Raw genomic sequence first — 72089 nt, forward strand, 5'->3', positions numbered from 1 at the left:
GCCTTTAGAGGCATTCCGTTATTCATTCCGTCATAATAGAAGTCTATGGGCTGCAAAATGGATCTGTCCCGTTTCTGTTATGCAGCGGAGTCCTCTCCTGCATAATGGAAACGGGACGGATCCGTTATGCAGGCCATAGACTTCTATTATGACGGAATGAATAACGGAATGCCTCTAAAGGCATTCCGTTATGCATACCGTCATAGAATTGCGTTATGGTCCGTGGTAACGGAATCCATAACGCAATCCTGCTTTTACCACCAAAAGAAGCGTGAACGAATTTGATAACATTCGCTCATCTCTAATGTTAACATCACAGAAGTGTAGGGTATGATAGTAATGATATCTTATACGGCTCCCCACGTCAGTAGAAATGAATAAGATAGTGTATACACTGCGCCATCTAGTGTTCTCATCACCCACTGGTTTGGGAAATTTTTACTATGGCTTGGAAAAAATTCTTAATAATTAAATCAAATGCTGAAATTTCTCACGGAAAAAACTTTAAACATGTCATACAAAATACATTAAAGGGAGTCTTTCACCGAATATGACCATTACAGACCACTCAGATCAGGTTCTCCATTACTTTCCCCAGATTACTATGGTACCTTTATTGCAGTCCATCGCCGATTTGCTCCAAAAAACACTTTTATACCATATGGTAATTAGGTTCTGAAGGTGCCCAGGGGCGGCGTTCTTGCGGCCGGTGCCCAGGCTCCTCGGCGCTTTGCTTATCAAACCCCTCCTCTTTCACCCCTCTGGCCCGCCCTTGTTTAATCTGAATACCTCCTCCTCTCCGTCTGAAATCCCGTACCTCCGCCGGCTGGATCGGGTTGCGCATTGAAAGTCCCTGTTCCTCTACCCATAATGGGCAATGCAGTGTGCACGCGCCAGGAATGTGTGGAGCAGCGAGGACGTGGGATTTTACACAGAGAGGAGGAGGTAATCAGATTAAACAAGGGCGGGCCAGAGGGGTGAAAGAGGAGGGGTTTGGTAAGCAAAGCGCCCAGTGGCCTGGGCACTAGCCGCATGAACACCGCCCCTGGGCACCTTCAGAACCTAATTACCATATGGTATAAAAGTGTTTTATGGAGCAAATCGGCGATGGACTGCAATATGAAAGGTACCATAGTAATCTGGGGAAAGTAATGGAGAACCTGATCTGAGTGGTCTGTAATGGTCATATTCGGTGAAAGACTCCCTTTAAGTAGCGTGTTAGTATAAAGTGTAGAGTTAGTTTGTGACCCCATTTATACATAAATGTATTTCTGTAAAGGAGTTATATGTAAAATAAACTGAAAAATTGGGGCACATTTATTAGGACTTGTGTTTTACACACTGGTATTAAGCTATCCCATGCTGGCATCAGATGCATTACAATTATTAAAAGGCACATCTGCAGGGTCAGTGTTGGACTGGAGTTCCTTTGGCCCACCACAAGAAATATTCTCCAGTCCCAACCCCTATATCATCAATAAAGTCTAATAGGGTTTGAATTAACGAAATAGAGCCTATTGGCAAGTTATTATCTAAATTTCTTCTGAACCTTTGGTGCCCACTATTGCATCAGAGCCTGGGCCCACTGGAGGTACTCTGGTGGCCCAGTCCGACCTCCTGCAGTATAACTGCATGATTGAGCATTGCAGGAAGGTACATAATATCTGCAACGGCCATCTAAAATATTCTATATAATGGGCAAAATAAAAAAGGGTATTGCTTTTGATGTCAGCTAAGCTCCAAACCATTTCCAGTGTCAGCTTCAGGGGAAATTGTGTAATGTGTGCCATCATCTGTGTAGTGGAAATCCTCAGGAGTGATGAAAGTATGTCATTATCTGGCAGTCTGATGGATGATCTGGGGCTAGTAGATGACAGATGCACAGAGCCAACTGTAAAGTTTGGTGGAAGGGTAATAATGGTCCAGCACTGTTTCTTATGGCTGGGACTGAGTCCCTTATCACCACTAAAGTTAAATGTAAATGCTGCACCAGATGTCCTCAGCCTTTTCTTGCTCTGCAGCCATGTCAAATATGATATGGGTTGAGCCACACTGGATAAAGATATGACCTAGAGTGGTGATGTAGCTCTTGACCAAGTGCTAAATGCCAGTCACAGAAACTTGATCTCAACCCCATTAAAGACCTAGGGAATCATCACCAAACATTATTGACCAATTTCACTAATGCCCTTGTGGTTAAATGAGCTGAATTGACCACCATCATATTCCAAAATCCTTCCTTTCCAAAAGAGTAGACCCTGATATAGTGGCAAAGGGAGAAGAGCTTCATATTGTTGGAGTTTTCTAAGATTTTGATATTGATGGCCTATTTGTGGATAGGTTATCAATATCAGATTGGCGTGGGTCTGACTCACCCCCGCTGATCATATGTTTAAAGAGGCTGCAGCGCTCCAGGGAATGCTGTGGTCTCTTTCTAGGCCAGTGATGACATATTTATCCATTATATGGCCTAGACGCAGCTCAATCCCATTCAAATAAATGGAACTGAGCTGCAATACCAAGCACAGCCACTATTCAATGGACAATGTATCCACAGGCTTTGTTTCTGCTGTTTAAACAGATAGGCGCACCATAGGGTAATACCGTATGAGACAATGTATTTAATAATTCCAAGTAAAGGCTCCCCTTGGAAGGTTGTGCTAACTGTAGGCACAACTCTAGAGAGGGCTTGTCGGAATATATGCTGGAGAGCACCGTTGGGCTGCAGCCACACACGAGGGTCTTCCTATCGGAAATGCCTGGAGTCTCCAGGGAGATACAAAATTTCTTGAACATTAGATTTCCCATGGCGCAATATACCAACCACGATCCAGAGAGTTGAAGTTTTGAGATCTTTATTGCAAGTAGACAACGTGTTTCGGGGGAATCACTCCCCTTCATCAGGTAAACACACTGCAGATACACTTTAAAATACACAACACACACACATATATACACTCACCTAAAGAATTATTAGGAACACCATACTAATACGGTGTTGGACCCCCTTTTGCCTTCAGAACTGCCTTAATTCTACGTGGCATTGATTCAACAAGGTGCTGATAGCATTCTTTAGAAATGTTGGCCCATATTGATAGGATAGCATCTTGCAGTTGATGGAGATTTGAGGGATGCACATCCAGGGCACAAAGCTCCCGTTCCACCACATTCCAAAGATGCTCTATTGGGTTGAGATCTGGTGACTGTGGGGGCCATTTTAGTACAGTGAACTCATTGTCATGTTCAAGAAACCAATTTGAAATGATTCAAGCTTTGTGACATGGTGCATTATCCTGCTGGAAGTAGCCATCAGAGGATGGGTACATGGTGGTCATGAAGGGATGGACATGGTCAGAAACAATGCTCAGGTAGCCCGTGGCATTTAAACGATGCCCAATTGGCACTAAGGGGCCTAAAGTGTGCCCAGAAAACATCCCCCACACCATTACACCACCACCACCAGCCTGCACAGTGGTAACAAGGCATGATGGATACATGTTCTCATTCTGTTTACGCCAAATTCGGACTCTACCATTTGAATGTCTCAACAGAAATCGAGACTCATCAGACCAGGCAACATTTTTCCAGTCTTCAACAGTCCAATTTTGGTGAGCTCGTGCAAATTGTAGCCTCTTTTTCCTATTTGTAGTGGAGATGAGTGGTACCCGGTGGGGTCTTCTGCTGTTGTAGCCCATCCGCCTCAAGGTTGTGCGTATTGTGGCTTCACAAATGCTTTGCTGCATACCTCGGTTGTAAGGAGTGGTTATTTCAGTCAACGTTGCTCTTCTATCAGCTTGAATCAGTCGGCCCATTCTCCTCTGACCTCTAGCATCCACAAGGCATTTTTGCCCACAGGACTGCCGCATACTGAATGTTTTTCACTTTTCACACCATTCTTTGTAAACCCTAGAAATGGTTGTGCGTGAAAATCCCAGTAACTGAGCAGATTGTGAAATACTCAGACCGGCCCGTCTGGCACCAACAACCATGCCACGCTCAAAATTGCTTAAATCACCTTTCTTTCCCATTCTGACATTCAGTTTGGAGTTCAGGAGATTGTCTTGACCAGGACCACACCCCTAAATGCATTGAAGCAACTGCCATGTGATTGGTTGACTAGATAATTGCATTAATGAGAAATAGAACAGGTGTTCCTAATAATTCTTTAGGTGAGTGTATATATATATATATGTAGACACAGAAAAACTGCCAAAACAAGGGGTCAGAGTGCAGGAGAGGCGGTGTCTGGGGTGATTGATGTGTCCTCATGCATAGATTATTCAGGCATAGTTTAGAATATAATTACTTTCTTTTTTTTCTAAAATGACTTTATTCTCAAATTACATTGGTGGTTCAAATGGTGAGGGGAAAGCTGCAATTAAATAGATTTTTGAATTATAACTTCATGAGAACGATGTCCCGAGACTCAGGGGCACTCGTTCTGGAGATTCCGATCACGTGATCGCGAGCCGTACCACGTGGCTTCCTGTAACCAAGTAACAGGAAGTTTGACTGTCACTAGCCCAATCTGGGGTACTGGATGAGGTGAAGCAGAGGAGAGCGGAGGGAATCCCTCAGGGGTCACGTGAGCGCTCTCAGAGTTATGTGATCCCTGTTGTCAAGGGGACTTAACGCTAAAGTGTAGAATTATGTTAGTTGGCTGGGCGAAATGCCGGGCGAACGGTGTTGTTGGGGGACTAATATTTTAGATAGAGTGTGCATGATTTAGGACTATATACAGATATAAATAATCTGATTGATGAATAAAAAGACATGATAGGTATTTATAGGTATTGGTATCTGTAGAATTATCTGAAAGTGGCAGATATCAAAACAGAATAAAATGATGTAGGGGGAGGGGGGGAGGGGATATCGTAATAACCCATGGATAAAACATATATACACATGGATATACACATATACTGGTAATAAATGAGTTATAATAAATATTATTTAAAGATTGTTATTAAAAATTATTAGTGAAACATACAATCAAATAAAGATGTGAATGGAGAGTAAACATACATATTGAAAAATATATCGTGAGTATAAATACATATAAGTACATATAAAAATGGACCAGCATATATTTGTCAGATGTTGATTTCAAAAGCCTCGTTCAAACCGTGAGGATTTAGACAATTGCGTCTATACATCCAGAACATTTCGCATCTCCTTATTGTCTGCATGATGTTACGACAATTTGCGTGGATTTGCTCAATGGGTGTAATTAAAAAACCTGAAAAAAGAGGCCCTGATGGTGGTCTGCGGCATGCCTAGACACACTATGCTGTAGAAATTCCTTTCTAACATTTGACCGATGTTTAGTTAGCCTATTCTGCAATGTTTGGATGGTCCGCCCTATGTATTGCATTCCACAATAACATTCCAGTAGATAGATTACATTGTTTGATCCGCAGTTTAAATGTTGTTTGATGAAGAAAGTTTCCCCGTTGAATCTAATGTGGAATGAAGTGCTTACACGTATAGAGGTACAGCATAAACATTTAGGCTGATTACACCTAAAGCTTCCCGGAGGTCCAGAGGGGGAGATCACATTAGGGGTGTTCTTGTTTCGTAGCTTACTTGGGGCTAATATATTTTTCAGGGTTTTGGCTCTTCTAAAAGTCAGAGGGGGGCGGGTTGGTAATGTTTTGCCTATGGAAGGGTCTTTTTTAAGAATGTACCAATATTTAAAGAGGATCTTTTTAATCTTGTGATGATCACTGTTGGTAATAAGTGGTAATAAACTTAGTACTCCATACTTTTTTCCGTCTCTGCCATATTTTTTGCTCCGTCGTGTCTTCCTTTTTTAACTGTGTTCCCTCCTAGGCAATCATCTTGTGAGAGAGTTTTAGCTCTATTAAAGGCTGCTTCCACGATTACAGGGGGATATCCTTTTTGGATAAACCTAGTACGGATAATTTAACTATGGACGATGAAGTCCCTGTCCAAAGAACAATTCCGTCTTAATCTCTTGAACTGACGGAAGGGAATATTAGTTTTCCACTTCTTGTAGTGTGAGTTAGAGAAATCCAAGTAGCTATTGCAGTCCACTTTTTTTTATAGAAAGAACAGGTCTCTATTTTGTTATTGATGATATTCAGTTCAAGGTCTAGATATTCGATTCTGGATTGGTTGTGTGTCCTAGAAAAGGTAATGCCCCAATCTGTAAAGTTGAGGTGTTTGATGAAACTCTCTAAAGTGCTAATGTCCCCATTCCATATAAATAGCAGGTCATCAATATAACATTTAACCCCTTAAGGACTTGAGACGTACCGGTACGGCATGGTTCCCGAGTCCTTAAGGACCCATGACGTACCGGTACGTCATGTGTTGTTCCGATCACCGCCACCCGGCGGTGATCGGAACCCGGTGCCTGCTCAAATCATTGAGCAGGCACCTTGGCTAAATGCGCGTGGAGGGGGGGGGGGGTCAATTCAGACCGGCGGTTTGCGGCTTTTACCTGCGGTTGCGGCGTGCCATCGAGTCCCCATGCGGCTGTAGGGGGGACCCGATGGCATGGAAGGCAGCGCGATGCCTAAGGAAGGCATCGCGTTGCCTTCCGGTGACGAGCCTGTGAGATCCAGCCCCCTGGATCTCACAGGCCGGGAGCTGTAAGAGTAATACACACCGTATTACTCATACAGCCAATACATTCCAATACAGAAGTATTGGATCGCATTCATTCCAATACAGAAGTATTGGAATGCATTGTAAAGGATTAGACCCCCAAAAGTTCAAGTCCCAAAGTGGGACAAAAAATAAAGTGGAAAAAAAAAGTTTTCCCCCCAAAAAATTTAAAGTTTCAAGTAAAAATAAACAAAAACGTCATTTTCCCCAAATAAAGTTAAAAAAAATTGGGGGAAAAAATAAAGTATACATATTAGGTATCGCCGCGTCCTTATCAACCGGTTCTATAAACATATCACATGACCTAACCCCGATGAACACCGTAAAAAAATAAAAATAAAAACTGTGCTAAATAAACAATTTTTTTGTCACCTTACATCACAAAAAGTACAACAGCAAGCGATCAAAAAGGCGTTTGCCCACCAGAATAGTACCAATCTAACCGTCACCTCATCTCGCAAAAAATTAGCCCCTACCTGAGACAATCGCCCAACAAATAAAAAAAACTATGGCTCAGAATATGGAGACACTAAAACATCCTTTTTTTTGTTTTAAAAAAGCTGTTATTGTGTAAAACTTACATAAATAAAAAAAAAGTATACATATTAGGCATCGCCGCGTCCGTATCGACCGGCTCTATATAAATATCACATGACCTAACCCCTTAGATGAACACCGTAAAAAATTTAAAATAAAAACTTTGCAAAATAAACCATTTTTTGTCACCTTACATCACAAAATCCGTCCCCCATTGACTTTCAATGTAAGTCAGGACGGATCCGTATTGGGACTTAGAAATTCAAATCTAATACAAACGAATCGGTCCTGAACGGATGCATTCGTTTGTATTATCGGTGCGGATCCGTCCTGTACAAGTACAGGACAGAGCCTCACAAACGCAAGTGTGAAAGTAGCCTTAGGGGGTGATGTTTACATAGGATTGTGCGTTGGAGGCGGTTGGGGAGGAGGTGATGTTATTTACATGGGACTGTATGGTGGAGGGAGGATTATAACTGCAGGGGGCACTGCAGATCCAGGGGACATTATAGGCGGTCTTATTACTACTGGGGGCTCTATAGGAGGGTCTTACAGATCCGCCTTATTTCTACTAAGCGCACTATGGGGGCCTTATTACTACTGAGGGGTCTGTAGGGAGCTTTTTTACCACTGGGGGAACAATAGGGGGCCTTATTTCTACTGGGGGGCTCTGTGAGGGTATTATTAATATGGGAGGGCTCTTCTAATAATGGGGGCATTGTTGAGGAGCATTATCACGGTTGGGGCAGTGTTACTAATGAGGGCATTCTAGAAGGGAATTACTATTGGTGGGACTATGAGGAGCACTATTACTATGGGGGGGGCAGTAATGTTTCTTCAGGATAGTATTTGGGGGTATGGGCATAACTAAAGGCTCATGGGCCCCGTTGCAAGAGTTCAGCTTGGGGCCCCCTTCCCTCAGTGCTTTGTGTGTCTTATGTGGCACAAGGGTCTTTGGGCCCCTTCATGCTCCTGGGCCCGGTAGCGACTGCTACCTCTGCACCCCCTATAGCTACACCCCTGGGGGGGGGGGGCACAGCAAGCAGCAGGATAACACTGTGGGGACTCCAGTTGGGGGATAATGATAGAATGTGAGGAAGCTAAGATGTCTGTGTGTCACACTCTGCAGAGACGAGGCGGCTGAGAGAAGTTGTCCAGACCGAGTGGAGAAGATGATGAGAGAGAAGATCTACAGAGAAGATGATGACAGAGAGGAGACGTCACTTGGAGGCCCTGGACGTGACAGGTAAGTGCTGCTGTATAGCAAGTACAGCAAAGTGCGGGGGGGGGGGGAGCGGGATCCAGGGGGCCCAAGTAAATTCTTGCCCAGGGTCCAATCAATATTAAAGACGGCCCTGGTGTTGTGTATTTTAAAGTGTATATGCACTGTGTTTACTATTCAATGGATGGCCCTGTTTGGTAATCTGCAAGGAGGGTGCGGTGGTCAGAGGAGCGTTAGGTCCTCCTCAAACAGCTGATTGTCAGAGTTTCTGGAAGTCGGACCCTCTGGCGATCTGATGCTGAGGATAGGTCATTAACACCAGAATCTTGGAAAACCCCTTGAGGGGTTTTAGAATGAGGTGTTGAACCAGGTCCAGGCATTATAATACACAGCTCTAGGCATGGAAGGCAGTGAGAGACTGGTACCTGTGATCTACAAGCATGCCCACATTTCTGTACCTACTGTTCAATGAATCCTCTACCATTGTATTTGTTTCCTCATAGGCTGAATAAAATGTTATCTAATTAGAAAACGGAATGGCCAATGTGAAAGTAAGATTGCGTGGATTTCTCAATTAATCTTTGCGGTTAATTGATTCTCCATGCAAACACACATAGTTAAAAGCATTTTGCTATTTCAAGTGGAAACCAAAAAAATCTTATGGGCATATGGAGCAATTAGTGGCAAAGTATCAAAGCAAGCAGAGAGGGGATATGCAAAACAGGCCAGTGTCAACTTGTATCGTCTTCGTTAGGGATCTAACGAGAATATGGAAATGAGTGTGGATGATATGAGCCAGGAAAATAATTGAGCCGCTTATCTTACTTAACCCACTCTAGACCAAGGGAGACTTTTATACACAAGTAGCAGTGGTGCAGGCAGGAGGGTGTAAAGCCCGCAGTCACACCTGGACCCCCTATTCCTGAGAAGCTCACATTTTCTCCAACCACAGTTTGGTTGCAAAATTTCCTGTTACTGTCCCATACATCTGAATGGGGTTTGCATCTCTAGAATGAATTGTGTTTGCAGGAATTTCTGCAACCAATCTGCCGTGTGTGAATTCACTTTAACTCAGTAGGAGAAGACACATTGACGTATGATGATAATACCTGAATGATGTATTCAACTATGCAAATGAATGCTAATTTTTGTAGAGTATCTTCTAGTGTGTATAGTTCCTATACATTATGATGTCACAGATACTGTATACTCCAATGGCAGTAAGAGTTTGACACACAGCAAACTGTTCAGGAATGGTTTGATGAACGAGCTGAAGACTGCAAGATGTTGACTTGGGGTTCAATTTGCCTAGATCTCAATCTGATTGAGCATCTTTAGAATGTGCTGCAAGAATAAACCCAATCCCTGGAGACGCAACCTTACAAGGATAGAGCATAAATATCTGGTGCTGGTAGTGGTGGTGGTGGTGGTGGTAGGGGTGTCCATACGTGCTGCTCCATTTCTACAGGTGAAGAGGACCCCCACCAAGTCAGATACTTATCCTATATTCTGTGAGTAGGGCGAAAGTAAAAAACTTACCACTACAATTTTAACCCCTTCCTGACCAGCACCGTACATGGTGCTGGCCAGGACTTAAAAAGGGCTGTCCGAGGTATTTTTTTGTTCTTTGTTTCCAACTAGTCAAATGAAAGTACTTTGCAATTGACTTACTTTATCTCCAGTTGCTTGTTTTTTCAGATTTCACTGAGGGTCACATGACCTTTGATGTCAGCCTCTCTCCCTGCTCTGATGATGTTTCATGCACAAAGTCTAAGAGATCAGATATGTGTCTGTACATAAGATGTCACTGGGCTGGCCACGCTTCCCCTGCTCTGCTGCCTGCTGCTGCTGCTCTCTGCCCTGTGTCTCCCTCCCACTGGATACTTTAGGAAAGATTAACCCGTTCAGCTGCACAGACTCAGGGCTGAAGGCTTTACTGAGTAGCTGCAGGCAGTGAGGAGACAAATGCTGGGCACAAGAGCTGACATAGGAGTTCTGCACAAGAACAGGTAGGGAGAAGATCCTGTGTGTATCAGCAGTGTCATTGTACATCTGGGACTTGTAGTCCTACACATACAACATGCTGATGAGTCTCCCAGCAGGCAGACATGTCACTCAGGGCAGCACTTATATTCACTCCCTTTGCAGAGCAGGGGGAGGGGCAGAGATTGTAGTCATTGCAGGCAAACAAAGGGCCAGAAGAGAACCAGGGAAATTAGAAAATATTTTTTTTTTTTACCTAAAACTTGCTTAGCCCAGTTATATATTGCTGCCCATCAGATTTACAGTGCTATATTTTTTTTTTCAGAACTCGGACAACCCCTTTAAAGATGCTCTTAAACAGCAGGTACCCAGGACTAATGTCCACGACTGACGTTAACACGGATCACAGACTTTTAACCATCCAAATGCTGTGGTGAAATGTGACCAAGGCATCTGAACAAGCAAAAACCCAGAAGTGCGCTCTTCCGGGTATGTTCTGGCTCCCCCCTGCAAGGATCAGGGGAGCTAGATGTAGTGTGTGGTAGTGCCTGTTCTCCTGAATGACAATAGGTTGAGGCACATTTGTTTCTATGGAGCCCCTGTCTGTGGCAAGGCAACATAGGAACATGGGGGGACATTTATTATGAATTATACTCCACTTTTTTGCGTATTAATTTCACTGATTTTGACGCAGTGTTTTTTTCTGGCAAAATATACGACTTTTTGCTGAGTGTCGAGAAAAGGGTCTGTGGTGAGGACGGTCCAGCAGGCCCGTCTCATTTATCATTTTCCACTCTAGATGTCGGAGTGGCAAATGATTTAAATCTATGCTAGCAAGGGAACTGACATAGATATTATTAGTATATTGCACAACCTGCTAGAGGAAGCGCCAAACTTATGTAGAGGCCTGTGCCTTTACATAACTTTAGCACATCCACCGGCAGCGCAAAGGGACTAAGACCGGCAGCGCAAAGGGACTAAGACCGTCTAAATCAATGGTCAAATGGCCATAGCAATTGGCTACACTAAAAATGAATTGGTGAAATTTGATGCAGAGAGAGAGGCTTTGGAGGCACAGTTGCAGCTGGCCTTGAGAAATGGGTTCTCAACACTGTATGGACGCTGTACAAAGTTCCAAGAGGTTGGTGGTGTGCCGGGACTATCGGGGGAAAAGCAAAGATATGCCGTTGCCAAGGGCAACCGTCGGGAAGATAAAGAGGGGGAGAGCGGTTCAGCTCTCAGGAGGTCAAATGTTCCCTACCAGTGGAGACAGAGTCCTAGAGAGGATGTGCTGAGGATCTGCGAGGCTGTTGCTAAGGGCAACAAACCACAACAGCGTGCGGCTGCCCAGCAGTTATGGAGCGGAGCAAGTGGCTCATATTCTGTGGCTAGAGATCCCAAGGATAGGTCTCCCGAGAGGGTGACTCCACATCTGGAAGGAGGATGGAGTCACGGCGTTTCTCGTAGCAACCACTGCAGTCTGGAGGCTGCAGGTGATTTTGTAATGGAGGATCCTGGAGTATCCTTGGATTCTGGGACTGCCGAACCTGTGACATCCCTGGGTAAGATCGCTCCTGTTATTAATTATGTGACAGACCCAGTAACAGTGAGCCGACGGCAGGGGATACCTGCTGGGACGGTGAGTGACAAATCACCGAGGCGAGGAACTGTCTCGGAAGTGTGTGACATTGGAGAAAACGCAGGGTCTGAACAGGCGGGTAAGCCTGTTGCGGTTGTTTCCTTGCAGGACTTTGCGGGGTAGAAGGTTGTTGTGTTGCCCAAAATGCCCGTGACCAAGACTAGGCATGGGGTGGAGAAAATTAGAGACCCTATGATGGCCCGGGTAAGAGGTAGCACAATATGGAAACCTGAGATAAATAAAGTGATAAATACAGTTGCAAGAAAAAGTATGTGAACCCTTTGGAATGATATGGATTTCTGCACAAATTGGTCATAAAATGTGATCTGATCTTCATCTAAGTCACAACAATAGACAATCACAGTCTGCTTAAACTAATAACACACAAATAATTAAATGTTACCATGTTTTTATTAAACACGCCATGTAAACATTCACAGTGCAGGTGGAAAAAGTATGTGAACCCCTAGACTAATGACATCTCCAAGAGCTAATTGGAGTGAGGTGTCAGCCAACTGGAGTCCAATCAATGAGATGAGATTGGAGGTGTTGGTTACAGCTGCCCTGCCCTATAAAAAACACACACCAGTTCTGGGTTTGCTTTTCACAAGAAGCATTGCCTGATGTGAATGATGCCTCGCACAAAAAAGCTCTCAGAAGACCTACGATTAAGAATTGTTGACTTGCATAAAGCTGGAAAGGGTTATAAAAGTATCTCCAAAAGCCTTGCTGTTCATCAGTCCACGGTAAGACAAATTGTCTATAAATGGAGAAAGTTCAGCACTGCTGCTACTCTCCCTAGGAGTGGCCGTCCTGTAAAGATGACTGCAAGAGAACAGCGCAGACTGCTCAATGAGGTGAGGAAGAATCCTAGAGTGCCAGCTAAAGACTTACAAAAGTCTCCGGCATATGCTAACATCCCTGTTAGCGAATCTACGATACGTAAAACACTAAACAAGAATGGATTTCATGGGAGGATACCACAGAGGAAGCCACTGCTGTCCAAAAAAAACATTGCTGCACATTTACAGTTTGCACAAGAGCACCTAGATGTTCCACAGCAGTACTGGCAAAATATTCTATGGACAGATGAAACCAAAGTTGAGTTGTTTGGAAGAAACACACAACACTATGTGTGGAGAAAAAGAGGCACAGCAACACCAACATCAAAACATCATCCCAACTGTGAAGTATGGTGGTGGGGGCATCATGGTTTGGGGCTGCTTTGCTGCATCAGGACCTGGATGGATTGTTATCATCGAAGGAAAAATGAATTCCCAAGTTTATCAAGACATTTTGCAGGAGAACTGAAGGCCATCTGTCCACCAGCTGAAGCTCAACAGAAGATGGGTGTTGCAACAGGACAACGACCCAAAGCATAGAAGTAAATAAACAACAGAATGGCTTAAACAGAAGAAAATACGCCTTCTGGATTGGCCCAGTCAGAGTCCTGACCTCAACCCGATTAAGATGCTGTGGCATGACCTCAAGAAAGCAATTCACACCAGACATCCCAATAATATTGCTGAACTGAAACAGTCCTGTAAAGAGGAATGAAGAATTACTCCTGACCGTTGTGCACATCTGATCTGCAAATACAGGAAACGTTTGGTTGAAGTTATTGTTGCCAAAGGAGGTTCAACCAGTTATTAAATCCAAGGGTTCACATACTTTTTCTACCTGCACTGTGAATGTTTACATGGGGTGTTCAATAAAAACATGGTAACATTTAAATATTTGTGTGTTATTAGTTTAAGCAGACTGTGATTGTCTATTGTTGTGAATTAGATGAAGATCAGATCAAATTTTATGACCAATTTGTGCAGAAATCCATATCATTCCAAAGGGTTCACATACTTTTTCTTGCAACTGTATGCTGGACAGACATGCGGTTAATGAGGACTGTCAGGTAGTTCTCATTGAGTGTGAGGTTATAATGACATCTGGGACTGATGGTACCATGTTTGCCGAAATGAATAATGAAAACAGTGATGTAGTTGAAGTACAAAAATGAAAATGTGAGGTCATGTGAAGTATATGATGATGACATGACTCGGGCAGCTCCAACCTAAACGATACTGGGTTAATCACCTCCATGATCTTATATGGTCCAATAAAACGAGGAGCAAATTTTTTAGAATCTACCTTGAGAGAGAGATTCTTGGAGGATAACCACACCTTATCCCCAAACAGAAAATTTGTGCCCCTTGAACGTTTCCTATTGTCTTTGAGAACTTTGAGCCTTTTCTAGGTTCATTTGAACCCGGGCCCAAACTGTGCACAGTTCAGAAGAGAACCTATCTGCCTCAGGGTTAGAGGAGGAGACGGATGACCCAGAATGAAAACGGGGATGAAAACCATGGTTACAAAAGAAAGGGGAGACCCCAGCAGAAGAATTAACACGGTTATTCAAAGCAAATTCAGCCAACGGAAGGTATTTAACCCATAATTGCTGGTCATCAGCAACATACGACCTCAGGAATTGTTCCACAGACTGATTAAGGCATTCAGTCTGCCCATTACTCTGAGGGTGGTAGGCGGAGGAAAAAGACAACGAAATCTGACATCTTTGACAAAAAGCCCTCCAAAATTTGGACACAAACTGCACACCCCTGTCAGATACAATATTTTCCGGGATACCATGTAACCGTACAATTTCTTTCACAAAAATAGATGCCAGGGTCTTGGCATTCGGGAGTTTAGACAGAGGAATGAAATGAACCATCTTGCTAAACCTATCGACCACTACCCAAACCACAGTCTTACCCTCCGCCAGCGGCAGGTCAGTAATAAAGTCCATTGAGATATGGGACCAGGGTCTACTGGGAATGGGTAGGGGTCGTAGGTTACCAGCAGGGCGAGTCCTAGGTGTCTTCGACCTAGCACAAACCTCACAGGCTGACACGTAGGACTTGACATCCCTAAATAGAGTGGGCCACCAATAGGATCTAGAAACCAGCTCTCTAGTGCCATCAAAACCAGGATGTCCACAAAAGGCAGAATCATGACACAGCTGGAGACGAAATAGTATGGGAACAAACAACTTATCTGTTGGGGTGGTTGCCGGTGCCAGATGTTGTTCAGCCTTAATGAGAGCCGAGATATCTTGGGTTAAAGGGATTCTGTCACAAGTTTTTTACCCCCCCATTTAAAAATATGGTTATGTTCATGGAGCACTAGCGATTCCTAATGTGGTCTTATAACCGAAATCTGTATGCTCATTTTGTCTAAAAAACGTTATAACTAACCTGTCATTCATCTCACAAAGGTGCCCAAGGGGATGCTCATGTCTTCCAGATGCCGCCCGCACCCGCCGCCGTTCGTGCCCAGCTCCTCCTTTGCTGTCATCAGCGCCGCCTCAGAATCCTTTGCTACGCCTCCGGCTCTCCCTCACTCCCCCCTCCTTCTTCTCTAACATCCCGAACGTGCGCACAGGCCTGTGCCTGATGCGCACGTGCGGACTTCTCCGTTCGGCTTCATGGAGCGAAGTGCGCATGCGCCGGCACTTCGCTCAACCTCCTGATGACCTGAACACTGGCGCCAGCCTGTCAGAGGCCTGTGCGCACGCGCGGGATGTTAGAGAAGAAGGAGGGGGGAGTGAGGGAGAGCCGGAGGCGTAGCAAAGGATTCTGAGGCGGCGCTGATGACAGCAAAGGAGGAGCTGGGCACGAACGGCGGCGGGTGCGGGCGTCAGTCTGACGGGTTGTGGCAAAACTTTGGGTCAGTATGCAATATTCTCTGCTAGATATATATACTTTATTATGGCAGTAGGTAGGTTAATGTCCCATGGATCCAGGATCGGAACTCTGATTCTGTGACCAGACCATGTGGACAGAATAACAAACCCTGTATGCACTGATTATACTTCTCCCATGTATATTACTGCACTTGCACTTTATTTGTTTCAGTAATTGCCATATACCCACAGTCTGATTGTAATTTTAAATGTTCTTAAATTTTCTGTGTGGCCAGAAATGGTTATGACTCTGTGAGTATTAATAAAATTGAGTATTATTTAAACTATAACTGACTATGGAGTTATAATTTGAAAAGCATGGAAGTCCGAGATAATGCATCAGCCTTCACGTTTTTACTTCCAGGCCTGAAAGTAATGGAGAATTCAAAACGAGTAAAAAACAGTGCCCATCTAGCCTGACGGGGATTCAACCTCTTAGCAGATTCGAGAAACATAAGGTTCTTATGGTCAGTGACAACAGTTACACAATGCCTTGCCCCCTCCAGAAAATGCCTCCACTCCTCAAATGCCCACTTAATGGCCAGCGCTCCCGATTCCCTATGTCGTAGTTTCTCTCGGTTGAAGAAAATTTTCTGGAAAAGAATGCACACGGTCTTAGGTTAGTTAGACTAGCAGGACCTTGTGAAAGGACTGCTCCTGCGCCGTCCTCAGACGCATCCACCTCCACAATAAAAGGTCTCTCCTGATCTGTCTGGATCAGAATGGTAGCGCTACTGAATGCCTTTTTTAGTGTTTCAAACAAAGTAATGGCCTCAGTAGACCAGTTCTCCAAATCCGCCCCTTTCTTAGTAAGGTCGGTCAACGGTTTAGCAATTACTAAAAAATTCTTAATAAATTAACGGTAGTAATTGGCAAAACCTAAGAACCGTTGTAAGGCCCTTAAGGATGAAGGCCTTACCCATTCCTTAATAGCTAGTACCTTACCAGGATCCATCTTGAAGGCATGAGGGGTCAGGACATGCCCTAGAAACAGTATCTCCTGTACACCAAAGACACATTTCTCTTGTTTAGCGGACAACTGATTCTCCCTCAACACCTCTAATACTTGTCTAACATGAGACACATGAGATTTGAAATCAGGAGAAAATATCAAAATGTAGTCAAGATAGACAATGACAAATTTACCTAAAAACTCTCTAAGAATATTATTCATAAAGTTTTGGAACACAGCTGGGGCATTGCTGAGTCCAAAAGGCATAACCTGATATTCAAAGTGCCCTGCCGGAGTATTGAACGCCGTCTTCCATTCGTCTCCCTCCTTGATTCGGATTAGATTATATGCCCCTTTCAGGTCAATCTTAGAAAACCAAGTTGCCCCCATAACCTGGCTAAATAAATCCGGAATCAATGGGAGAGAGTATCTATTCTGGATAGCGATCTTATTTAATTTCCGGTAATCGATACAAGGCCTAAGACCACCATCCTTCTTAACGAAGAAAAACCCTGCTCCCATAGGAGAGACAGAAGGTCTAATGTGCCCCTTACCGAGGCTTTCCTTAATATAATCCTCCATGGCCTTGCGTTCGGGCTGAGAGAGATTATAAATACGCCCCTTAGGAAACCTGGCACCTTCTACTAACTCTATGGCGCAATCATAAGGTCTATGGGGTGGTAGAACATCCGGGGTAGGTGATGAGAACACATCAGAATATTCCCTAATGACCGTGGGTAATATATCAGATTCTACTGAGACCCCAGCTTGTACCACAGACAAGCACGAGTCACACTTAGGTCCCCATTTCACCAACTCCCCCCTGGATCAATCAATAGTGGGGTTGTGTAATCGGAGCCAAGGCAACCCTAGTACCACCTCGACCGTAAAGTTCTCCAGGACTAAGAGGGAACATTTCTCAGAGTGGCACACCCCCACGGTTAAAGAAATCTCTGAGGTACATGACCTCACCATACCACCTACCAGGGGAGTGGCGTCAATAGCCATGACATGGATAGGTGTAGGAAGAGAAAAAATTGGAATACCCAGTCTAATTATTGTACTCACGGTCAATAAAGCTGGCCACTGAACCAGAGTCAATAAAGGCCTTACCCGGCCATTTATTAACCCCCAGAGATATTGTTATAGGTACCAAAAGCTGGTCTTTAGGTTGCCTTGCCTTGGGAGACTTAACGGAGAAGGCCTTCTTTGGACACTGGTTGATCCAATGGTCAGGATCTCCGCAGTAAAAACACACTCCACGTCTGCGGCGCAGATTCCCTTGAGTCATGCCGACCTGCATGGGTTCTTCGGTAGAGACCTCAGCGTTGTTTCTGGGATAGACCTCAGGCTGGACCACCATCTGAGAAGAGAACTGTCGTTCCTATCGTCTCTCTCTAACCCGTCGGTCAAGTCGGACTACAAGGGTCATCATCTCCTCTAGAGTCTCTGGAAGCTGATAACTCACTAAAAGATCCTTTAAGTTATCAGACAGACCTGACCTGAACTGACTCTTAAGTGCTGGTTCATTCCATTCTGAGGGAACACACCACCTTCTGAATTGGGTGCAATACTCCTCCGCAGGTAGATCGCCCTGAACCAGAACTTTTAGAGCAGCCTCGGCTACCAGTTTCCTGTCTGGTTCATCATACAGGGTATCCAGGGCCTGAAAAAAAAACCTCCACTGATTTTAAACAACTGGCATCAGCAGGTAAAGAAAATGCCCAGTCCTGGGGATCACCCTGTAACCGGGAAATGACAATGCCTACGCGTTGACTCTTGGGGCCAGAGGATACGGGGCGCAAACGGAAGAAAAGTTTACAATTTTCTTTAAAGGAAAGAAACTTCTTCCGATCTCCAGAAAAGGGCTCAGGAAGCTTAATCTGGGGCTCTAAATGTGGACTGGAGGCCGGAGGGATAGAAGTACCTTGTCCTAGCTCAAAAGAACAGAGTTTCTCCCCTAGCTCCTGCACCATCTGCATCAGGTTAGAGACATGGTCAGTCAGGGTCACCAGAGGATTCATGATACAGTGGTTAGATTACGGCCTGTTAATCTGTGATGGTAACGTACACTACACACAGGGGGGAGGATAGTGACCACTGCGCTCCACTCTCACCCCTGGCCCTGCCTACTTGCCTCGCAAGTCCTAATGACAGGGGACAACTAGACGGCAGTCCCTAACTTAGGATACGTGCTGGGAAGACAGACAAGACAAATAACGGAACATGAACAGACCGGGTCAATACCTAGAGAGCTACGCAGTACTAAGGAATGAGAAGAGAATAGTCAGGAAAAGCCGAGGTCAAATACCAGGAGAGAAACGAAGTACAACAGGAGTCCGCAAAGAATCGTCAGGTGGAAGCCGGGGTCAGGATACCAGGAGAGATGCGCAGTACAGGAGGAGCAGGCAGAGAATCGTCAGGGAACACAGGATCAGGTAAGTATGCAGGAACAAAACAATCACCAGATACCTAAAAGTAACAGGCAACCTGTGGCCAGCAGGCTGCCTGTATTTATAGTGGGGAGTGAGGGTCATGTGACGTGGCCAGCATCACATGACCGACAGACCGATCAGTCGAGCACCGAGTGATCAGCTCGGCGCTCAAGGCAGACCTATTTGCAGGGAGCCTCCCAGCTAGCAAAGCTGCCCTGGGAACAAGGTCAAACACAGATCCTCGCTCCCGAAGCTAAGCAGCAGGTCTGCGGCTGATGGGAGACCGAGTGCGCCTTTGGCACCCCGTTACAGATCCTCTGGAAGGTGCCAAGAAGTCAGAGCCTGTTAAGAATGGGACTGGAGATGGTGGCGCCGTGGTGTATCTGCTGAACCAGTTGATGGGGCTGATGTGGAAGAAGTAGAAGACTCTGATACTGAAGCCAAACCTGAGGTAACCCCTGTGGGGACTAAAGAAAAAAGAGAAGTGCTATCTGGTGATAGAATAAAGAAACAAAGTGAGTGGGAACACCAGGTGACATTAGAGCGGCTGAAGGGTGGTTTAAAACTGCCCAGCCGGATCTCCAACAAAAGGAGGAGGCGGGAGCTCCCTGTGGAAAACGCGGTTGTAAAGGTTGCGGAAGTTAATGGTTGTGGGCCTAAGAAGAAATCTAGAAAAGAAGCAAGCCAGAAAGCTAAGTTCTCCAGCGAAGAGGAGACAGAGGAGTCCCTTAAACACTGTAGTCTAGGTAGGAAGGCAGTGTTTATGACAAACCAAGCTCTGATGGCCTGGGTCTGGCAAAATAAAGGGAAGCATGTGACGCTGGCCATCTCTTCCAGGGGGAACGTTGAGCCGGAAGATGGCAGTATACTGCGGATGCCCTGTCATGAGCATCCAGTTGGTACATGTGTTTGCCCCCACAGGTTTGAACAGAGGGGAAGGGGGATATGTGTCAATGTGAACATTGAGGTGTTGTTTCCCCAGGTTCCAGTCCGGGACTTGAGGCATGCTCATGTCCAGGGATCCTATTTAATCCTGCTACTGGATCTTGGGTGTGTCTCACTCTGGAGTGTCTTGTGAAGCAGAGTCCTGGTGAGGCTCTGTGTGAGTGGTCTCAGCCAGGTGGGCTGAGGGACCAGGAGGCTAGGCGATAGCCTGAACTTATTGAAACTGAATTTATTAAGTGCCATCACTGTTGGTTAATAAGCAGTGTTTTAAACTTCCTCTTTTACTATTTTCACTTTTATATTTAGGATAACCGTCATCATCATTTTTATACTGAAAGCAGGACTTTCTTTAGGTACCTCATTAGAATGTTTATCATCAATTGATGCTTAACTTCATTCAATTCTTGTTTGGAAGGGTGTTCTCACTGGGCAGCTGGTGACCCTTGCTAAAACATAGCGGCTCTGCAAAAAGTGCTTCAGTGCTGATATTTTAGTTAGCAAGAGAAACAATGTAAGCCACCACTAGTTGTACACTGTGAGGACAATGTAGAACAAACCGGACTCTAAACACTACAAGCACTTCTGTATGGTGCCTCTGGTGGCACCCTATTGTCCTCTGATTTGTTACATGGCATGTGGTAGACCATTAGCTTACATTTTCTTCTCTGTGTCCTGCCCTCCATGTAAAATGGGAGGAACACAGAAACACAGTATGGGCCCATACCAGGTACTGTGTCTTAGCTGACCATGAAGGAGTTGAAGTTGTTGGAATGAAATTAAACTTTCTATGTGTTAATGTAATTATGACATATGTAAGTGATTACAATATTAGAGCAAAATAAGTTTAATGGGGAAAACTGTACAACTGACAGGAGACTCTAGTACCTGTTGGCCCGCCTCTAGCCTGGACACAAGATGAGATACGGTTGGGGATGGAGGCATACAAGTTCTCTATGGTATTATGCAGAACATTTGCCCACAGATGTTGCAGCTGGGCCTGTAGACACTCGTAGGCTGCCAAAGCTGGCATCCAGCTAGTCCCATAAATGCTTGACTGGCAATAAATCTGGTAACTGGGTGTCAGTGGATAAGCATTATCCTGCTGAAAAATGCCTGAATCACCGAGCTGATAGTGTCACTACTGGGGTGTCATGGCTCCTCAGATGATCATCACACCATCACACTAGTGATTTCCATTATTGCTAATGGAAATCACTAGTTATGGTTAATTGCATAGTTACATAGATATGTATTTACTTTTTCTTTGGAATCATGGAAGCATGTCCTGATGTTGACCAGAAGAACGATTTGAAGAAGTTTTCATACAAGCATGGAGGAACACACAACTAACATTCATAGATATTGAAACAGATTTATTTGGAAAATTTCTCACTGGCAATTTTGATGCTCCACCAAAATATTGTCTCAGTCCAGCAATTCATGTACCTTTATTTCATTGGCTGGAGTAACACTTCATTCTCTCTAGTGATGCAAGCAGATTGTATTATTCCTTGTACTTATAATTGACATGAAGCTCTGGATTAATATCATATATCATTTTTAAGAGTTCCTGGAGTACATTCTCCTTGTACTTCTGATAGTTGGCATTATATGCTTGCATCTTCTGACCAGTCTGTTCATCAATGTTTGTTGCCAGGTTTCCTTGGGATCCCATTATCTGTGGAAGGAATATAATAAACAATGAAATCTAACTGATAACATAAGTTCAATATAATCATGCTATGTCATGTATAGTAACACGTGCTGTAGTAAAATAAAAGCTGGGCTGTGATTGGTTGCTATGGGCAGATACAGTTTGTACACTAATGTGTATGGGGGACTTTAACCACCTCAGCCCCCCTAGCTTAAACCCCATTAATGACCAGACCACTTTTTACAATTCTGCACTACACTACTTTCTTTCTTTTTAAATTTAACATCTTTATTACTATACAAACAGTACACAAAAATATAATTAGAAATTAGTATACATTTTTCAAACCCCCTTATTTTTTTCCCCCATCTCTTTCCCCCCCTTAACCCCCCCCAGCATGTGATGCGTGGACCCCAACCTCCCCCCACAGCCCCCCTTAAAAAGATAAGGAGAAGGGAGAAGAGAAGAGGGGGCGAAAAAAAATAAAAAATTATATATAATATAAAATAATAATTAGGATAAATTACAGTTGTACAGTCCTATCAGAGTTACCAGCTGTCCCATATCTTAACCCATTTCTCAATTCCACCCCTCTGCTTATAGAGAATCAGCTCGTAATTTTTCACCTTATTCACCAGATTTATCCATTTATTTACTTCTGGGGCCTGACGTGCATCAGGACCCTACCCAATAGTAATATTCTGCCTATTAGAATCTTTTGGGGTTTATGACTAGTTAGTAACGAGAGATCGTTCAGTAAAAACAGTTGTGGCTCAAGAGGAATCTGTGTTTTTAGTTTGTAAATAAGAAACTTATTAATACCACTCCAATATGCCCCAAGTTCTGGGCATGCCCAGATCATATGTATGCAATCCGCACCGGCAGTAACACATCGAGGACAGTTGGAGGAATCTCTTATTCCACACTTGTTAAGCCAAGTAGGGGTAATATATAATCTATGATAAATATTAAACTGTATTAGGACATGATTGAAGTTGTGGGATAGTACATCTGGGTTAGTAAAAATACTCCCCCACCTTATACTTTGTATATTTGGGCAATCCCTCACCCAAGCCTTTTGCCCTGGTGATTGTCTCAGAAAACCGTGAATTAATTAATAATTTATATATATTTGAAATATTCATTCTTACTGGTGCCTTCCCAAACCTCTCATTTAGCGGGGAGGAATTATCTATTTCTAACAGTAATTTATCATCCAAACTAAAAAGTGCAGAATGAAGCTGGAAGTACCTAAACCATGACAGATTCTCTACACTATGTGATAGTTCCACAAACGGCATAATTTCTCAGTTTTTAACAACCTGTGCCAGGGAAAAAATCCCATTCTTTTGCCAGAATTGATCCTGTGCTATACCATCTAATATCTGTAGGTGAGTGTTGTGCCAAAGAGGCGTGAATGTGAGTGATCCTTTTACCCCCAACCATTCTCTAGTAACAGCCCATATTTTCATTAGAAGTTTTATAGTCCCTCTATGCCCCCGGTCCCTATTAGACAATAACCCCGATTCCAAAAGCGTGAATATATTATTATGTGGAGAGCTTCTTACTAGGCTACTTAAGAAAGTGCTATTTGACCATTCACTGCACGTCCAAACCTAGAAATAGCCTTTGAAGCATGGGAGGTTTAGACCCCCATGGTCCAAAGGCTTATAAAGGTTTGAGTCTCACTCGTTTTCTTCCCCAAATCAAATCGTTGATTATTCTTTCCATTAATATTTATCCTCTATCCAAATAGGTAAATTCCTAAGAACATAGGGGAATTGGGGTAGAATTACCATTTTAACCAGTGAAACTCGATCCGCTCTGGATAAGGGAAGTCTTAGCCAAGTCCCTATTTTTGCTTTATTTTTGTTATCAATGGGGTCAGGTTAAGATGTACCGAGTCTTCAACCTTGGGAGATATCGTCATACCCAAGTATTGAAAGGTATCAACCAGATCTAGCTGGGTTATCAAGGATTCCTCTTGAGACACTGAGTCTATTGGCATCAGAATAGTCTTTGACCAGTTTATATCTAGGCCCGATACCCCACCAAATAGTTTAACATTATGAATAAATCTTGGGACAGTTATCTCTGTGTTATCTGAAAAAAAAAAGAACATCGTCCGCATATAAAGAAATACGATCTTCCTCTCCTAGTATTCCAAAACCTTTAATTTGAGGATCCTGCCTAACAGCCAGGGCCAAGGGCTCAATGTAGATATCGAATAAGAGTGGAGACAGTGGGCAACCCTGCCGGGTACCTCTATTTAGATCAAAGCTTGAAGTGAGGCTCCCATTGAGACTCAGCCTGGCCGTAGGGGATCTATAGAGTGTCTTGATCATATTTCTAAATCTCTCCCCAAAGCCCATCCTCGCCAAAACCTTACACAGAAACAGCCACTCCACCCTGTCGAAGGCCTTTGAGGCATCTAGAGACAGGATGGAGCGAGCAGACCCGCAGACCCGCCAGGGGCCTGTATATTGGCAAAAAGCCGGTGGAGATTGTGGTGTGTACCTTTGTTTTGAATAAAACCGTTCTGGTCCGGGTGGACAACAGAGGCGATTACCCTAGAAAGTCTTGTGGCCAAAATTCTCGCCAGGAGCTTTACATCGGCGTTCAACAGCGAGATCGGTCTATAGGATCCCATATCTACGGGGTCCTTACCTTTTTTTGGAATTAATATTATTACTGCTTCCATCATTGAACCCGGCAGGTTCCCTTCCTCCACCGACTCAGCAAGGACCTCCAACAATCTAGGAAAAACATCCTCTTTATATCTAACATAGAATTCGTATGGGAGTCCGTCCGATCCGGGGGCGGAGTTACCCGCACATAATTTAATTGCGCCCTCCAGCTCCTGGATAGAGAGATCGGCCTCAAGTACCTTCCTTTGCGCCAAAGTAATAGTGGGAAAAGCTATGCTATCAAGATAGAAGTCCATCAATTCATCCGTGATCTTACAATCGGCTCTATAGAGGTCTGAGAAGTAGTCAAGGAAGGCCCTCTCTATGGAATCGTGTCCCCTAACCATCCTCCCATGGGGCAGTCATATATTATCTATATTTTTTTTTGATTCCTGAATAGAGATCACCCTAGATAAAAGTTTCCCTGGGCGGCCTGATTCAGTAAAGTATTTTTGCCCTTTGAAGAATAGGCTCTGTTGTGCTTTGTCGAACAAGAAGTCTGAGTATTGTTGTACACTCTTCTGCATATTTTCCCTATTTTCCTCTGTCCTATTTATATTAAATATTGTGTAGCTGAGGACGCTTGTTCTTTTAAATTTTTCTCGTTTTTCCCGTACTCCTTTCTCAAATTTGCAATATGACTGACCATTATTCCCCTCATATAGGCCTTAAAAGTGTCCCATACCGCCTGGATTTTAGCTGACCCATAATTAGCTAGCCAAAATTGGTTTATTTCCCTTTGTATTATTTCATGGTCCTTTATTAGTAAAAGCCAATAGTGATTTAATCTAAAGGGAAACCTCCCCATCGGTAGATGATCCGAGAGTGACCTAGACTCGTACTTCATTCTTGTTACGTGTCGTACATATTTTCTATTAATCAGTGCATGGTCTATTCTGGACATAGATATACCTGATTTACTAATACATGAAAAGACTCTTCTCCCTTGGCCCAGACCTCCCCAAACATCCTCAAACCCGGCCTCAGAACAGAAGCGAGCCAGGGGGGATCCCTGAACCGGGGCATCTCCCTCAACGCCCAGAACGACCCTGTCTACTATCGGATTCATAACACAATTGAAATCCCCAATAATCAATGTGGGGCATTCTGGCCATTTGTCAATAAATGTTAACAGAGAATTCAGCACTGAGAACGAGAATGGAGGTGGGATATAAACAAATGCCAGACTGCACATCCTACCGGCCAACTTACAGTATAGAAAGACAAATCTTCCCTGGTTGTCAACAGAGGACGCCTCGCAAAAAAATTCAATTGTTTTATGAATAAAAACTGTCACTCCCCTGGAATGACTAGAGAAGGTCGAGTGGTATGTGTGCGCAGCCCATCCCCTGGTGACCATCCTCCAAGTCTCCCCAGTAAGATGTGTTTCTATCAGGCATACAATCGCTGGAAGATGTGTACTCATCATGTCAAAAACCGCTTGTCTCTTTCTTTTGTCCCCAAGTCCCCTAACATTCCAGGTTAAAATTCTGATGGACATTGTCAACTATAATAAGGAAGAAAAAAAAAAACATGCATCAGAGCCCAACCCATCCCCCCCCCCCCCCCCCATACTAGTAATCCACCAGCACAAATTGCAGCAGATTTCTCACCAACCATATACAACGCGCAGGGAAAAAAGGAACCATCTCACCCGTTTCCGCGTGGAGCCAGGAAATCACGGATCCCAGGATAGTAGCCAGGGGATGAGGGGAGCCACCAGGAAGCCAGCCAGCCACTCCAGGGACGCCGGCCAAGGATCTCACCACAGAAAAATAGAACCGGAGACCCAGAGCACAGCCGTAGCAGACCCCACCACAGAGACAGCAGAGAAGCTCGCAGGCAGCCCTAACGGAGAGTGCAGAGAGGAGCAAACAGAAGGAGCGCCAAACCAGCGCCCGGAACAAACCAATGCCGATGCCGGAGTCAAGTAGAAAGTCCAGGTAGGGGACAAACTTCGGGAGAAGGAGGCTGGAAGTCCACAACTTACGTGGGGTAAGTGGAGAGGGAGAGGAGGGAGCAGGCTTGAAGGCAGGAGCAGAGGTATAACAGCAGCGGGGATCGGGCTGGAAAGCGCGTAAACAGCAACGGGGATCGGACTACGAAGCGGGTTCCCCAGGGCTAAGTGGAGAGAAGCCGCAGACCGCAGAGACCTCAGGGAGAGCGGAGGCGGCCGAGCCCCGGGAGGAGGAGGAGAGAGCGTGACGCCTACGTCATCACGCCACCGTCTGCACTACACTACTTTCACGGTTTATTGCTCAGTCATACAACTTACCACCCAAATGAATTTTACCTCCTTTTCTTCTCACAAATACAGCTTTCTTTTGGTGGTATTTGATTGCTCCTAAGATTTTTCTTTTTTCCAATATTAATCAAAATAGGCTGCAATTTTCTCAAAAAAAGTGTATTTTTAACTTTCTCTGGTTAAATTGTTCAAATATAATTACATTTCTATACAAGTTTGTGTCAGAATTTATTGTGCTACATGTCTTTGATAAAAAAATCCAATAAGTGTATATTTATTGGTTTGCACAAAAGTTATAGCGTTTACAAACTATGGTACAAAAATGTGAATTTCCGCATTTTTAAGCAGCTCTGACTTTCTGAGCACCTGTCATGTTTCTTGAGGTGCTAGAATGCCAGGATAGTATAAATAACCCCCAAATGACCCCATTTTAGAAAGAAGACACCCAAAAGTATTCACGGAGGGGCATGGTGAGTTCATGTATGATTAAAAAAAAATTCACAAGTTAGCGGAAAATGACACTTTCTGAGAAAAAAAAAAAACATTTTGGAAAGAAGACACCCCAAGGTATTCCGTGAGGGGCATGGCGAGTTCCTAGAATATATTTTTTTTGGCACAAGTTAGCGGAAAATGATTTATATTTTTATTTTTTTCTCTTACAAAGTCTCATATTCCACTAACTTTTACATGAACTCGCCATGCCCCTCATGAAAAGTTGTCATTTACAGAGATATTTCTCTCACCCAGCATGGGTATATGTAAAAATACACCCCAAAACACATTGCCCTACTTCTCCTGAGTGCGGCGATACCACATGTGTGACACTTTTTTGCAGCCTAGGTGCGCAAAGGGGCCCAAATTCCAATGAGTAATTTCACAGGGCATTTTTTACTCATTTGGATTCCAAACTACTTCTCACGCTTTAGGGCCCCTAAAATGCCAGGGCAGTATAAATACCCCACATGTGACCCCATTTTGGAAAGAAGACACCCCAAGGTATTCCGTGAGGGGCATGGCGAGTTCCTAGAATATATTTTTTTTGGCACAAGTTAGCAGAAATTTTTTATTTATTTTTTTCTCACAAAGTCATTTCAATCTTTCATGGACTCAATATGCCCCTCAGCGAATACCTTGGGATGTCTTCTTTCCAAAATGGGGTCATTTGTGGGGTGTTTGTACTGCCCTGGCATTTGAGGGTCTCCGCAATCATTACATGTATGGCCAGCATTAGGAGTTTCTGCTATTCTCCTTAGGCCTCATGCACACGACCGTTGTTTGGGTCCGCATCCGAGCTGCCATTTTGGCGGCTCGGATGCAGACCCATTCATTTCAATGGGGCCGCAAAAGATGCGGAATGCACTCCGTGTGCTGTCCGCATCCGTGGCTCCGTTCCGCGGCCCCGCTAAATAAATATAACATGTCCTATTCTTGTCCGCGCTTTGCGGACAAGAATAGGCATTTATATTGCCGGCACCCGTTCCGTTCCGCAAATTGCGGAAGTCAACACGGGCGCCTTCCGGTTTTTGCGAATTCGCGGTTTGCGGACCGCAAAAAACGGCACGGTCGTGTGCATGAGGCCTTATATTGAGCATACGGGTAATAGGATTTTTTTTTTTTCGTTCAGCCTCTGGGCTGAAAGAAAAAATGAACGGCACAGATTTCTTCATTCGCATCGATCAATGTGGATGACAAAAATCTCTGCCAAAAAATGTGCATAAAAAAAAAAAAGCTGCGATCGTTAATAAAGATCCTAAAAGCTCAAAAGTGATCTTTATAGCGCCGCAGCGATTTTACTGTGTTTTTGCAGTGATCAGAAAAAAAACATTTCTGTCACTGCGGTGGGGCGGACTGAACGCGCATGTGCGCACAAGATCAGGCCTGATCGGGCGAACACTGCGTTTTTTGTAGAGCCTAAGGTGACCCGAATGTACTGATATAGATCTGATTGCGATCAGTCTTGATCACTTACAGATACTATATAGTGCTGATTAGCGACAGCGATGACGCTAATCAGTGACTGCGGTGCGGAGGGCGCTAACTACCTAACAAGTGGCTAACTAACTGGCGGTGATAAGGGACCCTTAGGCCCCATTCACACGTCCGCAATTCTGTTCCGCACTTTGTGGAACGTAATTGCAGATCGATTCATTTCTATGGGGACAGACTTTGTCCCGCTCGGATCCGGAATTGCGGATCTGCACTTCCGGGTCCGCACTTCCGTTCCGCAAAAATATAGAACATGTCCTATTCTTGTCCGCAATTGCGGACAAGAAAAGGCATTTTCTATATAGTTCTGGCAATGTGCTTATCCGCAAAATGAGGAAAGCACATTGCCGGTGTCCGTGTTTTGCGGATCCGCGGATCCATGGATCCGCAAAACACATACGGACGTCTGAATGGAGCCTTACAGGGGGGTGATCAATGACAGGAGGGTGATCAGGGAGTTTATATGGGGTGATCAGGGGTTAATAAGTGACAGGGGGGGGTGTAGTGTAGTGTGGTGCTTGGTGCTACTTACAGAGCTGCCTGTGTCCTCTGGTGGTCGATCCAAGCAAAAGGGACCACCAGAGGACCAGGTAGCAGGTATATTAGACGCTGTTAACAAAACCTTTCTGATGTTAAAAAAATCGCATCTACAGCCTGACAGCGAATGATCGCCGCTGGCAGGTTGTAGATCAACTCGTTTACCTTGCGATCCTGTGAACGCGCGTTCACAGGAAATCTCGCATCTCGCGAGATGACGTGCCGATGCGTCCAGGAGGAATAACCCGGCCGCCCGCAGGACGCATCCCTGCGTTAGGCAGTCGGGAGGTGGTTAAAGAAAAAAATAGTGAATGTTTTCTTTACCTCTCTAATTGGGCCAAAGACAATAATGAGTATTTCGAGATACGAAACACCTGGCCTCATGCTAGTGCATATGCATTGGGAACCATGCGTCAAACATTGTAGTTACTTACAGTAGTCTGGATACGTCGAAAGTCATTCTCTCTTTTAAGCTTGTACTGATCGATTTCTGCAATTGCTTCTTCTTTTGCTTGCCTTAATCGCTTATTTTTTCCTAGATTAAGACGAAAAAAACATTTCAATGACTACTTTAATAAAATCTAGTTTTCTAGTACAACAGGAAAGGGACAGTTGGCTCCCATTTGGTAATGCAAGACACATTTTGTTCCCAAAAGATGTAAAAATGTGCATTTCTCACAGTTGCTGAAGTTGATATTTGGAGAACTACCCTGTACGCTTCCATCTCTGCTGGCAACTTTTTGCTACACATACTGTACATGCTCAACTTTCTCTATAAGAGCCAGATACTAGTGACAGCCAAAGAGTGGTATTTTGATCAATTGCCCACTATTAGGCCCTCAGTCAGTGTTTCTGAACATGTGTGTTCCCCAACGAAAGCATCGCTGAATGGACATGCGGTGAGCCTTGCAGAAAAAACAAAGGCTCCAATTTAAGGTAAAAATAACAATATATATGGATCTTTATATATAAAAAAAAGATTGGAAACGTTTTCTGCATGGAATGCATGGAAGGACAGGGTCAGTGTCCTGCTGCAGCCAATGACTGGCATCAGCGGTGGCATGTTCCCATATAACACATCACTGCTTGGTTATGTGTCGCTTGGGGATGTCACCATGAAGGCCAGTCATTGACCCCGTCCTTGCGGCAGTTGACAGACAGGGACTGAAAGTTCAGTGAAGGCAGCCAGGAAGCTTGAAACAAGTGGTGAGGAGCAGGTAAGTAAAGTAGGCAAGTTGTATTTTTGAGGATTAAGTTTATTATTGAACAACTACAATGCTGTCGGTCAATCCAAAATGTTAATAAACCTCAAACCTGAATATTTAAGAAAGTAAAAGTGAGGTTTTGGCTTTCTTAGGAGAATATCTACATGTGCATAATTATTGGGCAAATATTAGAGTAATTATTATGTAACTAAATGGAAATGGAAATTTTCCATCTCACTTGTTTATTTTAATCTGTTAAAGTGAGAATAATAAACAAACTCAAAATTTACAAATAAACATTTCTGACATTTCCCCCAAAAAATCAGTGACCAATATAGTCCCCCTTCTTTTCAATAACAGTCGAAAGCCTTCCATCCATGGAGTCTTTCAGTTTCTTAATCTATTGACGATCAATCTTTTGTGCAGCAGCAACGACAGCCTCCCAGACACTGTTCGGAGAGGTGGACTGTTTTCCTGTACCGTAAATCTCCCATTTAAGAAGGGCCCACAAGTTCTCAAGAGGGTTTAGGTCAGGTGAGGAAGGGGGCCATGTCATTATTCTTTCATATTTAAGGCCTTTACTGGCTAGCCATGCAGTGGAGTACTTAGATGAATGCGATGGAGGATTGTCCTCAGGGACAGATTGGCCATACAGAGGGAAATTTTACAGTGGGCCAATGCCCAGGAGGTCACCCTAGGCCTACTCATAGTTAATTTGCTCTTATGCAACAACATGTTTTTTGTGTCCGATGCTCAGGAGGCCACCCTAGGACCTGTGCTGCACCGTTTTTTTAGAAAATTCTATACATCCTCTTTTCATGCTTTATAGGCTGTGGTTATACAGTATGATAGCAAATGATACACAATAGTGAATCCATAGGCATATAACGAGTTACAATACAGTGGTCCCTTAAGATACAATATTAATTGGTTCCAGGGTGACCATTGTATGTTGAAACCATTGTAAGTTGAGTAATCGGTTCCAAAGCCCCAAGAAGTCATCCAAGATGAGAGAAAATAAAGATTTAAGAAAAATAAGCAGATAACTAAGACAGATAAAACAAGTCCTTACATATAACAGTCAGGAATAGCTGTTAACTAGCAACTAATCCAGTTATTTTACCAGCGAAGTGGCCTTGATTGGTTGAATCTGAGTCTGAGGCATTGTATGTTGAGTCTAGTTTCAACTTACGATGGGCCAGAGAAGACATTGTATGTTGAAAATATTGTATCCTGAGGCCATTGTATCTTGAGGGATCACTGTATAGTTGTACGTCTGAAAATTTTATAGAACTGACAGCAAAATGGCAAGAGAAAAAATATATGGGGAAATAGTCCCTTCCACAAGTCCAATTAGAGCAACTATTGTGGTGCTGAAGCTGTTTCCTAACAAAAAGATCTCATGCATGCAGCCATATAGCGGCTCTGTATTGTACTGGGCTCTAATAGGGCTTCCATAGAGGTGCATATACCCTCAACAGTGCCTCTGTATCCCTACATATGGAGCTTTTCTCCTGCCGGATTCGTATGAAGGCATTTATAAAAAATCTGGAGAAAAAAAAAATCAATAAATGCATTGGATTTGGAATGTACTGCATTACAGACTCATTACAGTGTATGAATGAAATATCCCAAAAATTCAGCACCATCAATAAAATAAACCTATGTGCGCAAAACGCGTAAGATGGAAGATATGTCGCTTGGATTTCAAAACTATTGAATAAAGTGAAGTCGAGTTCTGACTTTACAAAGACTTCTGTGTAGAGAGACTGTTGTACAAGCACCGCTTGACTAGATTTGTCTTTTCAAGGGCGACTCAGTGTGACTTATTTATATCCAGCTTTCCGAGAGCCCTGAACAGAAAACTGTTTAAAGAGTCACTATACCTTCACACAATTACATTTCATTTAATAGAGAATGGTGTAAATAGCAATCACTTCATTTAAAAAGAATCTGCCTGCATCCACCTGAAAAGAGCTGTACAGTCAAGGCCTCTAGGGGTCTCACTTCCATCTAAGTTGCAGTCCACTGCCTGTTGTCAGGCAAAATCCGTCCCTGGTAACACAGACTAAGGGCTCATGCACACGACCGTATGTATTTTGTGGTCCGCAAAAACGGATCAGCATAAAATACGGATGACGTCCGTGTGCATTCCGTATTTTGTGGAACGGAACAGCTGGCCCCTAATAGAACAGTACTATCCTTGTGCATGTGGACAATAATAAGACATGCTCTATTTTGCGGAACGGAAATTCAGACATAGGCCATTGTACAGTAATTACATAGAAAAAATTGGGCGGGGCATAAAATTTTCAATGGATGGTTCCACAAAAATGGAACGGATACGGAAGACATACGGAGTACATTCCATATGTGTTCCGCTTTTTTTGCAGACCCATTGACTTGAATGGAGCCACGTAACTAGATTTGTGGGCAATAATAGGACATTCACTTCAATGGGTCTGCAAATCCGGAGATGCGGAATGGTGCGGAACGGAAGCACGGAACGGAACCCTATGGGAGCACTACGGAGTGCTTCCGTGGGGTTTCGTCCCATACTTCCATTTCGCAAAAAGATAGGACATGTTCTATCTTTTTGCGGAACGGCCGGATCGGGGACCCATTAAAGTAAATGGGTCCGCGATCCGCTGCGGCTGCCCCGCGGACGGTGTTCGTGCATTGCGGCCCGCAATTTTCAGGCCGCAGCACGACCACGGAGCGCACACGTTCGTGTGCAGGAGACCTAAGGCTCCGTTCACACGAGCGAGTTCCACACATTAGACTCGCAGTGTGTGTCAGCGAGAGTACCTGTCCTGAGCTCCCAGCACTGACGGGTCGCATAGCATTATACTGATTTATGATGCTATGTAACCCTTACAGTTCTGGAATGTATTGGATAGCAATGACAGCATTATGTCACTGGCAGGGCAGCTGAGGAGTGTAGGGGATCTGTTAGGCTGGGTTCGCATCACGTTTTTGTCATACATTTAACATACACAAAAAAATGTATATGTTAAACGGATGCCTCAGACAGATGACATACAGTTCCAATGTAAAACAAAGTATACATTAATGTATACTTTTTTATATCTTCTTGTATCTTTTCTCAACATATAAGTTAATCAGATAGCAAAAACGTGATGTGAAAACACCCTAAAACGTATGACAAAAATGTGATGTTAACCCTCCCTAACTATTTTTAAATGTTGGTGACCTAGGCAGACGGCACGTGTAAGCTGATCGTACAGCTGATCGGTGGGGTCTGGGACCTGATCTGATATTGCTGATTTGTCCTGAGTAGTGAGGATAGGGCTTCAATATTAAAAGTCCAGAGAACCCCTTTAATTTTTTATTTTACATTTTTAAGTGACAACCCCTTTAACATACATACTGTAAATAAAAGCAGGGACGGCATTGTAAAACCAGTAAATGCGTAAAACAGTACAGCACAACTATGAAAACTCCTGTTCCATTATGCAAATAGCAGAAGAAAAAGATAGACCTCAAATAATGTCTTCCTGTCTCCACTTCCCCTTTAAATAATACAGGCTTCGAGTCACATTGCTGACATTTACCGTAAGTGAATCAATGTATAAGAAACCAGAGGCAGGAAGCGAAGTTGTCTCACCCATCTGAGAGCAGTGCATAAGAAACAAGTGAAATGCACTAAAGCCTTATTTTCTTCCTGTCTTAGTATAGATTGATAATATTTTGCGCTGTTTTGTTGCTGTACGGTAATATTCAAGGAAAGAAATAACAGGTACAAAAGCGTGTTTGTAAGCTAGACACAAAGCACACAAAGGGTTAACGGCCTGAGTCTGCATAGGCTGTATGGGGTAAACAGCGGAGGCAGTCGTCACTCGCCTGCCACAATGTACAGTGAAAACTAGGAGTGTTTGTGGTAATAATAGAGCCGGCCCTGAGCTCGTGTTACAAGGACAGTTCCTGGTAAAGACATCATATCATAGTGGGTTTCAAGTGACTTGCGTTGACAAACCTTCACACATATTTTCTTTTTTTGGCCTGTAAAAACATTTTTACGTGTTTTTTTCATGTGTTCCCCTAGAGCAAATGTCCCTCTTTTGTCCATCTTTGCTCCTTAAATGTCCCTCTTTTGTCCATCTTTGCTCCTTAAATGTCCCTCTTTTCGATCTGAGGTATAGATTTGCATTTTTACAACGACAATATTGATCCAGAAAGTGTTTGTTTGGTTCCTCTCTGTATATTAGACCCACCTTCTATAATATTTCATAATTTGATACAATTTGGATTGTAGAAATTTCTATATTCAGATAATTTGTACGCTATTGTGCGTACAAAAGTCGTTTTGGTGTCCGCCTGGCCGTGCGGAGCCAAACGGATCCGTCCTGAATTACAATGCAAGTCAATGGGGACGGATCCGTTTGACGTTTACACAATATGGTGCAATTTCAAACGGATCCGTCCCCCATTGACTTTCAATGTAAAGTCAGGAGTCCCTATTATACCATCGGATCGGAGTTTTCTCCAATCCAATGGTATATTTTAACTTGAAGCGTCCCCATCACCATGGGAACGCCTCTATGTTAGAATATACTGTCGGATATGAGTTAGATCGTGAAACTCATATCCAACAGTATATTCTAACACAGAGGCGTTCCCATAGTGATGGGGACGCTTCTAGTTAGAATATACAACGAACTGTGTACATGACTGCCCCCTGCTGCCTGGCAGCACCCGATCTCTTACAGGGGGCTGTGATCCGCACAATTAACCCCTCAGGTGCTGCACCTGAGAGGTTTGTGCATATCATAGCCCCCTGTAAGAGATCAGGGGCTACCAGGCAGCAGGGGGCAGACCCCCCTCCCTCCCCAGTTTTAATTTCATTAGTGGCCAGTGCGCCCCCCTGGCCCCCCCTCCCTCTATTGTAATATCATTGGTGGCCAGTGTGCGACCTCCCCCGGCCCCCCCTCCCTCCATTTATTGTATTATCATTGGTGGCCAGTGTGCGGCCCCCCTGGCCCCCCCTCCCTCCCTCTATTGTATTATCATTGGTGGCCAGTGTGCGGCCCCCCCGGTCCCCCTCTATTGTATTAATATCATTGGTGGCCAGTGTGCGGCCTCCCCTCCCCCCCCCCCCGATCATTGGTGGCAGCGGAGATTCCGATCGTAGTCCCAGTTTAATCGCTCTGGGGCTCCAATCGGTAGCCATGGCAACCAGGACGCTACTGCAGGCCTGGTTGCCATGGTTACTTAGCAATATTACAATATTAGAAGCATCATACTTACCTGCTGCGCTGTCTGTGACCGGCCAGGAGCTCCTCCTACTGGTAAGTGACAGGTCTGTGCGGCGCATTGCTTAATGATCTGTCACTTACCAGTAGGAGGAGCTCCCGGCCGGTCACAGACAGCGCAGCAGGTAAGTATGATGCTTCTAATATTGTAATATTGCTAAGTAACCATGGCAACCAGGCCTGCAGTAGCGTCCTGGTTGCCATGGTTACCGATCGGAGCCCCATAACGATTAAACTGGGACTCTGATCGGAATCTCCGCTGCCAACAATGATCGGGGGGGGGGGGAGGGGAGGCCGCACACTGGCCACCAATGATATTAATACAATAGAGGGGGGGCCGGGGGGGCCGCACACTGGCCACCAATGATATTAATACAATAGAGGGGGGGGCCGCACACTGGCCACCAATGATAATACAATAGAGGGGGGGCCGGGGGGGGCCGCACACTGGCCACCAATGATAATACAATAAATGGAGGGAGGGGGGGGGCGGGGTGGCCGCACACTGGCCACCAATGATATTAATACAATAGAGGGGGGGCCGGGGGGGGCGCACACTGGCCACCAATGATAATACAATAGAGGGAGGGAGGGGGGCCGGGGGAGGTCGCACACTGGCCACCAATGATATTACAATAGAGGGGGGCCGGGGGGGGGGCCGCACTGGCCACCAATGAAATTAAAACTGGGGAGGGAGGGGGGTCTGCCCCCTGCTGCCTGGCAGCCCCTGATCTCTTACAGGGGGCTATGATATGCACAATTAACCCCTCAGGTGCAGCACCTGAGGGGTTAATTGTGCGGATCACAGCTCCCTGTAAGAGATCGGGTGCTGCCAGGCAGCAGGGGGCAGTCATGTACACAGTTCATAGTATATTCTAACTAGAAGCGTCCCCATCACTATGGGAACGCCTCTGTGTTAGAATATACTGTCGGATATGAGTTTTCACGAAGTGAAAACTCATCTCTGAAAAAGCTTTTATGCAGACGGATCTTCGGATCCGTCTGTATGAAAGTAACCTACGGCCACGGATCACGGCCGCGGATGCCAATCTTGTGTGCATCCGTGTTCTTTCACGGACCCATTGACTTGAATGGGTCCGTGAACCGTTGTCCGTCAAAAAAATAGGACAGGTCAACACGGACAGGAAACACGGATCACGGATGCGGCTGCAAAACGGTGCATTTTCCGATTTTTCCACGGACCCATTGAAAGTCAATGGGTCCGCAAAAAAAAACGGAAAACGGCACAACGGCCACGGATGCACACAACGGTCGTGTGCATGAGGCCTAAAAGTGAGTAAAGAAGCCATTGAAAAAGGCAGTAGATTTTATACCTCCCTATAAAATGTAATTAAAAAATTAAAAAAAACAGCAAAAATTAGGGTGTTTTTGGGGCAGATTTGCTATTGAAAATGTGCCAGTGTTTAGGACCAAAATTCTTTTGACCATGCTTTGCACCACATTTATCAAATGTTTAAGACCCTCTTCTATCCTTTTTATGCATCGTGGCTTAAAAGTGCCTCCATGCGCCAAAATTTAGCACACAAGATTTTTGGCGTACGAAAAGAATTCTGGTGCACGGACCCATTTTTCAGAATTCTGGCACAAGTCTGGCCAAGGATTAACAATACGTCAGATTTATAAAGGTCCGTAGCCTGAATCATAAATTTGCCTAATAATAAGACTAGGATTCATATTAATAGACAGTGCACAGGTTGAGATTATTATAAAACTGTGATTAGTAGGTTCCCTGAGGTCAGCCCAAACCATTCCCAATGTCAAGGGTTCCCAAGTCCCCCAGTCAACAGAAGACTAGCAACAAGTAAGGGTACTTTCACACTTGCGTTGTTGGATTCTGGCAGGCAGTTCCGTTGACGGAACTACCTGCCAGATTCGGCTATCTGTATGTGCAGCACGCCAGACCTGCAGGGTATAGCGATGTGAGGTCACGGTTATGGGCAATCGAGGGTTGCTCACTGTATTGGAGGACCCTGGGCAGGCATGTGGCAGTGAAGGAGAGGTAGACACAGTTCCTCTGGGGCACGCTCTGTTTGAAGGGACCAGGGCGGATGGTGGATGAGGTGCCCTGGATGTTACAGGTATTTTGAGTGCCTGGGGCAAGGTCCCTTTTTGGATTCGTGACGCCAGTGCCTGTAACGGTGGCACACCGGTTTCCAGTAGTAATAAGTGAGGTACACAGGTGGTATAGTGAACCAAACGTTGCTTTACTTAACAGTCCAACTTTGTACAGCAAGATAGTTATACAGTCCTTTAGATCACAAGCTTCACAAGCAGGCTTATTTCACAGAATGGCAGGTATGGATCATGCAAGATAGTCAGAGGGTAAATCCACAGCACACTCAGAATCAGGTTGTACCTTTCCTCAGAAATAGTGTACACTGTTCTTTTAGAACTCCTGTCTGGTTTCAATCCCAAGGCCCGGATGTCTAAATGGTGGCTTAAATCCTTGGTAAAATATATATCTTCCTCCCGTATAAATCCTTGCTTTTCTTTATAGTACCTCTGCCTATTACTGTACTTATCTTTGCTGGAAATATCCTCACTTGACTGGTGAAGGACTGTGGGTTTCTCCCAGGAGGTTCTGTCCTGCTACTGGGGTGTCTTCGGAGCTAACTGAGGCTCTCTTGGACTACAGGCAGGCTAGGGTTCCTCACTAGCCTCCTGGTCATAGCTAGCAGCCAGGGCTATCAAGCTGCATGTCAGGAGGAGGCCCTCAGCATAACTCTGGTTGGTGCCTTCTGACTTCTGTCTACACAGACTCCTGACTCTGAACTACCACTCCCTGTCTGGGCCTGGACATTTATACTAGGGGCTCCCTATCTCCCTCTAGTGTCTGGGATGTCTAACTACACCCTAACTAGGCCTGCTAAGCATTTACACAGGGGAACATTGCATATAAAAACACATTAGAAAATACATAAAATGCATAGTTAAACATAACATTTCTGTTCCTTGTGAGTAGAAGTAACACGCACACCAATTGACCCTTGTGTAGTGCCCACGCCTATCTAGTGGGACACTACATATGCAAACTGATACCATTTGCGGATCTGTCTCACAAATGCATTGCAATACCGGATCCGTCTCTCCGGTTGTCATCCGGAAAAACGGATCCGGTATTGATCTTTTTCAAATTTTTAAAGGCTTGCGCATGCGCAGACCGCGAAACCGGATCTGTTTTTCTGGAAAACTTGGGGCTGGATCCGGCATTAATGCATTTCAATGGAAAATAGCAAGTGTTCCGGATTTTGGACAGAGAAAATACTGCAGCATGCTTGCTTGCATGACTTTGTCGTGTAACTTCCCTACAGCTGAGAATTGTGACGTTGTCATCCAGCTCTTACCTTAAAGTGTACCTCCAGTTATTGTAATCATCTGTTGAGAAAGCAGCAGGAGACACCAAAAGCCTTTTCTCAATATACTTCTTAAGCCTTTGGCGCTATGTTTCTCTATATGCTCTTTATCCAGACCCTCAACTCCTACTCATCTGAATAGGAAAATACAGATCAGACCCTGAACTGAGTTGGAAAGTGGGGATCAAGCAGACAAGCGTCACATACTAAAGAAGCAGAACACTGTAGCCTATGAAGTGAATAGGAGGCATACTCTTTGAAGGGTCATTAACTTTTGATATGTCATAGAGACATATAAAAACTTTAGATTGGTGGGGATCTGAGCATCCCCACCAATCTCTAAAACGAGGAGAGAGAAGCGAGCGCATATCGTCAGCGGCGTTTTGGCGCTCAGACCCCCACCCATCTAAAGTTTTGATATACAGCTGTGCTCAAAATAATAGCTGTCAGACATCACTAACCTGATCAATCCCTGTTGTTGGTAGAAATTATATTTCCACATGGCAAATAATTTACTAGCAGATGTAGTAGACTAATAGAAATCCAACAGACATGACATGCATGCTGCTGATTCTGTGTAATTCAATCACTAATTGGAAGGGGCATGTTCAAAATAATAGCAGTGTGGAGTTCAATTAGTGAGGTCATTCATTCTTTGATAAACAGGTGCCAATTATTGCCCTTATTTAAGGAACGTTACAGTGCAGGAAAATGGGTCGTTACAGACATTGTTCACAAGAACAGCGTACCTTGATAAAAAAGTTGATTGGAGAGGGGAAAACCTATAAAGAAGTGCAGAAAATGATAGGCTGCTCAGCTAAAAAGATCATAAATGCTTTAAAATGGCAACTAAAACCTGAAAGACGTGGAAGAAAGTGAAAAACTACCATTCGAATGGATAGAAGAATAGCCAAAATGGCAAGGACTCAGCCAACAATCAGCTCCAGGAAGATCAAAGAAAATCTAGTTACCTGTGAGTACTGTTACAATTAGAAGATGCCTATGTGAAGCCAAGATATCTGCAAGAAGCCCCAGCAAAGTCCCACTGTTGAAAAAAAGACGTGCTGAAGAGGTTACAATTTGCCAAAGAGCACATTGACTGGCCTAAAGAGACATTTTGTGGACTGATGAAAGTAAGATTGTTCTTTTTGGGTCTAGTGGCCGGAAGTTGGTTGACTCCATGCAGCACAGATGTACAGCAGTTCTCAGAAACAGTGGTTATACAACTAAATATTAGTTAAGTGATTCAAAGGAAAGCAAAATCTTCAAACATTTTTCAGTTTATATAGTGAATGTTTGTTTGAGTTTGTAAAGAAGAATACAAATACTGCTATTATTTTTTTTTGAACAGTCTAATATTCACTTTTCTTCAATTTTGTTAGAGGAGCTACACAAATTTGATATATTTTTTTCATGTTTTGATTTGGAATAGAATGTGTAGTGTTCCCAATGCATTTGTGTGTATGGAAATACAAGCTATTAGAAGGATTTTGAGCTTTGTTCATTTTTTTAAACACACTGCTATTATTTTGAACACAACTGTATCTCTATAACATGTTAGTGATCCTTTGAAGACTTTAAAAAGCAGAGCCTAGTATGCATACAATAGGTGCTTTAATTCTTCTTCTCCTGAAAAATCCCATTGAAAAGACAAATCTACAGGGAGTGCAGAATTATTAGGCAAGTTGTATTTTTGAGGATTAATTTTATTATTGAACAACAACCATGTTCTCAATGAACCCAAAAAACTCATTAATATCAAAGCTGAATATTTTTGGAAGTAGTTTTTAGTTTGTTTTTAGTTTTAGCTATTTTAGGGGGATATCTGTGTGTGCAGGTGACTATTACTGTGCATAATTATTAGGCAACTTAACAAAAAACAAATATATACCCATTTCAATTATTTATTTTTACCAGTGAAACCAATATAACATCTCAACATTCACAAATATACATTTCGACATTCAAAAACAAAACAAAAACAAATCAGTGACCAATATAGCCACCTTTCTTTGCAAGGACACTCAAAAGCCTGCCATCCATGGATTCTGTCAGTGTTTTGATCTGTTCACCATCAACATTGCGTGCAGCAGCAACCACAGCCTCCCAGACACTGTTCAGAGAGGTGTACTGTTTTCCCTCCTTGTAAATCTCACATTTGATGATGGACCACAGGTTCTCAATGGGGTTCAGATCAGGTGAACAAGGAGGCCATGTCATTAGATTTTCTTCTTTTATACCCTTTCTTGCCAGCCACGCTGTGGAGTACTTGGACGCGTGTGATGGAGCATTGTCCTGCATGAAAATCATGTTTTTCTTGAAGGATGCAGACTTCTTCCTGTACCACTGCTTGAAGAAGGTGTCTTCCAGAAACTGGCAGTAGGACTGGGAGTTGAGCTTGACTCCATCCTCAACCCGAAAAGGCCCCACAAGCTCATCTTTGATGATACCAGCCCAAACCAGTACTCCACCTCCACCTTGCTGGCGTCTGAGTCGGACTGGAGCTCTCTGCCCTTTACCAATCCAGCCACGGGCCAATCCATCTGGCCCATCAAGACTCACTCTCATTTCATCAGTCCATAAAACCTTAGAAAAATCAGTCTTGAGATATCTCTTGGCCCAGTCTTGACGTTTCAGCTTGTGTGTCTTGTTCAGTGGTGGTCGTCTTTCAGCCTTTCTTACCTTGGCCATGTCTCTGAGTATTACACACCTTGTGCTTTTGGGCACTCCAGTGATGTTGCAGCTCTGAAATATGGCCAAACTGGTGGCAAGTGGCATCTTGGCAGCTGCACGCTTGACTTTTCTCAGTTCATGGGCAGTTATTTTGCGCCTTGGTTTTTCCACACGCTTCTTGCGACCCTGTTGACTATTTTGAATGAAACGATTGATTGTTCGATGATCACGCTTCAGAAGTTTTGCAATTTTAAGAGTGCTGCATCCCTCTGCAAGATATCTCACTATTTTTGACTTTTCTGAGCCTGTCAAGTCCTTCTTTTGACCCATTTTGCCAAAGGAAAGGAAGTTGCCTAATAATTATGCACACCTAATATAGGGTGTTGATGTCATTAGACCACACCCCTTCTCATTACAGAGATGCACATCACCTAATATGCTTAATTGGTAGTAGGCTTTCGAGCCTATACAGCTTGGAGCAAGACAACATGCATAAAGAGGATGATGTGGTCAAAATACTCATTTGCCTAATAATTCTGCACGCAGTGTAGAGGTCGTGACAATGTCAACTAATGCTTAAGCAATACTGTAGTCACTTGACGTAGACTTCTTTGTAAACTCAGACTCTTGCGTTACAACCAATATGGCTGACTTTAAAGTTCCAATGGAGGTTGGAACCCTGATTTTTCTTATGTGTTCAGGACTCTAGGAAAGCTGAGTAACAAATGCTCTATGAGCTGCAAGTTGGCCATATTGGTTATTCCAAAACATGTATAATAAAGACTATTATACATGTTTTGGAATAACCAATATGGCTAACTTGCAGCTCATACAGCATTTGTTACTCAGCTTTCCTAGAGTCCTGAACACATAAGAAAAATCAGGGTTCCAACCTCCATGGGAACTTTAAAGTCAGCCATATTGGTTGTAACGCAAGAGTCTGAGTTTACAAAGAAGTCTACTTCAAGTGACTACAGTATTGCTTAAGCATTAGTTGACATTGTCATGACCTCTAGATTTGTCTTTTCAAGGGCATCTTTGTGTTACTTATTATCCAGCTTTCCCAGAATTCTGAACAGAAATCTGTTTAAAGGCAACCTGTCAGTAGAATCAGGTTCAAACCTGAAATACTGACAGGCCCCTCCATAACATTACAAAGAACAGCACTTTATTCTGTAATGCTGAAACATTTCAGAGAAAATATATTTTTAGGAGTCACGCACAAGGAGAAGTGTTCTCCGGGCAGTTTTCCTCCAGCTTCTCCCCACCTGGCATGACCTTATTTATAGGACTCTTCCTATTTGTGTAACAAGAGGGAAGCCACCCAGCGGACACTTTTCCCCATGAATCTACTGACAGGTCCTACAGCAGAGAGACAGAGATTAATCTCCAAGCATTGACGTTACCATTCAGAAGTCTGGGAAAGAAGGAAGACCAGGGTGGCCACATCATGGCTGACTTACACTGACCCTGTATAGTGTGATTGTCACCACACTGAATCGCATATGGTGTGACCCAATACCAACCTGCAGACAGATGGGAGACCACATAGTCAGGGAATACAATAGAGATATTGGAATTTCAAAGGCAACTAGGAGAGCGGAACTGGATGTGTGCTGCCATGGTGGAGAAAACTCTCATCTATGTTCTGATTAGACACATATTGTGTGTCTTTGCAATAGTCTCAGGAATAAATCTGCCTCTGGGTTTGGTGGTGGACATATTGCTTGCTATGGTAAGTTTATGATCTTACAGAAAACCCTATAAACTTTAAGTGAGTTTCTGATCAAAGCCCTTTATCATAGTTGGGTTTCTTTGATTTTACCTCCCTTTGTTTGTGGATCATTTCCAGATGCATTCATCTTAACACATTTCTGTCTATGAGACACTTAATACAAAGCGGTTTGTGGTTCAGCCGTCAAGGTATTTATGCTCTAAAGATGGACAAATATAAAAACACATGTGTGGGATTAAACTTCTCCAGGGAGATGGAACTGTAATTGCTAATGTCTAAAGAAACTAGTGTATTGAACTCCACCCTTGAAACCATCAGCTATAGGCCCATATCAAATGGCCTTAAATGATGAATTTTAGAATTTTTATTATGACTGCAACACCCAGATACTGTGCAGTTCTACTGAGCCAAACTTATCTCACATGAGGTCTTTGGCCCATGTTTTGCAGCCTTAAAGGAGTTCTCCAGGTTTCCAAAAAAATTGCAAGCCTTCTGACCTGTTTTGGGAAGATCCAGTGTCAGACTAAAGTCCCTTGGGCCCACCAGAGGAAATGATTCAGAGGGCAAACCCTCTGTATATATGGAACCTTGAGTGTCCTGTTTTATTAGGGGTCAATTATTGCCAGAGCCTGGGCCCATTGGAAGATCCTTTGGTACACTAGTGGGCTAGTCCAACCTTGGAAAAATCCTACGTCAGGTCGCCCATTCTGCTGTCTCCACTATGCTCAGACTGGATGCGGGCTCTTCCACTCATGTCCTGACTGGACGTGTTTCTAAGTCTTCCTGTTCAAATGCAGGGGACCTGAGTGGAAGGGCCTGCATCCCATCTGAGAACAGTGGATTCTGCGGCCAGACCAACAACTGGCCAGAAGGTTGCTGGCTTTTTTTTTATAAGCCTGGAGGACTCCTTTAATGAGGACCCTTGAATGCTGCCCTCCAATGCTGCCCTCGCCATCAGCAGAATAGAGGCTCCAATAACAGCAGCATGTATATTGCTATATCAGTATATTGCTACAGTCTTTCTGCTCTCTTCATTCACAGAATATAAGCAGCAAGTAGTTAAAACTTCACTGAGGGTACGCCCACATGGTCAGGTTTCCTGATGCAGTTTTGTAAGCCAAAATGAAGAGTGAATAAATAAAAAAAAGAGAACTCATATCTGTCCTTTATACTCATTGTATGATTTACTGCTGAATTTGACATCCAAAACGGCTTCAGTAAACCTGTCCTTGTGGCATTACCCTGATATTTTTCTCCATTACCTAAATAATTCCAGGAATAGGAATGACAGAATACAGCAGTCCATTACTTCTAGACTACACCCTGCTCTCCGTGTATACAGAACATAAATTAAGAATTAAGAATTAATTAAGGTTAAAAACAACTTAAGAAAGGTTAAAACAATACATATATCAAAAACTACACTTATAAAAAAAAAAAATACAATTTCCAAGAACACCAAGTATCTTACTCTTTTTGGCCTCTTCAAGTTTGTCCTTTGCTCTTTTCTCAGCCTGAAGGAGTTGCTGGATTCCCTGGGACTGACTAGCCATTCTGTCCTGTTGATGTCCTCTGCAGCCAGTAAACCTGCGCCCCACTAATACCTTAGGCTTTTATACCCCTGCTGTTTACTGTCATAACACTGAAACTGGATGGGCCAGATGAAGTCTGCTTAAACTGTGTATTCAGCAGTGTTTGTAGACAGTACATGTATATACACTGTAAACACATCACACATTATCGACAAGGACACTTAATACAAAGGGGTTTGTGGTTCAGCCATCAAGGTATTTATGCTCTAAAGATGGACAAATGTAAAAACACATGTGTGGGATTAAACTTTTCCGGGGAGATGGAACTGTAATTGCTAATGTTTAAAGAACCTAGCGCATTGAACTCCACCCTTGAAACCATGTTAACTAACATGTTAAAATTGCATTATCTGCTATAGGCCCATATCAAATGGCCTTAAATGATGGATATTAGAATTTTTATTATGACTGCAACACCCAGACCCTGTGCAGTTCTACTGAGCCAAACTTATCTCACATGAGGTCTTTGGCCCATGTTTTGCAGCCTTAACCTCTTAAGGACACATGATGTGCCGGTACGTCATGATGTCCTGGTACTTAAGGACACATGACGTACCGGTACGTCATGTATGGTTCCGATCACCGCTGCCCGGCGGGCGGTGATCGGAACCTGGTGCCTGCTCAAATCATTGAGCAGGCACCTAGGCGAAATGCGTCGGGGGGTTCTGTGACCCCCCCATGTCAATTCAGACCGGCGGTTTTCTGCGTTTCCGGGTTATTCGGATCTCTGAAGACCCGATAACCCGGAACAGGATGGTGATGATGGTGTGATTTTACCCCACCAATCACCATCATGCGATCCTGAGAGGTGATGGTGACATCACCTCTCAGGATCGCCTCTGATTGGCTGGTGGGCGGGACGGCGGCAGATTCAAAAGACGCAAGCGCTCCTCTCCTCCTCCTTTTGTGTTCTGGAGACGTAGGAGAGAGGAGCTGCCTGCACATCGTGTTCATCGGTGCCAGCATCACCCCATCTGTGCCCCCCAGGACCCGATCTGTGCCCCAGCACCCCCCATCTATACCGCAGGTACATAGGGAAAGCATAGGGAAAGTTTGGGTTAGGCAGGGAAAATAAAGGGAAAGTTAGTTGGATAAACTTTAATTGCATCATCCTAAGTTAGGGTGTCTGGGGTCCACAGCACAGCTGTGTGACCCTAGACCCCCCAGGGGTGCTGCCGCTTGCCCCCCCCCAACTTTTTTGGGGTGCAGGATTTATTTATTTATTTATTTTTTTGTGTACGCTGACTGTGGCCGGCACTCTTAGCGTCCGGCCACTGTTAGCGAATCGCACTCCCCACCGCTGATCAACTTCGGACGGTTGATCACCGGTTTTGAATTTTTTTTCACATTTTTTGCCCTTTTTTTAATGTTAGTTTTAGGGTGAGTTCGCGAACACCCGTGCCCCCACACACACGCACACCTAATAAAGATTTACACACACGCACATACACACGTAGACACACACTCCCCTATGGCCCGCCGGACGTTCTCGGCCGAGGAGGCATACGCCCAGCTTGACTCCGACTCCGAGAGTCCCAGTGAGGATGAGGATGACCCCACATTCCTGTTGTCATCCGCGTCCTCATCATCTAGCGATGATGATGAGCCCCCAAGGCGGCGGAGACGCCGCCAGGCAGAGCAAGGGGACCGCCATGTTAGGGACCCTGTGGCCCAGCCTAGTACGAGCAGCTCTGGGGCTCGTACTGGTTTCCCGGCCCACCAGTTAAATCCACCGGAGCACCCTGCCGGTGAACTAGTCTGGTGTAGCCCAGAGCGATACGAGCCCGTGATTCCTGATTTTGTAGGCCAATCAGGAATCCAGATTTCCACAGTGGGCTACACTGAATATGACTTTTTTAGTAATTTTTTCAGTGACCCACTGGTAAATCTGATGGTGGAGCAGACGAACCTGTACGCCCAACAGTTCGTTGCTCAACATCCGGGCTCCTTTTTGGCCAGACTCGGTGGCTGGATGCCGGTCAGTGCAGCCGAAATGAGGACATTTTGGGGCCTCGTGCTGCATATGGGCCTGGTCAAGAAACCCAGTGTCAGGCTGTACTGGAGTGGAGACGTCCTATACCAGACCCCACTTTACAGTACGGCCATGACACGCTCCCGGTTTGAGGCCATTCGGAAATGTCTGCATTATTCAGATAATGCAGCATGTCCCCCCCAAGGTGATCCTGCCCATGACCGTCTGTATAAGATACGGCCGGTCATCGATTACTTTGGGGCCAAATTCATTGAGGCCTATGTACCTGGAAGGGAGGTCGCAGTTGATGAGTCTCTCATTGCATTCAAGGGGAGACTCATTTTCCGCCAGTATGTGCCCTCCAAGCGGGCGAGGTATGGCGTGAAGCTATACAAAATTTGTGAGAGTACCTCAGGGTACACTTACAAATGTCGTGTATACGAGGGGTGAGATTCCCGGATTCAACCCCCAGAATGTCCCCCCACTCTGGGTGTTACCGGGAAACTTGTGTGGGACCTTATGTACCCACTGCTGGATAAGGGTTACCACCTTTACGTGGATAACTTTTATACCAGTATCCCCTTGTTCCAGTCCCTTGCCGCCAGATCCACGTCCGCTTGTGGGACTGTGCGGAAAAATCAACGCGGCCTCCCTGCCCTCCCCCTCCAGGTACCTATCCCCAGGGGTGAGACCCGTGCCCTTACCACTGGAAACCTGTTGCTGGTCAGGTATAAGGACATGAAGGATGTCCATATGCTGTCCCCAATTCATGGTAACGGCATCACCCCTGTCCCTGTGCGAGGTACCGCGGCAACGGTCCTCAAGCCCGATTGTATCGTCGACTACAATCGGTATATGGGAGCAGTTGATCTCTCTGATCAAGTCCTCAAGCCATATAACGCCATGCGCAAAACCCGGGCATGGTACAAAAAAGTTGCGGTCTACTTGGTACAGGTTGCCAAGTACAACTCTTTTGTGCTGTCCCGGAGCACTGGCAACACAGGGACATTCCTTCAGTTCTATGAGGCAGTCCTCAAGGCCCTGATCTTTTCGGACCGGGAAAGAGCAGGCCGGAGTACCTCGGGAACTGTAGGCGCCCGGATCGTCCCTGGCCAACACTTTCCAGGTGTGGTCCCCCATACTGGAAAGAAGGGACGAACCCAAAAAAGGTGCAGAGTGTGTCACAGGAGGGGGATACGGAAGGACACCACAACTCAATGTGACACGTGCCCCGATCATCCAGGCCTCTGCATTATTGGTTGCTTCAGGGAGTATCACACTTCCATGGAGTACTAAATTTATATTCCAATTTGACATTGGATAAAAAAACTGTTTCTCAGACTTGAGACACCCAAAAAAACTAAAATAATTTATTAAAAGTAGACATATTAGGTATCGCTGCGTCGGTAATAATCTCCTATATAAAAATACCCCATGACCTAACCCCCCAGATTAACAGGGTCCAGAAAAAAAAATCAAAAAGGTGCAAAAAAAGATTTTTTTTGTCACCTTACATAATAAAAAGTTTAATAGCAAGCGATCAAAAAATCATATATGGCCCCCAAAATAGTGCCAATAAAACCGTCCACTCATCCCGCAAAAAATTAGCCCCCACATAAGATAATCGGATAAAAAAAAAAAATTACACTTAGACTTTAGAGATACAAAAACATTTTTTTGGTATCAAAAAGGATAATATAGTCAAAAAACCTAAATAATTGTAAAAAAAGACTTATTAGGTATAGCCGTGTCCGTAAGAATCTCCTCTATAAAAATATCGCATGACCTAACCCCCCAGATTAACACGGTCAAAAAAAAAAGGTGCCAAAACCGCTATTTTTGGTACTTTTCCATTTCAATACGTTTTTTCCGGTAACAAAACAAGGGTTAACAACCAAAAAAAAGTTAATATTTATTACCCTGATACTGCAGTTTACAGAAACGCCACATTTGTGGTCGTAAACTGCTGTATCAGTAAAAGGGAGGCCGCAAAAGGAAAGGACCGACATGGTTTCTGGAAGGCCGATTTTGATGGCCTTTTTTATTGACACCATGTCCCTTTTGAAGCCCCCCTGATGCCCCCCTAGAGTAAAAACTCCCTAAAAGTGACCCCATCTAAGAAACTACACCCCTCAAGGTATTCAAAACTGATTATACAAACTTTATTAACCCTTTAGGTGTTCCTCAACAGTTAATGGCAAATGGAGATGAAATTTCAGAATTTCAATTTTTGGTAACCTTGCCTCACAAAAATGTAATATAGAGCAACCAAAAATCATATGTACCCTAAAAATAGTCCCCCCAAAAATGCCACCTTACCCCCTAGTTTCCAAAATGGGGTCACTTTAAGGGAGTTTCTACTCCAGGGGTGCATCAGGGGGGATGAAACAGGACACGGTGTAAATAAACCGGTCCATAAAAATATGCCCTCTAAAAACCTAACGGCGCACCTTTCACTCTACGCCCCGCTGTGTGGCCGTACAGTAGTGTAAGACCACATATGGGGTGTTTCTGTAAACGGCAGAGTCAGGGCAATAAAGATACAGTCTTGTTTGGCTGTTAACCCTTGCTTTGTTAGTGGAAAAAATGGGTTAAAATAGAAAATTAGGCAAAAAAATGAAATTTTCAAATTTCATCCCCATTTGCCAATAACTCTTGTGCAACACCTAAAGGGTTAACGACGTATGTAAAATCAGTTTTGAATACCTTGAGGGGTGTAGTTTCTTAGATGGGGTCACTTTTAGGGAGTTTTTACTCCAGGGGTGCATCAGGGGGGTTGAAACAGGACACGGTGTAAATAAACCGGTCCATAAAATCAGCCCTCCAAAAACCAAACGGCACACCTTTCACTCTACGCCCCGCTGTGTGGCCGTACAGTAGTGTACGGCCACAAATGGGGTGTTTCTGTAAACGGCAGAGTCAGGGCAATAAAGATACAGTCTTGTTTGGCTGTTAACCCTTGCTTTGTTAGTGGAAAAAATGGGTTAAAATGGAAAATTAGGCAAAAAAATGAAAATCTCAAATTTCATCCCCATTTGCCAATAACTCTTGTGCAACACCTAAAGGGTTAACGAAGTTTGTAAAATCAGTTTTGAATACCTTGAGGGATGTAGTTTCTAGAATGGGGTCATTTTTAGGTGGTTTCTATTATGTAAGCCTCACAAACTGACTTCAGACCTGTAGTGGTCCCTAAAAATTGGGTTTTTGTAAATTTCAGAAAAATTTCAAGATTTGCTTCTAAACTTCTAAGCCTTGTAACATCCCCAAAAAATAAAATATAATTTCCAAAATAATTCAAACATGAAGTAGACATATGGGGAATGTAAAGTCATCACAATTTTTGGGAGGTATTACTATGTATTACAGAAGTAGAGAAACTGAAACTTTGAAATTTGCAAATTTATCCAAATTTTTGGTAAATTAGGTATTTTTTTATGCAAAAAAAATAATTGTTTTGACTTCATTTTACCAGTGTCATGAAGTACAATATGTGACGAAAAAACAATCTCAGAATGGCCTGGATAAGTCAAAGCGTATTAAAGTTATCAGCACTTAAAGTGACACTGGTCAGATTTGCAAAAAATGGCCTGGTCCTTAAGGTGATATAAGGCTGTGTCCCTAAGGGGTTAAAGGAGTTCTCCAGGCTTTAAAAAAAATTGCAAGCCTTCTGACCTGTTGTGGGAAGATCCAGTGTCGGACTAAAGTCCCTTGGGCCCACTAGAAGAAATGATTCTGAGGGAAAACCCTCTGTGTATATGGGACCTTAAGTGTCCTGTTTTATGAGCGGTCAATTATTGCCAGAGCTTGGGCCCACTGGAAGATCCTTTGGTACACTAGTGGGCTAGTGCGACCTTGTGAAAATCCTTCGTCAGGTCACCCATTCTGCTGTCTCCACTATGCTCAGACTGGATACGGGCTCCTCCACTCATGTCCTGACTGGACGTGTTTCTAAGTCTTCCTGTTCAAATGCAGGGGACCTGAGTGGAAGGGCCTGCATCCCATCTGAGCACAGTGGATTCTGCGGCCCGACGGAGAGGTAAGTACTGACCAGATTGTCTACCAACAACTGTCCAGGAGGCTGCTGGCTTTTTTTTATATAAGCCTGGAGGACTCCTTTAATGAGCACCCTAAAATGCTGCCATCCAATGCTGCCCTCGCCATCAGCAGAATAGAGGCTCCAATAACAGCAGCATGTATATTGCTATATCAGTATATTGCTACAGTCTTTCTGCTCTCTTCATTCACAGAATATAAGCAGCAAGTAGTTAAAACTTCACTGAGGGTACGCCCACATGGTCAGGTTTCCTGATGCAGTTCTGGAAGCCAAAATGAAGAGTGAATAAATAAAAAAAAGAGAACTCATATCTGTCCTTTATACTCATTGTATAATTTACTGCTGAATTTGACCTCCAAAACGACTTCAGTAAACCTGTCCTTGTGGCATTACCCTGATACTTTTCTCCATTACCTAACTAATTCCAGGAATAGGAATGGCAGAATACTGCAGTCCATTACTTGTATACTATACCCTGCTCCCCGTGTATACAAAAAAGAAATTAAGAATTAATTAAGGTTAAAAACAACGTAAGAAAGGTTAAAACAACACATACAGTATATAAAATATATATTAAAAAAACAACACATAAAAAAAAAAAATACTACAATTTCCAAGAAGTATCTTACTCTTTTTGGCCTCTTCAAGTTTGTCCTTTGCTCTTTTCTCAGCCTGAAGGAGTTGCTGGATTCCCTGGGACTGACTAGCCATTCTGTCCTGTTGATGTCCTCTGCAGCCAGTAAACCTGCGCCCCACTAATACCTTAGGCTTTTATACCCCTGCTGTTTACTGTCATAACACTGAAACTGGATGGGCCAGATGAAGTCTGCTTAAACTGTGTATTCAGCAGTGTTTGTAGACAGTACATGTATATACACTATATACACATCACACATTATGGACAAGGACACACAGCAAATAAGAGAAACTAAAAAAGAGAAACACTAGTAGTCAGTGCATGACTAGAATGGACTTAATCTAGCTGATTGTAATTTAGCATATGGGAAGAATATGGCATTTATACAATATTTTCCATTATTAAATATTCTGTAAAGGTTCAACTGAAAAAGAAAATCTGACTTCTGGATGATCTACCAGGACTAAGAAGCAGAAGGCTTTTATCACGACCTTTGGTTTGCGCTGTGACACTGTTGCCACACTTGCGGTTGCCCGCGGCAACGTGTTGCTGTGAGAGCATGCAGTGGCAGTGTCTCGGCCTTCTGGGTGATTGCCTTGACATGGTTGCCACGCATGCTGTTGCCGGTGGTTACGTGGTTTAGTATGCTTGTGTGTGCACTTGTAGTGTCCCACTAGGTAAAGGTGGGCACTACACAAGGGTTAATGTGTCGTATTACGTTTAATGTCATGTGTATGCATTTCCCTGTGTTATCTGGGTGTCAGGCCTGTCAGGGTGGAGTTTAGCCTCCCAGGCGTTAGAGGGAGCTAGAGAGCCCTGGTTATATATAGGTAGGCCCAGACAGGGGAGTGTTAGTGTATTCCAGGGGACTAGAGGAGTCACTTAGTTTACCTGAAGCTCCTGAGGCTAGGACTAGCTCAGTCGAGACACTCCAGTAGTAGGACGGGACCTCCTGGGAGAAACCTGCAGTTACCCTCAAGCCAAGCAGAGACAGTGCAACCAGCTAAGATAAGTAAGCTAATGGGCAGAGGAACTATAAAGTAAGAGCAAGAGTCAATACGGGAGGAAGATATATTTACCAAGGATTAAAGCCAGCATTTAGGCATCCGGGCCTTGGGATAGAAACCAGACAGGAGTTCTAAAGAACAGCGTACACTATTTCTGAGGAGAAGGTACAACCTGATTCTGAGTGTGTTGTTGATTACCCTCTGAGTATCTTGCACAGAATTATACCTGCCAGTATTTGAAATGAGCCTGCTTGTGAAGCATATGATATAAGAACCTGCATTACCATCTTGTTGTACAAAGTTGGACTGTTATAAGTAAAGCAACGTTTGGTTCACTATGCCACCTGTGTACCTCACTTATTGCTACTGGAAACCAGTGTGCCACCGTTACAGGCACTGGCGTCACGAATCTTAAAGGGACCTTGCTTCCGGCACTCTAAACACCTGCAACATCCAGGGCACCTCACACAACATCAGGCCAGGTCTCTACATACAGAGTGTGCCCCAGAGGAACTTGTGTCTACCTCTCCTTCACTGCCGCATGCCTGCCCAGGTTCTCCTTCAAATAGTGAGTAACCCTCGATTGCCCATAACCGTGACCTCACTTCGCTATACCCTGCAGGTCTGGCGTGCTGCACACTTCCCCTTTAGGTTGTAGCCTCCCTCTGTCTGGTGCTGTAAGGGTTAACTCCCTTACTGGGTGTGGTCACTTGGCTTATATCTTCTGTGGTTTCCTGGCTGGAGTCAGTTGTACTTCAGCTGTCGTTGGTGCTGGAGCTATGCTCCAGTCCAGGGTGTTCCATCTGTCCAGTGACGGCCACCCTTGTGGTCATCAATGTCATCCCGGTGTCTCCTTCCCTTCCTGTCCCTATTTGTATGGAGTGGGTTATGTTCAGGGTGTTTGTATGTCTAGTTTGGTGTTACATGTCTGGTGGTGTTTGGTGTCCTGCATGTTAGCTAGACATTCCCCTGTCTCATGTTTATTGCAGCTATGGGTGTCCTGGGTTCCTGTGTGGTTTGTGGTGTGTGCTGTGTCCTTTAATGTTGGTGTGGACAGCAGCACTTGTGCACGGGTTCCAGTCAGTGTGTCTGTGGCAGGTAAGTGTGTTATTGGCTTCGCTTACCTGCCATCTCCTTAAGCTGTATGACCACAAAGGCTCCTTGCTTGGAGCCTTCGGAAGAGGGCCCAGCATGTGTCACCTGCCGTTTTTGTGGTGCACATGCTTATCCTCCGGAGGGAGGGTGAAAGGTGAGACGCTGTTAACAGTGCGGTTCCCTGTAACTGTTGGTTGCAGTAGGTGTGAACCGTCACTTGTGTTTGCGTTTCTCCTCGTCCATTTCTCAGTGGTTCAGGTGCTTGTATTGTGTGCTGGCTGCATTCCTTTGGTGTACTGGCTGTGTGCTGGTTGGGAATGCTTGCTGGCAGCGACCTTGTGTGAACTGGGTCTGAGGTGGACACAGTGTTCAGTGTGGTCTCCCTGAGCTGTATGGTGGATGGCTGCCTGGTTTCTAGGTGGTTCCGGGGGCTGGCAGCAGTCTTTTAGAGACTTCCTTGCACTGATGCTGATCCTGTTACTTTTCCCTACCCCCCCGCCCTCTTGTTTTTTGGGTGTTCTGTAGAGATGGCCCGAATAGTTCGCCGGCGAATAGTTCCCAGCGAACATAGCTTGTTTGCGTTCGCCGCGGCGGGCGAACATATGCGATGTTCGGTCCGCCCCCTATACATCATCATTGAGTAAACTTTGACCCTGTACCTCACAGCCAGCAGACACATTGCAGCCAATCAGCAGCAGACCCTCCCTCCCAGACCCTCCCACCTCCTGGACATCCATTTTAGATTCATTCGGAAGCTGCATTCTCAGAGAGAGGAGGGACAGTGCTGCTGCTGCTGCTGATTCAATAGGGAAAGCGTTAGCTAGGGCAGTTTTCTGTTTCCACAGACTCATCTGCTGTAAGGACAGCGTCCTGACAGCACCCCAAAAAGCCCTTTTCAGGGCTGGTACATCAGTCTGCTTTTATTTTTTATATATATATATATATATATATATATATATACATATTGCAGTTGCCTGCCCGTGTGTGAGAGGCTGCAGGCTCAGTCACAGACAGTACTGTGTGCACACCATTCATACAGGGTGTGACAGAAAATACCTCGCAGATAAAAAAAAATTCTATTTAATCTTTTTCTGTGATATAATCACAGTTGCAAGCCAGTGTGTGTCAGGCCCACACAGACTGTATTGTGGCTAGTGGCTAGGCCTCCACTCATACCGTTACAGGGTATCACTCACTCACAAATACCTCGCAGATAAAAAAAAATTCTATTTAATCTTTTTCTGTGATATAATCACAGTTGCAAGCCAGTGTGTGTCAGGCCCACACAGACTTTACTGTGCCCACTGCCCACCACTTATATAGGGTGGCACAGTACCTTGCACGCATAGTAACACTTATCTAATAAAAAATGACAGGCAGAGGCAGGCCACGCCGCAGGGGCCGTCGTGGTCGTGGTGCTGTGATTTCCACTGGCCCTGGAATAATGCCCAGTGTTCAGAGGCCAAAGAATTCGGAGAAAATAGTTGACTGGCTTACACAGGACACCCAATCTTCAACTGCTTCCGCTAAGAACCTTGACGCACAATCCTCCTCCAGCTCAACTTTGGTCACCTGCTCTCAAGTTACCACTCTCCCGCCCGCCGCCACCACCACCACTACCACCACAGCCACCACAGCCGCTTCACTTGATCCTTCAGAGGAGTTATTTACACATCAGTTGGATGAAATTAGTGATGCGCAACCATTATTGCCAGAGGTAATAATAGATAACAAGGATATGTCTCAGTCAGGCAGCATTGCACACATGGACGTACAGTGTGATGATGATGATGATGTTGTACCCGCTGCTGCTTCCTTTGCTGAGGTGTCAGATACAAGTAAAGTGGTTGATGATGATGATGTGTCCGTGGATGCCACGTGGGTGCCTGCTCGAAGAGAAGAAGAAGAGGGGGAAAGTTCAGAAGGGGAGACAGAGAGAAGGAGGAGACGAGTTGGAAGCAGGGGGAGGTCGTCGCACAGTCAGACAGCATGTATCGGCACCCGGGGTCAGCCAGACAGCACGCCAATCAACACATGCTGTTGCCACCACCAGAATGCCGTCATTGCAAAGCTCAGCAATGTGGCATTTTTTTTGTGTGTCTGCCTCTGACAACAGCGATGCCATTTGCAACCTGTGCCAAAAGAAACTGAGTCGTGGGAAATCCAACACCCACCTAGGTACAACTGCTTTGCGAAGGCACATGATCGCACATCACAAACGCCTATGGGATCAACACATGATGACGAGTAGAAGCAGCACACAAGCTCAAAGCCACCATCCTCCTCCTGGTCCAGAGGTGGGATGACGAATCCGTTGAATCCACAAATCCCTCGAATCCGATGAATCCCGCCGCGACGTCACGTCCCCGCGCCTCCCGAGACGCCTGCTATTTCCCTACCCGTGAACTTTCCCTAGTAAAACCCTAAGCAAGCCACTGGCGGATCCAGGGGGGGGGGCAACGAGGCGATTGCCCCCCTCCGAGCTGCTCAGAAGTGGGGGGAGGCGGCCGCAGGGCACAGGGAGATGAGCGCTTCCATTGGAAGCGCTCATCTCCATAGTCATCTGTATCGCCGTCCTCAGGACAGCAATACTTATGCTGCGGCGGGGCAGGGGAGGGAGAGGCGTGTCCCTTCCCCTTCCTCTGATAGGCTGCCGACCTAGTGCCTGCAGCCTATCAGAGGCCGGCGCAGGCAGCGCGATGACGTCATGGCGCCGCCTGAGCCGTACAGCACGGGACACGGGCCGGAAGAGGCTTGCATCGCATCGCTGACATGGAGGTAAGTATAAGTGTTTTTTTTTTTTATATTTACAATAGTTTTACTGGCACAGCAGGGGGGGCTCTTGTTACTGGCACATGATGGGGGGGGCTCTTATTACTGGCACATGATGGGGTGGGCTCTTATTACTGGCACATGATTGGGTGGCTCTTATTACTGGCACATGATGGGGGGGCTCTTATTACTGGCACATGATGGGGGGGCTCTTATTACTGGCACATGATGGGAATGCTCTTATTACTGGCACATGATGGGGGGTGCTCTTGTTACTGGCACATGATGGGGGGTGCTCTTGTTACTGGCACATGATTGGGGGGCATCTATGGGGGCACATTTTACTGGCACATGATTGGGGCACTTATTACTGGCACATTATTGGGGGCACTTATTACTGGCACACGATTGGGGGAATTTATTACTGGCACATTATTGGGGGCACTTATTACTGGCACATTATTGAGGGCACTTCTTACTGGCACATTATTGGTGGGCACTGTAGGGGCATCTACTGAGGCCACAAAGAAGGGGTATTTTATATGGGGGGCTCTGTACAGTAGCATTTTATACTGGGACACATTATGGTGGGTACTATGGGGAAGGGGGGAGAGAAATACTATGGAGTCATCTACGGGGGGCACTAAGAAGGGGTAATTTATACTTGCAAATTATGGGGGACACTGAGGGCATATACTGGGGCACTATATATTGGGCATTTTATACTGGTACATTATGGGGGGCACTAGGAGGAAGGGGGGAGAGGAGCACTATGGGGGCATTTACTGGGGGCACTATATAGGGGCATTTTATACTGGCACATTATGGGGGCACTATGGGGACATTAGCTCAACTGGGGGCATTACAAGGGGATATTTTTTGCACTGTCACATTATCAGAATAATTATTTCTACTGGGGTGGGGGGGCATTATAGTGGGCTTTATTACTCCCCCATGGTATGACCCCCTGGTAGCAGCACCAGCCTCTCCCTGCTCTGCTATCCCTTCTGCCCCTCCAAATCCTCATTATGAAATCTTCTCATTAGGAGTGTTAAAGTGGTGTCCAAGATCCCCAAGGGCCAAGCCAAGTAATTGTAAGTATTCATGTAAAATATGTTTGTTATGCACATACAGCATACACTGTGCCACACAATATACAGTATACCTCTACACTGTGTAGTCTGCTCTATAAGCACCATTGTTTTGTGGCGGTGGACAGAAAATAATCTGGAAGTGCCCCTCCTGAGACTAGGCTCTGGATCCGCCACTGAAACAAGCACCTCATAACAGCAGCCTGAGGAGCGCACTCACCTCGGGTCCCGGGCGGCCGCCTCAGCCGTGCTTGGGCAGCGGGTGACACTCCCTGGACTTCTTTGCACAGCTCTCCTGCCAAGTTTTTTTTCTCCACCCACAAAAGAGGGAGGAGGAGAAGGTTCAGACAAACTGACACGGATCTTCTGCTATTGCACCGTTTTGCTCATCCTCTCCACCTGAGGAATGAGAGATGAGAAGTTCTCTTTGTAGCGGGGGTCGAGAAGGGTGAACAACCAGTAATCCGTGTTGTCTAAAATGCGCATATCGCGCGGGTTGCGGACAAGGCAGCCTAACTTGAAGTCAGCCATGTGTGCCAGAGTACCAACAGGTAAGACTTTGCTGTCATCATCAGGAGGATCACTCTCAATCTCCTCATCCTCTTCCTCCTCTTCTGCCCACCCACGCTGAACAGATGGAATTAAACTTCCATGGGTACTACCCTCTGTAGGGGAGGCAACTGTCTCCTGCTCCTTCTCCTCCTCCTCCTCTTCATCGTCCAATTACACCCTGTGTAATGTCTTCCCCGATTTCCACCTCTTCCACATGCAAAGCGTTGTCCTTATATGTGACCAGCGAGCGTTTGAGTAGACACAGAAGTGGGATGGTTACGCTGATAATATCGTTATCGCCGCTCACCATCTGTGTTAAGTCCTCAAAGTTTCTTAAAACCTCACAGAGGTCAGACATCCATGCCCACTTCTTGCTTGTGAATAGCGGAAGCTGACTGGAAAGGCGATGACCATGTTGCAACTGGTATTCCATTACTGCCGTCTGCTGCTCAGAAAGCCTGGCCAACTTGTGGAACGTGGAGTTCCAGCGCGTGCTCACGTCGCACAACAGCCGGTGAGCTGGCAATTTCAAGCACTGCTGCAGCGTTGACAGACCAACTGAAGCTGTCCGATGACTTGCGGATATGGGCACACACGCGGCACACCTTCACCAGTAGCTCAGGCAAATTAGGGTAGATTTTGAGAAACCTCTGAACCACAAGGTTGAACACTTGGGCTAGGCATGGGATGTGTCTGAGCTTGCCGAGCTCCAAAGCCGCCACCAAGTTACGGCCATTATCAGACACAACCATGCCTGGTTCGAAGTTGAGTGGCGAGAGCCACAGCTCAGTCTCGTCTCTTATCCCCTGCCACAGCTCTGCGGTGGTGTGCTGTTTGTCCCCTAAGCATATCAGCTTGAGCACGGCCTGTTGCCGCTTCCCCACTGCAGTGCTGCACTGCTTCAAGCTATGGACTGATGACTGACTGGTACTGCACGCAGATAAATCGGAGGTGGAAGTGGAGGAGAAGGCGGAGGAGGATAAGAGGGGTTTGGAGCCACTAATGACTAATGTAGGTGCTGGTGGAAACCCTGATCGACGTAGGGCCCGCAATCCTTGGCGTCGGTAGCACCTGTGCCATCTCAGGGTACGACTTGTTCCCAGCCTCCACAACATTCACCCAGCGTGCCGACAGGGAAATGTAGCATCCCTGGCCGAATGCACTTGTCCATGTGTCCATGGTTTAAGTGGACCTTCCCAGTAACTGCGTTGGTCAGGGTACGTGTGATGTTACGGGACACATGTTTGTATAAGGCGGGCACGGCACACCTTGAAAAATAGTGGCGGCTGGGGACTGTGTAATGTGGGACGGCCGCCGACATCAGGCTGCGGAAGGCCTCATTGTCTACAAGCCTAAATGGCAACATTTTCAGGGCCAGTAATTTGGAAAGCTGCGCATTTAGTGCTATGGCCTGTGAATGGGTGGCTGGGTATTTTCGCTTGTGTTCAAAAGCCTGGAATAAGGACATTTGGACGCTGCACTGGGACACGGAAGTGGATGTGGTCGCTGATGGTGCTTGCGAAGGTCCAGGTGCAGGGCGGGAGGCATCCGGACCTGCGCCTTCGACAGGGGATTGCCCAGCATGTAACATAGGGGAAGAGGAGGCAGTGGTGTGACCCGCAGACACAGATTGTGGACCCAGGTGTTCATCCTACTTATTACGGTGCTTGGATGCCATGTAGCTGATCATGCTGGTGTTGGGGAGTTTGCTAGTCTTCATGCCCCGGCTCATTTTGGTGTGGCACAGGTTGCAAACTACTATTCCTTTGTCATCCGCACTTTCCTCAAAAAAGCGCTATACTGCAGAACATCTACCCCTTGGCAAGGGAGATTTCCACAAGGGGGTGCTCCGTGGAACAGTTGCGGGCCTGTTTGGTGTGGCCCGCCTGCTCCCTTTTGCAACCCCACTGCCTCCTCCAGCCTGTTGCGGTGCTGCAGATCCCTCCCTCTGTACTGCTGTCCTCGCTCAGCTTTCCACCTTCCCAGGTTGGGTCAGTAACCTCATCGTCCACCACCTCCTCTTCCACTTCCTCACTCTGATCATCCTCCTGATTTGTTGACCTAACTACAACCTCAGTGATTTACAACTGTGTCTCATCCTCTTTATTAACCTCTTGAGACAGTAATTGCGGTTGACTCATTGGCAACTGTGTCTCATCATCATCCACCTCATTAAACACTAATTGCCGTTCCCCACCGTCATGTTCTTGTGACTGTGGATGCTCAGGAGGTTGTGAATCAGGGCACAAGATCTCATGTCTCTCTTCAAGCATGCTAGGCGAGAGGGCCAAATTAAGCAATGGCGATGAAAAGAGGTCCTCGGAATATCCGAGACTGGGATCACTTGTTTGGCCAGACTCCCAATGATCGGAGGAAGGAGGATTAGGGTGAGGATTGTGTTGAGCAGACTCCTGGCTACTGAGACTGGAAGACAGGGTGGTGCTTAACCGACTGGAAGCATTATCTGCTACAATCCAACCGACCACCTGGTCATACTGGTCTGACTTCAAGAGTGGTGTCCTGCGCCGCCCTGCAAACTGGGAAGCTAGGTATCGTGGATGATTGTTTTTCTTGTGATCTGGCAGCAGACACAGTTTCATGCGTGCACCATCAGCATCACGGCCACTGCCACGTCCCTTACTGCTCGCCTTCTTCATTTTAAATGTGATATATGCTTGAAAGTATGTCACATGTACAGTAGCATAGGATTTAGAAGTGTATGCGCAAAAAAAATTATAAAGATATTTGTGATTAGGAAACGTTATACAGGACAGGTACCACAGGTAATGTCACTGTACACAGTGTCTACGGAAAAAGGTACACTGGATGAAACTGATATTTTAGGGATGAGCACACTTTAAACAGGAGATGTAGCACAGATAATTTAACTGTCCGCAGAGGACACCATCTACGCAAAAAGTGCTCTGGACGTCAATGATATTTTAGGGATGCGCACACTTTAAACAGGAGATGTGGTGCAGATAATTTAACTGTCCGCAGCGGACACCGTCTACGAAAAAAGTGCACTGGATATCACTGATATTTTAGGGATGCGCACACTTTACACTGGAGATGTGGTGCAAGTAATTTAACTTCCGGCTCGGTATTTAGCGCAAGATGCGCTAAAAATATATATTGCTGCTGTCACACACAATAGTCCTTAAAAATAATTTTGGGTCTCTGAAAAGTTTTTTGTATAAAAATCTTCCTATTAGACTCCCTACACTGTCTGTCCTTTCCTATATATAGCTCCCCCTAACACTGAGCAATTTAGCGCAGGTTGCGCTACAAACATATATTGCTGGTGTCACACACAATAGTCCTTACAAGGACTTTTGGGTCTCTGAAACATTTTTGTACAAAAAAATATTCAATTACACTCCCTACACTCTCTGTGCCTTCCTATGCTCAGCTCTCCCTCACTACGAATGAGCTGAACATGCATCATCGGGGGCTATATAGCTCCCGATGATGCGTTCTGGCCAGCCAATCACTGTAATTCCAGTAGCCAACATGGCTACTGGCATTACAGTGGGGGCAGCACTCCCCAAGAAACGTGAGGGGAGGAGACTTGAGCATGGCGCTCGAGCACATGCGGTACTCGGCTGAATACCACCATGTGCCGAGCATTGAGATACTCGAGCCCAACAGGTGTTTGGCCGAGCATGCTCGATCATCACTAAACATGTCATATATTTGTCTGTTTTGTGGACCAGGATAGGACATTTAGACAGAAGGGTAAAACAAAATGGAGGCATGCACATGGCTGGTATCTGTGTATTGCCGATCCGTGGTGTGTACTGCAAAAGCCATACGGTCGTGTGCACAAGGCCCTACACGGCACATAAAAGCAAAGTTTTTTTGGCAGCATATAGCAGTTGATCTGGTGATGAATGATCGCAATTGTGATCGTTCATCCACATACAGAGGGGATTGTTTCATGTAAATGCATCTGAATGAGCAGGCGATGATGGGGATGAATGTTTCATTTCTGATCATTGCTCTGTGTTACGGCCCTAATGTTTAAAAATGTACAGGGAAATTCTTATAATCTAGAAAGTTTGTAGCGATAAAATATATATAAATTATAGACAGGCACACTACATGCCTTATTGACCCCTCCCCAATTTAGGACCATGTAACTTACTGCTTGCCTCATATATACCTACACACATCTCACTGACCTCTCTATATCCCCAGAACACACCAACTGGACTGGTTTAAAAAAATTACAATAAAAAAATTATATATATATATATATATATATATGCACTCACCTAAAGAATTATTAGGAACACCTGTTCTATTTCTCATTAATGCAATTATCTAGTCAACCAATCACATGGCAGTTGCTTCAATGCATTTAGGGGGTGGTCCTGGTCAAGACAATCTCCTGAACTCCAAACTGAATGTCAGAATGGGAAAGAAAGGTGATTTAAGCAATTTTGAGGGTGGCATGGTTGTTGGTGCCAGACAGGCCGGTCTGAGTATTTCACAATCTGCTCAGTTACTGGAATTTTCACGCACAACCATTTCTAGGGTTTACAAAGAATGGTGTGAAAAGGGAAAAACATCCAGTATGCGGCAGTCCTGTGGGCAAAAATGCCTTGTGGATGCTAGAGGTCAGAGGAGAATGGGCCGACTGATTCAAGCTGATAGAAGAGCAACATTGACTGAAATAACCACTTGTTACAACCGAGGTATGCAGCAAACCATTTGTGAAGCCACAACACGCACAACCTTGAGGCTACAACAGCAGAAGACCCCACCGGGTACCACTCATCTCCACTACAAATAGGAAAAAGAGGCTACAATTTGCACGAGCTCACCAAAATTGGACTGTTGAAGACTGGAAAAATGTTGCCTGGTCTGATGAGTCTCGATTTCTGTTGAGACATTCAAATGGTAGAGTCCGAATTTGGCGTAAACAGAATGAGAACATGTATCCATCCTCTGATGGCTACTTCCAGCAGGATAATGCACCATGTCACAAAGCTCGAATCATTTCAAATTGGTTTCTTGAACATGACAATGAGTTCACTGTACTAAAATGGCCCCCACAGTCACCAGATCTCAACCCAATAGAGCATCTTTGGGATGTGGTGGAACGGGAGCTTCGTGCCCTGGATGTGCATCCCTCAAATCTCCATCAACTGCAAGATGCTATCCTATCAATATGGGCCAACATTTCTAAAGAATGCTATCAGCACCTTGTTGAATCAATGCCACGTAGAATTAAAGCAGTTCTGAAGGCAAAAGGGTGTCTAACATCGTATTAGTCTGGTGTTCCTAATAATTCTTTAGGCGAGTGTATATATATATATATATATATATATATATATATACAGTCAAGAAAAATGGGCAGCACTCCAAGAGAAATAAAATAAAAGTGAAACCTTTTATTCACCCATGTGGAACAAGCTGTTCCACATGGGTGAATAAAAGGTTTCATTTTTATTTTATTTCTCTTGGAATGCTGGCCGTTTTTCTTGACTGTGTATATTGGGGTCATGCTTACCCCTTAAGGGCTGTTGCACCCGATATTTTTATTTTAGACGGTGTTGTCATCTCTTTTTGTCATTTCAGTATATACAGTACAGACCAAAAGTTTGGACACACCTTCTCATTCAAAGAGTTTTCTTTATTTTCATGACTATGAAAATTGTAGATTTACACTGTTGTGCCCTGTCAGGTTTAATAAGTGGGATTTCTTGCCTTATAAATGGGGTTGGGGCCATCAGTTGCGTTGAGGAGAAGTCAGGTGGATACACAGCTGATAGTCCTACTGAATAGAATTTGTATTATGGCAAGAAAAAAGCAGCTAAGTAAAGAAAAACGAGTGGCCATCATTACTTTAAGAAATGAAGGTCAGTCAGTCAGCCGAAAAATTGGGAAAACTTTGAAAGTAAGGCTATTTGACCATGAAGGAGAGTGATGGGGTGCTGCGCCAGATGACCTGGCCTCCACAGTCACCGGACCTGAACCCAATAGAGATGGTTTGGGGTGAGCTGGACCGCAGAGTGAAGGCAAAAGGGCCAACAAGTGCTAAGCATCTCTGGGAACTCCTTCAAGACTGTTGGAAGACCATTTCAGGGGACTACCTCTTGAAGCTCATCAAGAGAATGCCAAGAGTGTGCAAAGCAGTAATCAAAGCAAAAGGTGGCTACTTTGAAGAACGTAGAATATGACATATTTTCAGTTGTTTCACACTTGTTTGTTATGTATATAATTCCACATGTGTTAATTCATAGTTTTGATGCCTTCATAGTCATGAAAATAAAGAAAACTCTTTGAATGAGAAGGTGTGTCCAAACTTTTGGTCTGTACTGTATATATATATATATATATATATATAAATATATTAAAGTTACGTATGTACTTTTTTAAATCTAAAATGCTTATACCAAAAAATTACACAGTCAATGGTAAATAATATTTTCATATTATGGCCACACAATCCTGCTGTAACGGAACGCCTGGCACCCCGACTGGGTACCTTCCGCTGACGGATGCTCCTAGCGCTTCCCGAGGACTCCAAGCACTCCACCGGACACCATAAACACCACAGACCCCACGAACCGCCGCAGCTTTGTTGGGGTCTCGCCGTCCTCCACCCACGCTGGACCTAAGACCGGACTTCAGCTTCCAGTGGGTGAACCTCTCCGAAATCCTAAAACATCTTCTAAATCCAGAGAGCAGGAACCAGGAGCAAGCTCTACAAGCTTAGGCTCCATTCACACATCTGCAATTTCATTCCGCATTTTGCGAAACGGAATTGCAGACCCATCCATTTCTATGTGCGGCCCCGATCCGGAATTGCAGACCCGCGCTTCCGGGTCCGCAATTCCGATCCTGAAAAAAATAGAACATGTCCTATTCTTGTCCGCAATAGCGGACAAGAATAGGCATATTCTCTTAGTGCCGGCAATGTGCGGTCCGCAAAATGCGGAACGCATATTGCCGCTGTCCGTGTTTTGCGGATCCGCGGATCCGTGGATCTTCAAAACACACACGGATGTGTGAATGGACCCTTATACTCAGGGGAGAATTGTGATATAGCAATCCCCAAGAGTGTAGTTATCCCATCCCCCAAACATGAGCCAAGACTTCATAAAGGGGTAAAGCAGGACTGTTTAATAAACACAAAGGCCTTTCTTATATACAGTTTCCCCCACAAGGTTACCACCCACGTGGACCTTGTGGAGCACAGGACACAAAGTCACAACAGCCAATCAACACAGTATTATACAGTTAGACACTCCCAGCTAATGTACACAAACCCCCCTCTGCCTATGATACAATTAAAAAATTACAATGGACATAGTCTGTGACGCAATCAACAAAATACAATGGGCATTGTCTGTGACACAATCAACAAATACAATGAGCATTGCCTGTGACACAATTACCAAAATACAATGGGCATTGTCTGTGACACAATCAACAAAATATGATGGTCTCTGCCTCTGATGCAATTACCAAACACCAGGGGCGTAGCTAGAAATGACTGGGCCCCATAGCAAAAAAAAATTATGGGCCCCCCCTCTCCCGGATTTCCCACCCCCATACACCTCTCAGACCTCGCCGCCACATCCGCAGCTCCTCATGCACTTGCGACGGTTACACGTAGGACTGAGCACATACAGTTAGTCACTGGCAACGCATTTGTGCCAGTGTAGGAAATGTATGAATCTAAATGTCTGTGTATTAAAGAAAATTGTTAAATTGTACAGGGGTCTGTAACACAAGAAGGTGAAAGTACATATCGTGGGGTGTGTATGTGCATTAGACAGAAGGTAGGGATATGTATCTTGTGTAGTTTGGGTATTAGGGAGAGTAAGGGGTATATATCTAGTGCTGATACACGTGTAGGTGAAGAGCCGCTTTGACATAATTCGTCTCTTTCATATTATAAGCTCCCCTTATATATAATTTACTTACAGTTCTGAAGACTCAGGGGTGCTGGCTGGCTTGGTCTCAGGGGTGCTGGCCGGCTTGGCCAGGCAGAAGGAGTGTGGGAGACTGTGAGGCCTTTTTTCTTCAAGCTACTCCAGAATTATTTTTTTTTAAATTATACCTCAGGTCAGACCACCAATCAGACCCCCAATGTTAATCAGACCTCAGCTAACAGCCCCAATAAGATCCCCAATGGTAATAAGACCCCAATAAAACCTCAGATCACACCTCAGCTCAGACCCCAATATGAATGACCCCCAATCAGACCTCAGATAAGAGCCCTCAGTAGCCTCATAGCAGCCCCAAGTAGCCTCATAGCAGCCCCAAGTAGCCTCATAGCAGCCCCCAGTAGCCTCTCCATCAGCCCCCAGTAGCCTCTCCATCAGCCCCCAGTAGCATCTCCATCAGCCACCAGTATCCTCTCCATCAGCCCCCCAGTAGCCTCTCCATCAGCCCCCCAGTAGCCTCTCCATCAGCCCCCCAGTAGCCTCTGCATCAGCCTCCAGTAGTCTCTCCATCAGCCCCCCAGTAGCCTCTCCATCAGCCCCCAGTGCCTCTCACCAGCCCCCAGTGCCTCTCACCAGCCCCCAGTACCCTCTCCATCAGCCCCCAGTGCCTCTCACCAGCCCCCAGTACCATCTCCATCAGCCCCCAGTGCGCCCTCCCCGGTATTAAAATCATTGGTGGGCAGTGTGCCCTCCCCAAACCCCCCCCCCCGTATTAAAATCATTCATTGTTGGGCAGTGTGCCCCCCTGCACCCGGTATTAAAATCATTGGTGGGCAGTGTGTCCCCTGCCCTCCCCTGTATTAAAATCATTCATTGGTGGGCAGTGTGCCCCCCTGCCCCCCCGGTATTAAAATCATTGGTGGGCAGTGTGTCCCCTGCCCTCCCCTGTAATAAAATCATTCATTGGTGGGCAGTGTGCCCCCCTCCCCTGTATTAAAATCATTCATTGGTGGGCAGTGTGCCCCCCCTCCCCTGTATTAAAATCATTTATTGGTGGTCAGTTTGCCCCCCCCCCCCGGTATCAAAATCATTGGTGGGCAGTGTGCCCTCCAGCCCCCCCATCAGTGGTGTCAGCGGCAGTTGGTAAGTTACTCTGCAGCATACTTACATCATTACATGTGCTGTGGCCGCCTGGCGCTCTTTCTTCTTGTAACGCATCACAGGTCTGTGCGGCGCATTGCTTATGCTTATAGCAATGCGCCGCACAGACCTGTGATGAGTTACAAGAAGGAGGAGCGCCCGGCGGCCACAGCACATGTAAGTATGACTAACTGACCATGGCAGCCAGGAATTCAGTAGCGTCCTGGCTGCCATGGTAACCGATCGGAGCCCCAGCATTACACTGCTGGGACTCCGATCGGAGCTGCCGCTGCCACCAATGAGGAGAGGGGGGGCCCCGATCGCACCGCCAATTTTATTTTTTTATCCTCAGCCGGCATCCCGGGCCCCCAGTGGCGTAGGTCCCCATAGCCATTGCTATGGCTGCTATGGCGATCCCTACGCCACTGCCAAACACTATTAACTTAATCACTCACAGGCAGAAAACACACATTTTTCCCAACCACAGAAAACACCCCAAAACACCACATATCCCCATAAAAGTCACATCTCCTGATAGCCTCGATCTGGGTGAACAAACTATGCAAAAATCACCCAGATCGGTTCAGGGGTTCAGGAATTACCTGGAAGTCTTATTTTTGCACCACCGTGCACAGGGTCCCATGCCCAAAATAGTTCCATGCACTCAATGGCAAAACACTGCTGGGCAATTTAAGATGGCCGCCGCCACATGTTTGAATCTGTTCCAGTTAAAAGTCCAAGGGGCAGAAACAGTGCCTTTAAAATCCAATATGCCAAAATAGTGTCCCAGGGGCCATAGTCACAGGGCAAGAGGCTGGCAAGCAGGCCTCTCCAAATCCCAGTGATGAAGGTGCTTTCATCACACCTGCCATGCAAACTATGATGAACTACAACATTGAAGGTTTTAAAGGGGTTTTCCGATAATCCCGCTGGCTTCAGTTCCTATACCTTCAAGTCCCCAGCTTGCTTTCTTCTGGTTGGGTATGAACATAGTCTCGTGAGCAGCTGTAGCCAATGAAGAGTTTCAGTCACTTGGGGATATTTCACCGCTGAAGCCATTCATTGGCTACAGTGGCGCACAAGACCATGTCCATACCAAGCTGGAAGAAAACAAGATGATGATGGGAAGATGGAGGACCAGTAGCCATTTGGCAGGACTAGAGTGGTGGGGAGTAGGTATTATGAATCCTTTAGCAGGTGATGCAGGCTAGGCCTTCAGTTAAACAACGCTAATACAAAGCACTTAATAATGTAATGTGATTGTCCATATTGCTTTCTTTGCTTCCTTGATTCATTTTTGCATAGCATTATACACTGCTCGTTTTCCAGGGGTTACGACCACACTGTAATCCAGCAGTGGTGGCTATTCTTGCACAGTTTCCCTGTAGCTGATCACAGAAATGAGTAGAGCTTGGGTGCAACAAAAGCAACGGTGATGCCTTCATTGCCTAATTGAAATATTAAGAAAAGTATCATAACTCTTGAACAAAGCCTAAGATCAACAGAAGAAAAACAGCATTTAATCAGGTGAACTGCAGCTATGTGTCTGTGCAAAATGTTGCTGATGACAGATTCTCTTTAAAAGGATACTATCTTGATGAGTTTTGGATCATGAAAGTGTCTCTTGGAAATTGAGGTTCTCCCCTCAAGAATGTATACTTTCCAGTTAATTAGATAATAGAGTTCCCTGTGAACCATCTTACAATCTAGATTTTGCCTAATCTCGAAAACAGTGGAAACAGTGAATGGAGTTTTTTGGTTCTGGTGTCTGTTTCTTGTGCCAAAGCTACTGCAAAACAGTTCACTGTCACAAGCACTGAATAGAGACAAGGGAGGGGAAAAAAAGCCTGTATGTGGCGCCAAATACCTCAGAAGTAATAACCCACTAGAGATTAGTGACTAGTTGTGGGATATCTTTACTATGTTTCTCTTAAAATCAACAGCATTAGCATTAAAAGCAAAAATACCTTTTTATAAAATAGTTGAGTAGTGAAATGGTAAAGACTTTGTATAGTAGAATACGATAAAAACTTTATAATGAAACGTTAAAATAAAATTAAAATAAAAACACTCACTTCACCCAGGAGGGGCAGGGTGGGATAAAGCTCAAGACACCCACTCTGCTTCCTCCTGTGCCTGGGTCGCCTATAGGATCTCTGGAAATAACGGCAGTCACACCTAGTACATCTGGTTCATTTCCTTTTTAATTAGCACAGGGTAGGGGTAAAATGCAGGCTCAACGTGTTTCGGGGTCACTAGGATCCCCTTCATCAGGAGAATAAAAAGGTTTTTATACTCCTGATGAAGGGGATCCTGGTTACCCCGAAACGCGCAGACCCTGATTTTACCCCTACCCTGTGCTAATTAAAAAGGAAATGAACCAGATGTACTAGGTGTGACTGCCGTTATTTCCAGAGATCCTATAGGCGACCCAGGCACAGGAGGAAGCAGAGTGGGTGTCTTGAGCTTTATCCCACCCTGCCCCTCCTGGGTGAAGTGAGTGTTTGTTTTTATTTCTATTTTATTTTAACGTTTCATTATAAAGTTTTTATCGTATTATACTATACAAAGTCTTTACCATTTCACTACTCAACTATTTTATAAAAAGGTATTTTTGCTTTTAATGCTAATGCTGTTGATTTTAAGAGAAACATAGTAAAGATACCCCACAACTAGTCACTAATCTCTAGTGAGTTATTACTTCTGAGGTATTTGGCGCCACATACAGGCTTTTTTCCCCTCCCTTGTCTCTATCTTTGTACCATGTCCACTTAGGATCTTCCTTATTTGGACTATATGCCTGTGGCAGCCTATCACCTCTCCAGTAATTAAATACACCTGGAACTTTTCACCTACGGTCCTTCCTTTGGCGCCCTGCCTGGATATCCCAGACTCTTTATATCCAAAGGGTCTGTGACTAATCCCCTCTTCTTTTTTATTCCTCTTGTCCCTGCCTTACAAGCACCGAAGTCAGACTCTAGTAGATTTAAGGAGACCAATTTATGGCCTATATAAGGATAGGTTTCATTCCGGAGAACCCCTTTAAAGCAAATGGTAGCTTGGTTAATTTGCATCAGTACATGGAAAGGTCCCATGAAACATGGTCAGAGTTCATGAGATGGGTCTTTAAGTTGAATATTCCTTGTGGACAGCCAGACTCCCTTCCCAGCACCATTTTATAACATAGCAGCAGAAGACTCCAAATTCTTGTGAACCTCCAACCATATGTCCTGATATTTCTACAAATATCCACAACAGCAGGTATCTGAGGTTGTGCCACGATTAGAATAGGAATATTTGACCATACACAGTTTCAATTGGAAATTTACCAGATGACTTGGAACTGTATTGTTTTGGGTGAACTCAACTGAAGGGAGCATCTCAGAAGAGTAATCCTTGTGAGCATAAACATAATTTTAAATGAACCTGGGGACACTGAGATAAACCTTGGGGAGCCTGATTGATGTGTTTTGCCTGATTGTTACTAATCTATTGATGGTGTAAACTTATGCTGTCTAGGCCTGCACTAAATTTATCACAGTGTCTCAGGCTTGATATAATATCACTCTAGTGTGGACCTTTTACGTTTTCCATAAATTTCACCCGAAAACCAAATATCCCCAACTTTTTAAAAGTAGTGTACAGTAGTGACCAAAAGTTTTGAGAATGACACAAATATTAGTTTTCACAAAGTTTGCTGCTAAACTGCTTTTAGATCTTTGTTTCAGTTGTTTCTGTGATGTACTGAAATATAATTAAACGCACTTCATACGTTTCAAAGGCTTTTATCGACAATTACATGACATTTATGCAAAGAGTCAGTATTTGCAGTGTTGGCCCTTCTTTTTCAGGACCTCTGCAATTCGACTGGGCATGCTCTCAATCAACTTCTGGGCCAATTCCTGACTGATAGCAACCCATTCTTTCATAATCACTTCTTGGAGTTTGTCAGAATTAGTGGGTTTTTGTTTGTCCACCCGCCTCTTGAGGATTGACCACAAGTTCTCAATGGGATTAAGATCTGGGGAGTTTCCAGGCCATGGACCCAAAATGTCAACGTTTTGGTCCCCGAGCCACTTAGTTATCACTTTTGCCTTATGGCACGGTGCTCCATCGTGCTGGAAAATGCATTGTTCTTCACCAAACTGTTGTTGGATTGCTGGAAGAAGTTGCTGTTGGAGGGTGTTTTGGTACCATTCTTTATTCATGGCTGTGTTTTTGGGCAAAATTGTGAGTGAGCCCACTCCCTTGGATGAGAAGCAACCCCACACATGAATGGTCTCAGGATGCTTTACTGTTGGCATGACACAGGACTGATGGTAGCGCTCACCTTTTCTTCTCCGGACAAGCCTTTTTCCAGATGCCCCAAACAATCGGAAAGAGGCTTCATCAGAGAATATGACTTTGCCCCAGTCCTCAGCAGTCCATTCACCATACTTTCTGCAGAAGATCAATCTGTCCCTGATGTTTTTTTTGGCGAGAAGTGGCTTCTTTGCTGCCCTTCTTGACACCAGGCCATCTTCCAAAAGTCTTCACCTCACTGTGCGTGCAGATGCGCTCACACCTGCCTGCTGCCATTCCTGAGCAAGCTCTGCACTGGTGGCACTCCAAACCCGCAGCTGAATCCTCTTTAGGAGACGATCCTGGCGCTTGCTGGACTTTCTTGGATGCCCTGAAGCCTTCTTAACAAGAATTGAACCTCTTTCCTTGAAGTTCTTGATGATCCTATAAATTGTTGATTGAGGTGCAATCTTAGTAGCCACAATATCCTTGCCTGTGAAGCCATTTTTATGCAACGCAATGATGGCTGCACGCGTTTCTT

At 44.9% G+C, this 72089-nt stretch overlaps 1 protein-coding gene across 1 annotated transcript; it reads right to left on the reverse strand.

Annotated features, from left to right (window-relative positions):
* Positions 1–21440: 21440 nt before the first annotated feature.
* Positions 21441–45056, reverse strand: ATP6V1G3 (ATPase H+ transporting V1 subunit G3). Its single transcript, XM_040407255.1, has 3 exons — positions 44923–45056; positions 29626–29726; positions 21441–21760 (listed from the first exon to the last, which is right to left on the reverse strand). The coding sequence occupies exons 1-3, from the start codon at positions 45002–45004 to the stop codon at positions 21587–21589; spliced, it is 357 nt and encodes a 118-aa protein (XP_040263189.1). The 5' UTR covers positions 45005–45056; the 3' UTR covers positions 21441–21586.
* Positions 45057–72089: the final 27033 nt, after the last annotated feature.

This window comes from Bufo bufo, chromosome 9 (genome assembly GCF_905171765.1).
Source record: "Bufo bufo chromosome 9, aBufBuf1.1, whole genome shotgun sequence".
Lineage (NCBI taxonomy): Eukaryota > Metazoa > Chordata > Amphibia > Anura > Bufonidae > Bufo > Bufo bufo.

Excerpts from the sequence above, each read along its gene's own strand:
- ATP6V1G3 (XM_040407255.1), bottom strand. The coding sequence starts at position 45,004 with ATGGCTAGTCAGTCCCAGGGAATCCAGCAACTCCTTCAGGCTGAGAAA. Across the intron at positions 29,727-44,922 it reads ACTTGAAGAGGCCAAAAAGA|GAAAAAATAAGCGATTAAGG; the intron begins GTAAGATACTTG and ends GTCTTAATCTAG. Across the intron at positions 21,761-29,625 it reads TTCGACGTATCCAGACTACT|ATAATGGGATCCCAAGGAAA; the intron begins GTAAGTAACTAC and ends TTCCTTCCACAG.